The sequence below is a fragment of the Brassica napus genome, chromosome A9 (assembly GCF_020379485.1).
Source record: "Brassica napus cultivar Da-Ae chromosome A9, Da-Ae, whole genome shotgun sequence".
In the NCBI taxonomy this organism is placed as follows: domain Eukaryota; kingdom Viridiplantae; phylum Streptophyta; class Magnoliopsida; order Brassicales; family Brassicaceae; genus Brassica; species Brassica napus.
This window is the reverse complement of record NC_063442.1, coordinates 31,031,000-31,093,231: the sequence shown is the minus strand read 5'-3', so window position 1 is coordinate 31,093,231 and position 62,232 is coordinate 31,031,000. Positions and strand designations below refer to the sequence as shown.

The 62,232-nt window shown below is 32.9% G+C and overlaps 8 protein-coding genes, 1 long non-coding RNA gene and 2 pseudogenes across 18 annotated transcripts in view; 6 read left to right on the top strand and 5 right to left on the bottom strand.

The window, feature by feature from the left end:
- Positions 1 to 3,319: 3,319 nt before the first annotated feature.
- Positions 3,320 to 7,412, top strand: LOC111213565 (annotated as a pseudogene).
- Positions 7,413 to 7,712: 300 nt separating this feature from the next.
- LOC111213568 lies at positions 7,713 to 9,710 on the top strand (annotated as a pseudogene).
- LOC111213567 (lipase) lies at positions 9,559 to 11,873 on the bottom strand. The gene is made up of 6 exons (XM_022715361.2): positions 11,289 to 11,873; positions 11,018 to 11,216; positions 10,842 to 10,942; positions 10,659 to 10,762; positions 9,990 to 10,565; positions 9,559 to 9,907 (listed from the first exon to the last, which is right to left on the bottom strand). Exons 1-6 carry the CDS (start codon positions 11,526 to 11,528, stop codon positions 9,724 to 9,726), a joined length of 1,404 nt encoding a protein of 467 aa, XP_022571082.1. The 5' UTR covers positions 11,529 to 11,873; the 3' UTR covers positions 9,559 to 9,723.
- A 682-nt stretch (positions 11,874 to 12,555) lies between these two features.
- LOC111213566 lies at positions 12,556 to 15,426 on the bottom strand. Its single transcript, XM_022715360.2, has 7 exons — positions 14,879 to 15,426; positions 14,558 to 14,644; positions 14,268 to 14,477; positions 13,845 to 14,009; positions 13,673 to 13,726; positions 13,429 to 13,575; positions 12,556 to 13,113 (listed from the first exon to the last, which is right to left on the bottom strand). Exons 1-7 carry the CDS (start codon positions 15,068 to 15,070, stop codon positions 12,736 to 12,738), a joined length of 1,233 nt encoding a protein of 410 aa, XP_022571081.1. The 5' UTR covers positions 15,071 to 15,426; the 3' UTR covers positions 12,556 to 12,735.
- An 8,340-nt stretch (positions 15,427 to 23,766) lies between these two features.
- On the bottom strand, positions 23,767 to 26,835 carry LOC125578391. 9 transcript variants are annotated; one of them, XR_007316480.1, is made up of 7 exons: positions 25,444 to 26,835; positions 25,050 to 25,180; positions 24,861 to 24,920; positions 24,629 to 24,765; positions 24,435 to 24,549; positions 24,200 to 24,350; positions 23,767 to 24,124 (listed from the first exon to the last, which is right to left on the bottom strand). XR_007316480.1 is itself a non-coding variant. In XM_048740962.1 (5 exons), the coding sequence occupies exons 2-5, from the start codon at positions 24,745 to 24,747 to the stop codon at positions 24,108 to 24,110; spliced, it is 402 nt and encodes a 133-aa protein (XP_048596919.1). In that variant the 5' UTR covers positions 24,748 to 24,765; positions 25,050 to 25,513; the 3' UTR covers positions 23,767 to 24,107. The 9 variants fall into 9 exon arrangements, 1 of the variants encoding a protein (XP_048596919.1); XR_007316478.1 differs by having other exon boundaries at positions 25,050 to 26,835; XR_007316479.1 differs by having other exon boundaries at positions 24,629 to 24,920.
- Positions 26,836 to 27,614: 779 nt separating this feature from the next.
- Positions 27,615 to 30,624, top strand: LOC125578390. The gene is made up of 11 exons (XM_048740961.1): positions 27,615 to 27,881; positions 27,972 to 28,106; positions 28,496 to 28,769; positions 28,880 to 28,970; positions 29,072 to 29,196; positions 29,266 to 29,347; positions 29,421 to 29,538; positions 29,625 to 29,782; positions 29,861 to 29,975; positions 30,054 to 30,239; positions 30,324 to 30,624. Exons 2-11 carry the CDS (start codon positions 28,074 to 28,076, stop codon positions 30,459 to 30,461), a joined length of 1,320 nt encoding a protein of 439 aa, XP_048596918.1. The 5' UTR covers positions 27,615 to 27,881; positions 27,972 to 28,073; the 3' UTR covers positions 30,462 to 30,624.
- Positions 30,625 to 31,615: 991 nt separating this feature from the next.
- LOC125578170 (F-box protein At2g35280-like) lies at positions 31,616 to 32,287 on the top strand. The gene has a single exon (XM_048740505.1). It carries the CDS (start codon positions 31,616 to 31,618, stop codon positions 32,285 to 32,287), a length of 672 nt encoding a protein of 223 aa, XP_048596462.1.
- A 2,813-nt stretch (positions 32,288 to 35,100) lies between these two features.
- Positions 35,101 to 40,674, top strand: LOC125578389. The gene has a single exon (XM_048740960.1). The coding sequence runs from the start codon at positions 36,339 to 36,341 to the stop codon at positions 39,162 to 39,164; it is 2,826 nt and encodes a 941-aa protein (XP_048596917.1). The 5' UTR covers positions 35,101 to 36,338; the 3' UTR covers positions 39,165 to 40,674.
- A 411-nt stretch (positions 40,675 to 41,085) lies between these two features.
- LOC125578388 lies at positions 41,086 to 43,358 on the top strand. Its single transcript, XR_007316472.1, has 6 exons — positions 41,086 to 41,597; positions 41,798 to 42,070; positions 42,152 to 42,461; positions 42,548 to 42,628; positions 42,704 to 43,060; positions 43,156 to 43,358. It is a non-coding gene; the product is annotated as an uncharacterized LOC125578388 (long non-coding RNA).
- A 4,751-nt stretch (positions 43,359 to 48,109) lies between these two features.
- On the bottom strand, positions 48,110 to 57,683 carry LOC111213523 (homeobox protein knotted-1-like 6). 2 transcript variants are annotated; one of them, XM_048740959.1, is made up of 5 exons: positions 57,059 to 57,683; positions 56,594 to 56,719; positions 56,367 to 56,505; positions 48,572 to 48,807; positions 48,110 to 48,489 (listed from the first exon to the last, which is right to left on the bottom strand). In XM_048740959.1, the coding sequence occupies exons 1-5, from the start codon at positions 57,380 to 57,382 to the stop codon at positions 48,331 to 48,333; spliced, it is 984 nt and encodes a 327-aa protein (XP_048596916.1). In that variant the 5' UTR covers positions 57,383 to 57,683; the 3' UTR covers positions 48,110 to 48,330. The 2 variants fall into 2 exon arrangements, with proteins under 2 accessions (XP_048596916.1, XP_048596915.1); XM_048740958.1 differs by having other exon boundaries at positions 48,572 to 48,810; positions 57,059 to 57,671.
- A 3,697-nt stretch (positions 57,684 to 61,380) lies between these two features.
- The window catches only part of LOC125578387, a 2,729-nt gene continuing 1,877 nt past the window's right edge, over positions 61,381 to 62,232 (bottom strand). Inside the window, exon 2 of the mRNA XM_048740957.1 lies at positions 61,381 to 62,232. This exon is cut by the window's right edge and continues 128 nt beyond it. Within this exon, the coding sequence (XP_048596914.1) occupies positions 61,651 to 62,232 (582 nt within the window). The 3' untranslated portion in view covers positions 61,381 to 61,650.

Here is a 62,232-nt window from a genome sequence, read left to right as displayed (position 1 = left end):
AGTTAGTGGAATACAAAATATGGTGTAAGAAATGGTGTCAGAATAACTTGAAACATCATGATATAGGAAGCTCATAAAACAGATCAAAATTAGAAAAATGGGACATTTTGAATTTTTATTTGTCACAATAGAACTTCTGATACTTTGGTCAATTTTGGACGTACTTTACCCTTCTTTTAGGGGAAAAATAGTAAACTGAATTTTAAAAATATTAAAAAATATGAAAACTATGGGAAACATAAGTATGACAATATATAGGTTGAAAAGTTTTTTTTTTTAAAGTGGAATCATAATTAATTTAATCTTCTAGCTACAGTTAGAATACTCATTTTGGTTATCTACTTAGCCTAGAAATCGGATACTAAGTTTTATACATAGATATATCAAGGATATATAATGTAAACTAATCTTTCTTGTATATTCTAACAAGTCTAGAATTTGTTACGTTATAATCAAGAAAGATGTATTCAGTCCACCTACAGCTTGATAATGACATATAGCCACAACTCAACGATATACCTTGGCTAGATTACGTGACATAACATGTTCTGCCTTTTACGTTATATGACACATATAGGAAGAATATGTTTCTCACCTACTCTACTGTGTTTTGCGTAGGTAGTATACATATTCTAGGCAAATCCGTAAAATATGAAAACTTCCATATTCGGTTAAAGATGTTTCCTAAATCTAAACTAAATCTACCATAAATCTCTCAAATAATATTTTCTCCTCCTCTCACTCCCACGATCTTTTCCTCTTCATTCTTTGTGTTTTTCTCTTCTTCATCCACATAATCATCTCTTCTCTCTATCAATACAACATGGTTCTAATCTATGTTAAATCTGGTGAATGGATGTCTAGTTACAGTGAAGAGTGGAAATCTCGAACCATAACTTCTCTTCCAATCTCTTTCTTTTATGCATCATCTGAATCATGTGGTTGTATATTTGAAGCTGATATTTAATGTGATTTATATGGTTAAACATCAAGGGTCCTTAGCTCATTGGTAGAGCAAATGACTGCAGATCAATAGGTAATCTGTTCGAGACCAGGTTGGCCCTTCTTTATTTTTGCTTCTCTATATGTTTTTACTTTACTTCAGGTTTGGATTTGATATTCAGATACAAGCACTCAAACCTAATATTAGACGATCAATGGAATAGTGTTGAGTGTTTTCAAAGTGACGAATTGATACAAAAAACATATTCTAGTATGATAACAAAATCTAAAAATACATATAATAGTAGTACACATCGTGTTACTCATCTGACATCTCTAATGTGTAACTGCAACTACATGTGAAGGCTTTGCGATTTGAACTTGGTTCGGGCCTATACTTCACGTCCATCCCATCTTCAGCACATTGTGACTCCTTGTAAATGACCACCTAGTCAACGTGCGCAGACTCAAGACATCCGTATGATTCTATTAAACCAAAGTGAGCTACAAAGCATTCATTGCTAACATACGTTTGTGTTTAGAAACAAGGAAGATCCAAAGCAGTCATGTTCTGAGATAACAATTCAAATTGAAACATGGAAGATCCAAAGTCAAAGTATTTAGCAGCGACATATTTAGAACCAAAGAGTAGAGATGTGATACAAAAATTACAAAGACAGCAAGGATGCAATGCAAGAACAGAGATATGATAACAACATTCTCTCGACAACACTAAGTCACTAAGCAAGTAAGCAGTGCTCAGAGTCACGGAGAGTATACCTCAAGGCTCAAGTCAAGTATCAACACAAACTTACAAAACTTTAGATACTAAAAGATAATACCTCAAGTCAAAGTCCCTTCTCCTTTATCCTCCTCTTCTTCTTTCTCCTCTTCTTTCTTCTCAACAGACTCATCATCTAAGAAGAAAACAATTTTATTTTCAATGAAACATATCAAAAAGACAAAAAATCATTGTAAAACAGATTCGATAAACACAGAAGAAGAAACCCTAAATCCTAGATAGATAGATCAAAAACAGATGAATCAAAGAAGAAACAAACCTGGAATGATTTTCTATACAAACCCATAAGAAGAAATCACTGATTTTCAAAAAAAATTTGAACAAATCGAAGATTTTCAAAGACGCTAGAGGGATATAGATGATTTCCGATGAACAAGGATTCTCCATAACCCTAATCACCATTGATACAGGTTGAAGTTACGTTAGAGAAAGGAGTAAAGCTAAGAAAAACTAGGGTAAAACCATTTAAGTGTTTTTTTTTTTCTCTCGTGGGTTTATTTTTTTTTTCCTTCTGTTTTTTTTAATCTATATTATTATTTGAGAAGTGAATTTGGTTATGTGTCAAGTTTTCCATAATTTTAGGTATTTGACTATTATATAATTAAAACGAATTTTATATTAATAATATTATATTGTATTTCATATTACCTAATTGATTATAAATTAATATGATAAATGATCAAAAAAAAATATTTTTCTATACTATAAATCTTCTACATATTATTTTGTTGTTATCTGAAATAATATTTTTATTATAAAACATTAAGATATAAAGAAATTATAATTAAATATTAATCAATCAAAAATATTTTTATAAAATATTTCAAATATATAAGTGCTTTTAAAAGTTAATTTTATAATTAAATTGAATTGTTATTTTAATAATATTGGATTATATTTTGTATTACGAAATTGATTATAAATTAATATAATAAATTATCAAAATTAAAAAAAAAAACTTAAATAAGATAATTCTTATACATATATATTTTATTGTTATCTGGAAAATAAAATTTTATTATTATAAGAGATTAAGACATAGAACAATTTCTAATTAAATATTAATCAATCAAAAGCTGATTTTGTTTGTGTGTTGTATTCTCCATGATTTTAGGTATTTTTGCTTAATATATAATTTAAAAGAATTTTATATTAATAATAATAGATTATAAGTTATATTAGCTAATTGATTATAAACTAATATGAAAAAAATATCAAAATAAAAACATATATTTTTAAAAATAAATAAGATAATTCTTATATATATATATATATATATATATATATACTGTTGTTATCTGGAAATATTTTTTTATTACAAGACATTAAGATATAGAACCATTTATAATTAAATATTAATATATCAAAAATATTGCTAATATATAAGTGCTTAAAAAAATTATCACAATAATAAACATATATATATATTTTGATGGAAATATTCATCATATATATATATGTGATGTTTGATTTAAAATTTTTGTTAAATCATTAATAATTATTTTTTATATTATTTTTTGAATTAATAAGACATAAACCAAAAATTATTCGTAAGAAGATGGGGTGATTGGTTGGGATGTAACTGTCGAAAATTTACTTTGAATTTAATCTGTAGAATTTTTTGATTTAGCTTTAAGGGATGTAGCTTTAAAATTTTCTACAGCTAAAAAGATGGGGCTTTAGAAAATATGATTTTTACAACCATTTTTTGTATGTTTTTGCTGTAGTTTTAGTTTTTTGGTTGTAGCTTTAAATACTAAGATAAAGCATGATTGCTAGTATTTAAGGTTGCATGTGCGGACAAAACACCTAGTTTTAATATTAAATCAGTTACGAAATATTTTATTTATTGGTTTTTAACTAAAATAAATTGAATAATTTAAGGGTATAATGGTATATTAACATTAATCTAAATCCTATTTCCCTAAATAATCTTCTAAAAATCTTATTGGGACAAATCTAAGTTCAAAGTGTCCCTTTTTTCTAATTTTCACTATATAATTTGTGTAGCAATGTAGGAAACTAGAAAAGCTCACGATGAAACTTTGCATCAATGTCAATTACTGATATATATGTTATATTAAAAAAAATTGGAAAGATTCTAAAAGGACCTTTATATATTTACCTAAAAGGAGATTTCTTTGAAAAACAAATGTATGCAAATCTATGAAACTCAGTAACTATCAATAAAAATACATATAAATATTTGTTAAGTTTACTTAACTTATAGAAATCCATCAATTTTTTAAATTGTTAAATTCCACACAAATTTTTGGTCCAATAATTTTATATGAAATCCAAGCTTATTGAATTAGTCTTTTGTATAAATTCATTCAAATTTCAGGTTATTGGAAAATATAAATTTTGTCAATAATATCTAACCAATAGGATTTGGTGGGGTTTGGATGATCTATCTATATATAATAGCAAACCAAATTTTAATCTCCTATGACATCATCTTTTTTTATAGGAAAAAAAAATTAATCCAATGGTCAGAATTTGTTTTTTTCTTTGATCAAATGGACATAAAATACTTTTGATGATATCATCAAGAAAACTATATTGGCAACTCTTTCTTTAACAATTGTCTACTTAAACAACACATCTGTTAACAAACATACTTTTCATAATTTAAAAATTATATATATTGGCAATTCTTCCTTAAACAGTTATCTATTTAAACAGCACATCCTTTAAGAACATACCTTTTCATAATTTTTTTTTTTTTTTAAATTGAAGAGTTACAATCTGACAGTTATAATTGTCTGATTTTTTCATCTAATGGTCCTAAAATTTTGATTTAAATGTCTTATTTCTTGTTGTAACTCTCTCTAAAGAGCTTCTTACTCAAACAACACATAACTTCTAGTCTTCGATGTACCTCTTCATGATCTATATATTTTACTTTTTACAGCCAGAATGTTTTACAAAATCGTTTGGTAAAACTGGAAAATCCTAAATTGAATAGAAAAACAATTGATAAGAGAAAACCCTAAACACCACGAGAAATAAAAGGGGACTACATAATACACGTTTTATCCTCCCTCTACCTCTCTCTTGGTTTTGCACTTTGTCTCTATAGCTTCTTTCTAAATAAGAACTACGTTTGTGTCGGTAATAAAACCACACGTAACGTATAAGCCACCGTGATAAACGTGAATAGAAGGGTTTAGATTCCTTTGTTCATCAAAGGGAATCGTAACGTGATAAAGGATTGAATACACGTTTTGTTCTATCACTATTGCTAGTGATAGAACAAAACGTTTGTGTCTTATTTTGATTGAACAAAACGTTTGTGTCTAATGGTCCTAAAATTTTGATTTAAATGTCTTATTTCTTGTTGTAACTCTCTCTAAAGAGCTTCTTACTCAAACAACACATAACTTCTAGTCTTCGATGTACCTCTTCATGATCTATATATTTTACTTTTTACAGCCAGAATGTTTTACAAAATCGTTTGGTAAAACTGGAAAATCCTAAATTGAATAGAAAAACAATTGATAAGAGAAAACCCTAAACACCACGAGAAATAAAAGGGGACTACATAATACACGTTTTATCCTCCCTCTACCTCTCTCTTGGTTTTGCACTTTGTCTCTATAGCTTCTTTCTAAATAAGAACTACGTTTGTGTCGGTAATAAAACCACACGTAACGTATAAGCCACCGTGATAAACGTGAATAGAAGGGTTTAGATTCCTTTGTTCATCAAAGGGAATCGTAACGTGATAAAGGATTGAATACACGTTTTGTTCTATCACTTTTGCTCTTAAAGCTTTCATTTCTCTACACAACTCAACTTCAAGGTTCATAAATATGCTTTAATCTCTCTACACAGTGGGATGCTTTATTCAAGAGTCCAAGATTTTCAAAGATGCACGCTGATAAAATAAGAGCAGTAAGGGAAGGTGAGTCTATGATAGTCGCCGTGATGGATTACAATTTATATCTCACGAGGGTCGTTCTCGTGGACAATGAAGATCCAATCATAGAGTAGGAAGGTAAGCTTAACCAACAAACTAGGATATCTAAAGTTTTTCACTGTGACGGTTTATTGTTATGCGTCTTGAAAGATGATCATACCAAAGTTGTCGTTTGGAATCCTTATTGGGGACAAACAAGGTTGATAGAATCTAGATATTCATGGGGACATAAGAGGTTGTGTCTCGCTCTCGGATACGAGGACAAGGGATCGTCTCGTAGCTACAAATTCTTGAGGTTTATAGATGTGTGGTCATGTTATGAGATTTACGATTTCGACTCCAGTTCATGGAAGGATCTTGACATCACTCCCAGTGTGGCGTGACTCTCAAGGGAAACACTTACTGGCCTGCTACAAAAGGAAGAAACCCTGTCGACGAGTTTGACGATCATATAATCTGTTTCGATTTTACAAGTGAGAGCTTTGATCCCCTTCTGCGTCTCCCTTTTGACGTTGGGCGTGATGACGATGTGACTTTATCATGTGTTAGAGAAGAGAAGCTTGCGGTTTTAATTACTCACAACAAAGTAGGTCCAATGGAGTTTGAGATATGGATTACTGCTAAGATTGAGGCCGGAGAGGTGTTGTGGAGTAAGTTCTTGAGCGTGGTGGATACCGTTCCTTACCCTCTGATTACAAGTAAAAGTTTCTTTATTGACGAGGAGAAGAAAGTCGCAATGGGTTACTCCAAAACATTTAACATCGTTGGAAAGGCTGAATACTTTAAAAAGCTGGAACTTGCAGGCAGAGACAGAAACGGTAAGGTAAAAGTGTGCTCTTATGCTCCAAGCTTAGTGCATATCAAGCAACCTGGTGCAGGAGGAAGTCAACAAAGCGACTTAGAAAAACAACGATTTGATCAAATTATGTCTGAGTCTTGCCGCTATTGAAAAGCGTAAGCAGCGTCTAATATCCTGCAAAAACGAGGAGAAAAACCAAGATGAATAGTCTTTCATATATGTCTTTCAGTTACTCTTAGCTCTTCTGATGTAGCTCCAAGCTTAGTGCAAATCAAGCAAAATGAGGCAAAAGGAAACAACAAAACGTCTTGAAAACGCAAGGATGTGACTAGTCTCAGTTGACAAAGCTTAGTTTATGTATTTGCATTTAATTACTCTTCTTAATTTTTGTCTTTTCTTAAGCTGACCTTGTTTTCGTGTTGATAAACCTTCTTTTACAACTCTTAAGTCATTACAGCTACAACTCAACCAAATAAAAAGGCGAATGATTCAGGTGGACACAGGATGTATAGAAAAAAAAAACATAACTAACAATGAAAATCTATTTTAAAATGGTCCCATTCGGATGTTACAAAAAATCGGGTTGGATTAAAGTCGGATCCGGGTGGGTTTGGGTGGGTTCGGGTTTTAACCCTAATAACCAAACTACTCGATTTGATTTAGTTATTTTATATCCAAACTACTCAAACCTACCTATAATAATTTTAAAACTCAAAAATACTTAATTTATATAGTGCAAATTGGCTTTTTTTCTTCTGAAAGTAACTATGGATATAATGTTATTTGAGTATTTTTATCTAAAATATGTGTTTTTTATCTATAAATATTAAATACCAAAAATAACTAATATATTTGATTTATAATTTTAATTTTAGGTACTGATACTATTATAAATAGAATTTAAATGTTCGGATACTCATTCGGAAGAGGCAAAATATACATTTATGGAGACTATATTTGTGGCAAAACAGTTTTAGGAACCTGATGATCTAATAAATTTAAACAAATTTATTCAATTATCTATCAACAAAATTTTGATTTACTTACTATTAATTTATTTATTTTTATTTGATAATGTACACTTACAATTAATTTTAACGATATACATAATATATACAAAATATGATATAGAAGTTAGATGTAAAAAAATACTTGAACTTAAATTAAGTTTATTTTTATTAAACTGATATATATATATATATATATATATATATATACTAATGGTGATATATGAGTTATTAGTTATTAATATATTTCAAAAATAAATTGCTAAAAATAAATATTTATATAGAAAGTTATGATATAAGTTATTAGTTATTAACTTATTTAGAAATCATTGTCAAAAAATAAAAAACTTTATAAAAGAAATATACATGTCACAATGACATATCATATTTATTTAGAAATTATGCCATTTTTTCTTGTTAAGAATGAATGTGGTAATGACACATTTACAAATTATTTTGTAAATAGTGTTTATGGGAATGGGATTGACTGGATTGTGGATATGGTTTAATTTTCAGATTGTTTTTGTGATATTTTTCTCTAGTTTTCATTGTATATAAGAACTTAAAATTATTTTATATATGAAGATTTCTTTAAAAAAATATCTGAAAAAAATAAAAACTTTTAGTGGGAAAGTTGATAAATGTATAAACGTGTTTTTCTTTTGAAGCCCATATAGTTGGATAGTAATTCGGCGGCCGAACTACCCAAGCTAAACTATAAAAGTGTCTCGTTTCTTATTTAAAAAAAAAAAACTAGATTCACTCGTCTTGAAAGGCACAGTGTGCGCCATCGCCGCTCCCGTCAACAACGCCGACATGATCTTCACTTCGTCTCAGGACAAGTCAGTCCAGATTGAAACAGTGACGAAGATCTCTGACCTTCCGGAAAATTTGGTTGAGGAGATTCTGTCTAAGGTTCCGTTGAAATCAATGAGAGCAGTGCGTTTAACCTGCAAACATTGGGAAGCTTTATCCAAGAGTCGAAGCTTTTCAAAGATGCATATTGATAAAATAAGATCAGGTGAGTCTCTGATGATCGCAAAGATGGGTATGGGTTGCAATCTTTATCTCGTGAGAATCGTTCTCGGCGGCCTCAATGAAGATCCATTTATAGAGTGCCAAGATAGGCTTACTTGCAAAGACAAACAAACTAAAATATCTCAAGTTTTCCACTGCGATGGTTTATTGTTATGCGTCTTGAGAATGAGAGATGATGTTACCAAATATATTGTTTGGAATCCATATTTGGGTCAAACTAGTTCCATAGAGTCTCCATACTCTCACCGCCCAGCCGGATGGAACTGGTTCACATACGCTCTCGGATACGAGGACAAAGGCTCAACTTGTCGTGGCTACAAATTATTGAGGTTTAGAGACAAGTTTTTTGATACACCTATGCACCAGTATTCATGTTATGAGATTTACGATTTCGACTCCAGCACATGGAAGAGACTTGACATCACTCCAAACTCGTCGCGTAGACTACCTTATTGGGGTGGTGTGTCTCTCAAAGGAAACACATACTGGCTTGCTTCACAAAGAAACACAGGACAAGACTTGCTTGACGATCACATAATCTGTTTCGATTTTACAAGTGAGAGTTTTGGTCCTCTTCTGCCTCTCCCGTTCTACGCTGGAGCTAACGATGATGTGACTATAGCATGTGTTAGAGATATGGATTAGTACAAAGATTGAGGCCGAAAAGGTGTCGTGGACCAAGTTCTTGACAGTGGAAACGGAAATGGAACTTCACCCTCTGTTTAATTCTGGTAGTTTCTTTATTGACGAGGAGAAGAAAGTAGCCATGAGTTACTCCAAAACGTTTAACATTGTCGGAGAGGATGGATACTTAAAAAAGCTGAAATTCAGAGAACGTTTAGGCATAGACAGAAACTGTAGCGTAATGTTGTCGTCTTATGTTCCAAGCCTAGTGCATATCAAGCAACCTGCTGTTGGAGACAAAAGGAAACAACACAAGGATTTTGAAGCGCAAGGATATGATAAAAAAAAAGGTTAACAAAGCTTAGTCTATGTACTTGCATTGTCTTGTCTTAAGATGACCTTGTTTTGGTGTTGTTAAACCTTCTTTTACAACTCTTTTAAATCTTTTATTACGGCTAGAAACTCAACTCAACTAAATAGAAAAAAAGGCGTATAGTTCGAGTGCGGACATAGGAATGTTTAGAAACAAAACAGAACTAACAATGAAATCTACTTCTTTAGCGAAAGCTATACACATTTTTTGGCCCCTCTAATCTTCTTGGTCTCCTCCTAGCTGCTGTTGAGCTTCGTTCGGCAATGTCTGAGGGCTCTTCCGGAATACATGCTTCCTGCACCGTTCAAAGATACTGTCGTAGATCAAATCAAACTCCACACCAGCTCTCTCTCGGTTCACTATGAAAAGAATATGGTCCGCCTCCACGATCTTGTAGTACCTGTGGAGAAACATTCAAGAAACACACGGTAAGTCTCCTATCTTCATTGAATCTTCAAGAGAAGCTATCATCAAAGACTAACCAAATGCCTGGTTGGAGCGGGAGACAATCTGAGTCACTCTGAACAATGAGATTAGAATGTTCAACAGGGATCCGTGGGTGAGTCATGGATATAGTGTTCAACGCTCCATCATTGTCCTGCCAATCTTCATCTCTGTAACCCTTATAAGGCAGAGGGATGTCACGAGGGAACCGCCACTGACTCATCTGCAACACACGGATGAAAAGCAGAGGATGGATCCCCATCACACCCGAAGGAACAGTCATCATCCCAAGAGGCTTTCTAGTACGCTTAGTCGCGTAGCTGAAGTAGAACGTGTTTGGGAAAGTCTTGAGATTAGCGTTGAGCTTCATGGAGCCTTGGATTGAGAGGTCAGGCAGGATCCAATCTCCAGATGAGGCAAAAGGGCCTGCGTTTCCAAGGAGGCAGTCGACAAGACCGCGCAAACCTGTTTTCTTCCAGGACATGTTGAAATGGTCGAACCCGAAGTTGTAATAGGATTTAAGCCAAGGAATGTCGAGCCAGTCGTACATTACGACTCCAAGTTTACAAATCTGAAGGAGAGATATGAGTTTGAGAGACTTCCCGTCCTCTGGCCTGACATTGTCATATATAAATTTTGGATTATTAACTCCCAATGATTTTCAGCTAAGAGATCATAAGAAAAAAGGTAGAGCAAAAAAAACTCACGATATTCCATCAAGGTAGGTTCGTGTAGTCCCGTTTAATGCTCCTGATAAGGATGTTAAACTCAAAACCCAGTTCTCATTTGTGTTCTCGTAACCATCAAACATCTGAAACACCATAAGCAAATCAACTTCAATAACACAACAACTAAAAACCAAATCCTGCTCGTCTTTATTTTCAAATTACCTTGTCAGCGAGCATTTGCTGCAAGACACGAACAACTTGAGCACCAGCAGAGTGACCAACAAAGTGAATAGGATGGTCTTCATCCCATTCTTGATACTCCCCTGAAAGCAACAGATTCATCAGCACAAAGAGTGAATCCAAAGTTACTTTAAAAAGAAACAAAACACAGACTAAACCTTTCTCATAGAAACGACCGAACTGAGAATGCCCACAAGCTTTACTATGATCTTCACCATAATCAACTCTTCCACCTTTCAAGTAATAAAACAACTCTCTAGCCCTATCGTGTACACTCGTCAAAGACCCCAGATCAGGCACCAACACTCTCTCATCCTTCTTCTCAGCTCCAGCAAAGTACGATAACCCACCTAATCTCTGCAATCACCAAAACCCAATCAACCAAAGACAAACATCAAACAAGAGAAGAGATCTTTTTATTTTGCTTACTCCTTTCCCAAACCCGAAAATGCCGTGGACTAAAACAATCGGAGGCAGATCATTGACTTGAGTTGTACTTCGTTTGACTTCGCCGGTGGTTTCGGACTTGAAGATTGACTCGCTCAACGTCTGTGTGAGATCTCCGGCGACGGCGGAGCTGAATATGTAAAGCCCATACATCATGTGAACGACGGAGCTCACTGACAGCTCCGCTAGCTGAAGAGCAGTTACAACCAGCCGTTGAATCATCCTCTCAAAAACTCGACCTTTCGTCTCTTTTACAAATACCCAGAAGCAGAAGAGACTCAAAGACGCAGACTTTTTCAAAACCCAGTAATCAAAATCCGATCTTTGTCGACGACATTGAAGCAAAGATGAAGATTCTTGCTACTTGTCGTCGTTTGCTTCTAGAAGAAAGATTTTGCCTCTGGCTCTCACCACACACAACTTTCTCGTTCGTTTTGTAATTTGTAATTACCTGACGCATGAAAACGCTTTCTTTGCCTATAAAAGTCCAATGAAAGACTCACACTTGTTCTCTTTTCTTTTCTTTTCTTTTCTTTTTATTTAATTTAGATTGTTATTCCTCTCTGGGAAAGACGCGTCTAGAATGAAATGAAAAGCTCGAAAGAAGAAGAACTCTGTTTTTATTCCTCTCTGTGGACGCCACGTGTTCGTTTTGGAAATAAAGTGGGTCCCGCTGAGATATGGTTCAGCAAACTGAACAATACTACTGTACTTCGTTTTATAATGTTTTTTTTTTTAATTTGAAATGAAAATAAACGCTTGGTTGGTAGAGTAGGAGCAGTTGATGAACTGTCCTGAGAAAATTCTCCATGTTTCGTGAAATTTCGTGTAATTACTAATTAGGAGTGGACCATACTGAATTGTTATCACGTTGTACACGCCTCCACGACGCTTTGTGTTTTTTGGTGGGACTTGGGTAATTAGTTTACCAAAATTATATAAAAAAGTGAAGATTTCATAGAATTTTCAATGAAATAAATTTATATAATAGCTTTTCATGTTTTTTCTTTTTTCTTTTTTCTTTTAAATATCTTTCATTATTAAATCCAGTAGAGAAAAACATATAAGCCCGCTGGACTTGAGTTTTTTTTTTGGGGGGCAGGATAACCAGCAAATGTTGTTGTCTTTCATGTTGTATTTGAGTGTCCCTTTAAAATATTTTGTGTCACATGTTAATCAGAAAAATCTTAATCTTTAATTTAGAATTTTATAGCATTCTGATTCTTATAATTGATCGGCATTTAATTAATTGATTCTTTTCATTCATGTTGCACTTCGCATTTGATAACATTAATCAATCTATGTATATTTCTTTTCTTACACATACATTAAAAAAAAAAATTCTCTGGATCTTTGTCCAGAGCCCTCAATCCCAAATAAAAACTTACCTACGTCGACTGAAAACACATAATTTACTCTTTTTCTAACTCTAAGGACACTTCGAGTTTTTACCGGGTCCTCCATAATAAAAATAGTTACCCCAAACCCGGTTTACTCCTCCTCTTATGTCATAACAATTCGGATGATCCGCAAGAACTCTAAGATTAGCTGTCGGAATAAGAGTATTGTCCCAATCTACCAACTCGAGATTCCTAAAGTAAGACGCTTTTCCAAAACCTTCACCAGCAAAATGTCCACTTCCCATTTGTGTCGACGTATGTGAACCACCAGGTTTTGTGTTCACGATCTCGCCACCGAACTGGACCATGTTCCCATGCTCCATCAGGTGTGTGAACAATGATACGGGCCAGTACCCGACTAGTGTCCCCGACCCGAATTGGAGCCACCAGTGCCCGTGTTTTGGGTCCTACACATTGGTTTTTGACGAAGTTGCGTTAGTAGGATAATTTCTATATGTAAAAGTTGGAGTGAGCTGTACTGTATGTGCAAAGCACTTGATGGATAAGCCATGTGCCTGGTTATAATCAAGAATAGTAGTAGTATCACTTAAGGGAGACATTAAATCTAACGCCAAAACAAGTTGAGTTCATAATTAATTGTTAGGAAACAAGTATTAAATAATTATGCCGTGCAATTATATATGAAATAGAGTAATATCAATATTACCAACGTATATGATGGTACTAAAATAGTTTAGATATATTGAAGGGGAGAACAATACCTTCCATATCAATAAACTTATATCGAATTGTCCACCTTTATACGATGAAACCGGAGAAATGGCAGCTCCGATCGCAATTCGATTGTTTGTCTGAATAAAACCGGAACACAATAGGTTATAGCATCCTGTTGCCTGGTACGCATCGGACTGCATAGAGATAAACTTAGCAGTTAAATATATATTGTAGTACCGGTACGTAAGAGCAAAAGGAGTTTTTGAAGTTGCATGAAAGCAATTTGTATACCGTCCAATAGGTGAAGAATCTTGGGTTAGTGTCTCCGTACAGCTCTGGGCTAACCTGTCCGACATAATCAAAATGCTAAGAATTTAGATCATTTTGTGAAAGCAAATATATGATACAGTATAATAAAGAATAATTAAATTATTATTGTCAAACTGGGGAGACTAGCACGTGCCTGCCAACCAGCTTCGATGGTATTAAGATCGTCGGCGAAAGAACCGGCGATAACCCAAATCTGAGACAAACTAAACTCATATTGGCTACTGACACGTGGCGTCCACACGTTTATACTTGCTTTTGCTCCGTAATATTGACTTCCCGATACGTATCCAACCGCATGCTACAATTTTATTTGTCACATTCGCTAAAATTAAATTGTTAATAATGTAAATCAAGAAAAAAAAAGAAACAGTATAATCGTCTTTTTCGATTCGAGCAAACATAATAATCTCTGACATGTTAAATTCTGTTAGTGGCATTGCAAAGATTTGCGAGAAAGGTAGTTCTTGGTATTATTATGTATCTATCTTTTAAAAGGTTAAATTAAGAAAAAGTATGTAAGCTCTGACTTTTTGATAATAGTAATCTAATAATGTACCTCGTGGCCGTTACTGCTCGAGTCCCTTCTTACACGCCTGATTTTGCGACCAAATCTACGGACAGAACTTGCTCTTAACATGTCTTGCTCCGTCGTTCTTCTGATCGGAATCGTTCCTTCCGGACAAGACTCGTCGGTCAAACTCCAAAGCTGAAAATCTTCATGGGATTCATTTTCTTGGCTATACCCTTTGGGCATCTCTGGTGGATCCTAAACATGTTTGCATATACTTTAGACTTTGAGAATGGAATAATTATGATAAGAATAAGAGATGCGATCGAGCTTAGTACCATTGGTCTTTGTCCTTGCAACATGGGATGATCAAAAGCAGGCTGGTGATGAGATGGAACACAATCTATTATATCTCCATCTGGGCTCTGAAACCATCCCAAAAATACTAACCTAGTCAGAACTATATATTCTGATGGTGTAGATTTAGAAGCATTTGTATATGACATATTTTTAAGAAAAAAAAATGGGAACTAGTTTGTATTAGAAATTTAAAAGATGTATGTCTTGAATATTTTTATTAAAAACACGTAATGTCTCTATAAACGAACACACGGCTCCGAACTTAATTAAGAAAGATATATATAGAGTTTGGGGTTTACCTGAATGGTCTTCACGGCGGGTTTATTGATCTTTTGGAGGTGTTCTCTGATAAGTTTCAGCTTCTGGATCTCATGTTGAGGCCGGAGAGTCACATTTTCGTCTGTGGCATTATGTAGAGAAGCAGAGGAGGAGAAGCAAGACGAGAGGAGGCAGAGTGTGAAAATGAAGGTGAAAATCAAGCTAGAAGACATTGTAACGGCTGAGGAATCTCCTCTTTTTCACCGTTTTGACTTTTCTGAAGAGTCTAAAAACACTTTGATTTTGTGTGTTGTTTGATGAAGGTAAAAGTAAAACATTTATTGCAAGCTTATTGTTGTTGTTCGTCTTCTTCATGTCACTGACACATCTTCCACCAACAAACCCATTAAAGACATAATGACTTCTCTAAGGAAAATACAGAGCCCCCAAAATCCAAGAGTTAATGAATCAACTCACTCCCCAAAGTATAAATGAAGTAGAAATATAATATACGAAACGAAATTGTGTGTTGATAAAGGGTTTGGGCATGTGGGTTTGCACATATGACATACTAAGGTGGTATTAATACTGGGTAGTGATGAAATCATGGAATTATATGTATAGTATTTATTAATTAGGGCTTGGGGCGACTTGTTTATTTGTTTTAGGATTAAATGTTTTAAAAAATGGGAGAGAAAATCTTTGATGCAGCTTTATCGTTATCTGAAAGCGGTATTTTTATAGTAAAGGCAAATAAAGATGAATAAACTTAGATTTGGTTTGAAATTCTTTAAAACAAAAAAAATATCAAGATCAAAAACTCTAAACCATGATTTTCTCAAAAATATTTGCTAAATTTTAGCATCTCTATAATATTATTTTAGAAGTCAGTATACTATGTGTCGCGTTCACGTTAACTCTCACAATAGTTTATTACATTATTAACCTTAATGAATTAATATTATTTTGTAATTGTCATTATCAAAAAAATTATTTTAGTTTTTATTAACATTTTTTTTCTTAAATAAAAAAGGATATCTAAAATTTTCAAAATATCTATAAACTATTTTTATTTTCGTTTTTAATATATATGTATATATATATATATATAATCATATCAATATCATAAAGAAATTTAGTATCAAAAAGGCAATATCTTAAAATTAAAAATACCTAGCAATTTTTTTATTTAAAACATGTAATTTGACAATAAGAAGTTTCCTTTTATATAAATTATCAATTTCATAAATCATTTTACTAATTGCCACTACTAATGTTATCTATTTATATTTTAATTTTTCTTAATATTTTCTTTTATAAAATCATATATCATAAAGGAATTTAGTATCAAAAATAATATCTTAAAAACCAAAATATAGTGATTTTTTATAGAGAAAAAGACCAAAATAGCACTAAATCAAGTTTTTGTTCCCAAACTAGCACTCAAGGCCAAAAGTCACAAAAATAGCACTCAAGGGGTAGGGTTTAGGGTTTAGAATTTAGGGTTTAGGGTTTAGAGTTTATGTTTTAGGGTTTAGAGTTGAGAAGTGAGGTTTTGGGGATAAGATTTCAAATTTTGAAAAATAAAAAAATTTAAATTTTTCAAAAGATAAAATGCTATTTTGGTCATTTTAGTTTTTGAGTGCTATTTTTGTTATATAAACTTAGAAAGGTGCTATTTTGGAGATTTGCCCTTTTTTATATTAAAAACATGTGATTTTTTTAAAGAAATTTCCTTTTATATAAATCTCACTTTCATGAAAGTTTCTTGATACTTTTTGTTTAATAATATTTTTCTATGATTGTTAGTAACATTATGTTAAATATTTTTCATTTAAAATATAATAACTCTTTTCATAAGTAAAAGTCAATTTAGTTACCAAATCAGTATTTACTTTAATACACTAAAGAAATTTTTTTCTCTTAGTTATAAATTTTATAAAATATTATTTATTTTTTGGATTATTATTCAATCTCCTATTTCAAACAAATTCTCTCACAATTTCATACAATTTTTCTTTTCATAATTACAGATTCTCAAGCCTAATACTATGTGAATGCTTCAATATCTGTAAAAATAAACAAGTAATTATCTCAAATCCAATTCCATTAGCAAATTGTTTTCTTATGAATGTGGTATTTAATAAAAGTAATTAAGTTACTATTAAGTTCTAAGACTCTAATGATCGACGTGTTTTAAAAAGATTTCAAAACCATTGTGTCAAAGAAAACCAAGTTTCCTTTGATCTCCATGTCGCCAAATTAATAATGGTACGTATTTGTTGTTCGATTTCTCTTAAATATACGAAAGGGACATTGTCCTTTGTCTCAATTACATAAATAATGAATTAGGAGAAGATATATAAATTCTCATAAATCTCAAGCAATTGAGCATAATGATTTGTAAAGCATGAATTTTCATGTGATTACAAACCAACAAGGATAAGTACGTGCAGTGCTTATATAGGCTCCAACATCCCAACTCCAAAGAGCACGTTCGTTAAATAATATTTAAACACACAAATTTATTATTCATTTTTTTTAAATTATCCACATTAGTTGGCTACTGGTGAGTATAGTATACTACTTGAGAATTTGTGAATTCAAAATTCACCATACAAATTGTGAATATACTCAAAAACAAAAAGATAGATATGTTTGGTGACTCGTGAGTATAGTATACTACTTGAGATCCACAACTCTATATATCTTAGATGCGTTGGGTCCGTCTCATCTTCTACGAAAGTTAATCGCTCATTTTACATTGACATTAAACAAACAACTAAAATCAAGTGGTTTCTTTATCTTAGTGGCCACTGGACCAATTTTTATTATGTAGATATCTAATTAGTCAACTTAAAATTTACAGTGTTAAGTATTGATCTTATATAATTTGGGTATCGTCTATGGTAAAGCGTGTACTAAGTGTGGAATGGAACTCGAGGTGTATTTGTTCGAATGATTTTGTCCAGTCTTTAAAATCGAGGGAATGATTGAGAGGAGCCAAAAGCATGCAAACATTGCTTCAGGGTTGCTATTTAATTAATAATCGCAAGACTAAGAAAAACATGATTAGTGTTTTTATGCGAGTGCAATGGAAAACCTTCACAATACTCACATTCATATACAAATCTTTCCACATTATATATAAAAATCTGTTTCACAAGTATATTCATATGTTTAAAATCATAAAGTATGACATTAGTTTCTTGGAATTCTTAATGCACCACTATATGATAGAAATTGGTAAAAATATTTCTAAATGCGTCACTACAAGTCTATAATAGATTTCAAGTGGCTGCACGTAGACACTATTCTAGTATTTGATTCTTCAAAGATACTATCTCATTTTAAGCTTTGTTCAAAAAAAAAAAGATATCTCATTTTTTATTATTTTTGTTTTAGCCAAACAAAAAATAGTTAAAATGATTACAAAGCAAAGTTTACTAGGCCTCGAATAAGGTTGACTTAATAACCTTTAAAACAATCAAGTCCGAACTTCGGAGAGTGGACAATAGGAAAATTACTGTTCATAAAATGACTCCCTCCCCTATGGATATAAATATTTGATGTTTTGACTGTTTTACACATATTAAGATGTACTCACACATGTTTAGTTTTCCTAATAAAGTTTCACCATTCATATTTTTATATTTTATTTGATATTTTAGTTTTAAGAAAATGCACTAACTATACTTTAAAACATCAACTTTTCAAATACAATAACAAATTTAAAACATTAGTTATTCGTATACGGAGGGAGCACATATGAAGAAGATAAAAAAATATACGAAGAAGATAATATCATCCTCAGTTTCAAATCCTAAAAGAAGAATTATGGTAACATTTCAATAATTAATTGAAAGGGAGAGAGAAGAGAAAAGGCGAAGATAATTAAAGACGAATATTAAAGCTAACAAAAGGAGAATGGGAACAGTTTGATGTAAGAGCAATGATAGTGTCTCTAAAGCAGCCTCAGCTTTTTTCTATTTTATCTGGATCCATACCAGTTGGTACGTATTTAGATATCGTTAAGAGCATCTCCAAAAAAGAACTTTATTTTAAAGTTTCTAAAACTTTATATTAGAAGTTTAAAGGTGTTTTTCTCTAAAAGCAAAACTTCAAATTTAATTTCAAAATTATTTGTATTTTATAATATAGTTTTTATATTTGTCATAACTAATTTGAATTCACAAAAATTTTGTAAATAAGTAGCAAATATATAAACATATTACAAAAATATTAATTAATAAAATATTATATTAAAATATAAAATTTTAAACAAAATAACTTGATTAATATTAAACTTCAAGCAAAATACCATATTATTCTATAAAGTGATTTTCGTAATGCATATATGATATACTAGTGCATTTTGAAGTAAAAATGGCTCTTCTCATTTTAATTTGTAAAAAGATAAAAATTGTTGAAATCGGGTGATATTAACACTACAAAAAAATAGCCATATTGTTACGAATTTTTTTGTCACAATAAAGAATAATTCGTAACAATAAAAATATTGTGACCAGTTTGTGACGTTCTTAAAACGGTGACAATATGATCGTCAAAAATTTTGTTGGTAACAAAAGACGTCACTCCGTTTATGACGATATATATTGTAACTATTTCGTCACAGATAGCAACTATTTACTAAAGTAAGAAAAACGTTACAATTACCAACCACAATGAACATCACAAAATTGTCATATTACGTGACTGTCTACACGTCTTAATTTCGTCTCTAGTTACCACTAAAATAAAGTTTCAAACCGTCGCAAAAAAATAATTACTAATCCATCTTCATCGTGACTTTTCGTGGCCTTAAACTTTGTAATATTTTATTACTAAATAATTGTCACTAATTCATATTACTTTTTTATATTTCATGCTAATTTATCATCAAACTTCTGGCTTAACTAATTATTAATTTGTCATCTCAAAAGTTTCAACATTGATCACTATATTATTGATGATTTGTAGTTTAAATACATAGTAATGAAAACAATACCAAAATAAACTGATAACATAAATAATAAACAACAATAAAAGAATATTCTAATATGCGATCAGTTTCAGTTTAGCGATCTCCAGTTGTGACTCATGATAAAGGGCTTCTTGATTTTTAGCTTCGGTTGATTCTTGCACACGAAGCAAAAGGTACGACTGCTAACTTGTATTCTTTAAAGGTGACCACCTTGTAACTGGCTTCTTCTTCCATGATTTTATTACCAATGGCTCAGATCTGCTTCACCCCTGCTGTCTTTAAACTTAAGATCTACTCTCTATTGAACTCTCCTTAATGTCCTAGATACGCATACCACCACAGCGCCAGAAACGACTGGTGGTGACAACACCGTCAACACAAATCTCTCACGCTTTTCCATTTTTACGCTCTCGCTCTTCCTAAGGTGCCTCTGCGGCTTTTCTTTTGGAGGAAATATATACACTTTTCATTTAGGGTTTCTAGGCTAATGGGCTCTAAGCCTCTACTTATTAGTGTAAGGGTTCCGGCTTAAGATAGAGATACGGTGGATTCAGATTAAAGTATCTTTACTTTTTTTATATTACGATCCATCTTCAATAGAAATAGTTGATATTTTCTATTGTTTATCATTTTTACATATAAATATAATCTTCTATCTAATACAAACTATATATGTATTGTTTTTTTTTCTCTAAACTGATTTACATAAATAATAAACTTTTAGTTTATACATAATTTAAAACTTATCATAAAGTGATATATAAAACATCCATATTTTCAATTAGTATGAGAAAAAGTACTTTTTGAAATCCTTCACGTTTATACATAGGGGCATATAAATCGACCATATAAACATTGCTAAATCAATTTCTAAATATTTCATGGATTTCTTACATCTTTGAGTAGAAGTTTATTACAAAAAAAATTCATCTACGATATGTACCAGTTAGAAACTATTATGTTGTTATTATACCGTCACAAAGTAAAACTAACTTTTCCATCACAAGTTCGTAATTAGTGTGACGAGACATACAGTCATAATATGGTAACAGATGTTAACCAATTGTTAATTTGTCACAATTTTGTCATTGATTGCGACAAAACTTAGATACCATTTGAATCATCACAATATTGTGTCGAAAAAGCTACTCATCTGTGACACAAAAATTTGGTCACCATAACGTATCTAAAATGTCATAAATATGTGACAAATATTTTTTGTATCAAAATTTAGTCACAATATAATCATTTTCTTGTAGTGTAATACTTATAAATACATTAGATTAGAACAAGAAAGTAACAGAGAAATATAAAATATTGCTAAAAGACTAACTTTTATCGATGATATTAATACTCGTGAATATATTCAATATGAACAAGAAAGAATTGTACGAAAAGACGTCATCAACAACAACAATAACAACAACCATCTTCAGTTACACAAAAAAAAAATTATACGATATTTGGAAATTTTGAAGGTTCCAGATCAAACTTACCTGATTATTAGTGTTGTTATAATATTTAAATTTGTGTAATAGTTATGTCTTCATGTAATTTTTTAAAAGTTTTTTGTTAAGTTTCTTTCGTATACTTTTGTTATCTAAATCTAGTTTTAAATATTTTAAATCTTATTTTTAAAGTTTTATTTAATTTCATGTGTAAACTTAAATTTTGTAAACAAAACTTAAAATATTTATGAGATATAATTTTTATAAGGATTACACAATAAACAAGAAAATATTTATGAATCATAAATGTGATGTTTAATTGTAAGGAACAAAATGCAAATAAAAATATAAAACTTCAATTTGAAGTTTTGAGTAGTGAAACTTCAAATATAGAGTTTCACTCCTCAAAACTTCAAATTTGAAGTTTAAAAGTTCCTTTTTGGAAAGCAAAAAACTTCATATTTGAAGTTATAGAGTGTCTTTTGGAGATGCTCTAAGGACTATTATGCAAGACTATTCTGCAAACAATTTAAAACAAAGTACGATTTGGCGTTGGGGTTATTAACTATGATATGATGACTCATTATTTACAAAAGCGGCGTGAAAGGATAGACGTTAATGTTTGAACCATGAATGCAGTATGTTAAGGGTACATCATCATGGATTTTCATTGTGTTTTGTCAAATATGATGTAGCCATGAAATTTTTTTTGGCCTGCACAGATTCTAATACACATACTAATTAAAAAGGTACACATTGAAAACGCGGTATCTATCATTTTAAGGGATTTGTTTTGGAAGTGTTACAAGAAAGGGAAACAAATCCGAGTGCATTTGTTTGAGCCACATTGTGCTAATTGTGATTTCTGACAAATGGTATTCTGTTTTTTCGTGCAAGCATCGGAGCATTAACTAGTTCCTTGTTTGAATACCAACCACAAACAAACCACATTGAGATAGATGGCATGTTATTGTTAATCTTCTTTGAATTACCACTATATTTTGTAGCTCATATCATAAGTATTCAATTTCAAATTCATCAAGTTGATATAACTAACAGTTAACTATTGAATATATCAAAGTTTCAAAAAAAAAACTATTGAATATAACTTTTCACTGCATTTTTAATCATCAGTTACTATTGTGTACGCTGTAACATGCGAGAATATGCAGTTCTGAAAAGAAAAAAAAGAATATGCAGTTCTTTATAGGAGGTTTCGATCTCGGATCCTATCGTTGTTATAAAAATATAATAAGAAAATGGTAAGGACACCGCGTCAGATTCAGAGGAGAAACGAGCCTGAAATTCGTGCACTCTTAAAGTAACACTACTCACAAAAACAAGAGACTTTTAAAGTTCTAGTTTAATGAGAATGTCAACGTTGTGTTAAGACTATCTCCAATGGTTTACTCTATTTTCTACCCTAAAATAGAGTAATTTTATAATAGAGTTTGAGTTTACTTTTTACTCTATTATAGAGTAAAAGATAGAATACTATTAAAACAATTTTACTCTAAATTCTATTTTAGAGTAAAAAATAAAGTGGAGTTTGAGATGTTCTAAATGAATGAATAGAGAGAAGAGCACAATAAAGGTCAAGTTTCCTTATTTGGAACAAACGGTGACCAAAATACCAAGCGTGGTCAAGATGGACCATTCAACCGCTTTATCATCTACGCCTAAAAATAGAAGTTCATGTAGTATCAGGTCTCATATTGAACATAAACATAACACAAAAGACTTTTCTTTTGTGGAGATTTCAGTTGTTGGAGAAGCTTCCATCGCTAGTCAAAAGTCATCAAAAACCTTCCAAATGCGCCGGGGGTTTGGCTCGTAAACTTAATCATTTTAATTATACTAGAAGCGGTGTCCCGCGCAAGCGCGGGGATGTTAGATATACTTGTGGTGTTGTAGTGTAAAATGTTGATGGTGTTGGAGTGCAAACGAGGAAGAGTGAAGAGATTTATAAGAAGAAGAAGAGTGAAGAGGTTTGAAAATTCATATTAGTTGAGACTTGTTCTGTGTAAAATTCTTATAAATGGAAATGTAAGTGTAGAGTGGGAGAGTAAAAGTGGTGGTATACGTATATACTGGATGTTTATAAACGAAATTATTGTAGCTCTTTTGGAATTGGATCATTGAGGCATATGTCAATATACATGCCTGTTTTTTGTAATTTTATTACTATGAATTGTAGAATGAGAGCTCCTTTTTTTTGGAGAGTTCCGTATGGGTTTCTTCATGGTGGTGTTTTTTAACGAGTCCGTGTGGATGTAGCTATGTTGATTAAATTTCTGAAGACAGATGTTGATTAACTTTGGTTATTTTATCATTTTTCTCAACTAATCCATGTTCGAAACATGTGCGTTCAAATATAATTTTGAGGACGTAATATTTTAGACAATGTTTCACATGTATATTATTTCTCAACGTTTCTTTGGGAGATGAATGAATATGCAAATGTGTTGCTGTAAAATAGGTTATCAACAATACCAAATATTTTGTCAACCCATTTTGATAATAATTAAAATCGTAAGTGTCTAAACAAAACAAAAGCCTTCAAATATGAAATTAAGCACAAGGTCTAAAAAATAGGAAATGCAGGAAACGGTAGGAAAATGTCTTAAATAGGATATGCAAAGCACGGGAGGAAAATGAACGAAACAAAAACAGTGCAGGGTTGACGTTGTTGCAGCTTTTTAACTTCACTCATGTGGGCGTTTACGGCCACTCTCCTTGACTCCACAAGCGGGTGGATTTGGTTCATTGCCTTCACCTGTAGCCTTAACGCTGGCAGATGCCGATGGTTCCCCACCTTCAACTTGAAGAAATTGATCTTCATTGGTCTTGAAAGTCTGCCAAACAGTTTAATTTATGTTATTCAGACATCAATTAGTTTTTAACATATTGTTAAAAATTAAATAGAATACCTTGGGGGTGATGTTGTCGAGGATCGGAAACAGTAAAAACATGGTGGCTTGGAGTAAAATTGAACGGTGTCACACGTATCTGGAAGACAAAATCTTTACCAGCTAGGTCTTTAAGACATTGTGGGAGTTCTACGTCGCCACCACCATTCATCTGCCATTAGCCAAGTTTAAGCAAATACGAAGCGTTTGTGACATTGGATGCCATTAGCAGATAGTGCGTTTGGAAATTACAAACCTCAGCTAGGGTCAGTCCAGCTGCATCTTGCTTTGTCAGTTTAAGCATTTCCCTGCCGAACACCACAAAAGTGGCATTATCATTCCCATCATCAACCAATAATTCCACTCGATACCTGAAAATAAAGTGACATTAGAGATGATAACGATTTAAAAAGATTTTTTAATCTTACACAACCGAAGGTAAATACTTACTTGATAACGCCAATTATGTTCGGATTAATACAACGGGTGCAACGCAGAGAAGTCCCAAATTTGTCAAGCTTTGTGCTGCAGCCAGTGCAGGAGACGAAAGACCACCCATTTTGTTGCATGACTTCAACAACCCGACCCTTGCAAATAAAATCAGCTTCATGTGTCTTTACCAAGGTAGTATATTAAAGACATAGTAATGCTTATCGAAAACCCAAACATATTTTATATTTACTTGGATCAACGGCTCGTTGAAGTCATGAACTTAATCTACTATTGGAAATGACACATGAAGCTGATTTGTCATAATTTAGTGTTTGCAAATCCATGTATCACAGAATTCAGCAATTAAAGAATGAAGATTTAAATCATCGGCTTTTTACGAAAAAACTGAACTAAGAAAAAACGCTTATCGTTACAATACCTTCTCATAAAGGAGTTGGAGGGTGATTCCCACGAATTCACCTTGCTTCTTGATGTTTTTGGAGTCCCAAAAACAGAGCAGACGACCAACTACAAACTGGGCAGATCTACTGAGGCGAAGACCATCAAAGGCTGAGTGCACGAGAACAAAGCCATCTTTAAAAATATTTCTTAGCTTTATAAAATGATAAACTGCAAGTAGTTGAGAGGATCAATCATGGTTAACCCGCTGATATATATAGATTTCAAGTGAAGGAAACGGAAAAGGCTACATCGTAAGTGAGTTTTTTGTGATTAATAAATATTTCCGGATTAAAAGAACGAAATTGAAGAAAAACATTGAACAATAGGGAAGAGATAACGACAAGGAAGGTAAAGAGATTGAGATGACAAACATGAGTTTTCCAGTTTATAAAAGCAGAAAACGGCGAGGTCAAGTTTTGTGAGGACGACAACAACGAAGCCCTAAGCGGAACACATAGTTTTACTCATTTACGAAACCAAACGCGGTAGACACATATCAGACCGACCAAACTTCAATCCGATTCGGAAAAACTAAACCGGGCAAAATACACATCTACTCGACAAAACTAAACCGGACATTAAGTAGTCCCTACAGTCTTTATAAAGTGGACACGTAGACAACCTTAGGAGAGCCAAAAATGTTCCATTATATATAAGATTATTTCTCTCTATAGGCAACTAGAAAAAAAATAAATAGCAAAAAAATAAGTTATAACTTTCTTTAAAAATTTGTTAAATGACAAGTGTTTTTTCACCTGCATCTCTTCCTCCAATTTATTTTAAAAAAAACTATAAAACTGAATAAAGTATGTACTATGGCTGTTGTTAAAATGGTTTTTCCTCTCCCAATTTTTTTACAGATTTATAGACTCTAATAGAAGGAGATAAAAGAGAAGAATATCACCTAACTAATATTATACACATGTACATGTGACTGAAACAGAAGTTGATATGTTTGAATTAGAACCCAGTGTCCAAACGTTTTCCATCTACATACACACAAGATCTCCCTCTCCCTTTTTCATCTTTCCTTCTAATTTTTTTTTCTTTCAGCTAATGTGAAATTAATCAAATTGAATAAAAATACAAATAAATAAACCCGTATAATCAAATGATAAATATATCATTTATTTCCCCGAAATTCCCAGTTCTCCTTAATAAATCATAGTTTAACGAGTGTAGAAAGTGCCAAACAATTATCAGCCATTTTATACAAAACGCCTGCTGATTTATAGACGACGCTAACGCTAACCTCACCAGTTTCCTTCATTGCATCACTGCAAGTATCGTAGTCAGTCAACGCAGCGCTAAGGTTAATGTTGAGGCTAAAACCATCATTCCCCTGAATATTCTTAAGGGCCTTGTCCAAGTTGTCAAACGCGCTACCGAAGGTGGACAAACAAACCGCAACTCCTCCGTCGCCTTTCGGCTCTTTCTTGGCCATATCTTTGGCTTGCATGGTCCGCTTCATTAGCTCTTTTATGGCCATATCCGTCGCTGCGTTCACATTCGTTTGACCTTTAATGGTGCGTCTGCATAATTTTGGATAATCCGCCACAGTGCAGGGGTCACCGAGAGAAAGCTTCAACGCTTGGCTTGAGGCAACGAGAAGGAGGAAGGTCGTCCCGTGGAGGGTCATAAGGAGATTGATTGACATTGTGCGTGTGGTATAAACACGGAAACGTATATATATTGTATGAGTATATGTATATATATTTACGTTCTTGTGCTTATGCTTGAACACCGATTAGGTTTCATGAAGAGGAAGGACTTGAGTTTATATATGCGCATGCTAAAAAATGGTTATATTTAGTAAGATTTTGAGTGAATTGACACCGGTGAATTAGACAATAACAGGTCTATTTTGGTATGTTTGTTAGTTTAGGTATGGTTATGGTTATTGTTTTCTTGTTCTATTTAGGGTGAAAAATAAAGATTTGTTTTAGCATAAACGGAGCTTTTTTCTGTGAAACCGAGTTGAGTTTCATTTACATATACAGTGTTATATATCAGTTACAAATCACGTGGTAAATGATAAGATAAGAGATGGATCTTTCTGGATTATAGACGGCTAACAAACAAAGAATGTTACAAACAAGACTAATATGAAGAGTGAATTTTGTGCTAGGTTCTTGGACTTGAAGTGCCATCTCATGCTATTCGTTTATCTCACAGCGACCATGTTTTCCATGAAATACCGATAAACTCATAATGGCCAGCTTCTAAACAAGAGCCTCTAGCTTTTCTAACAATTCGATTTCGAACTTCCAATAATCCCTTCACGAATGGTAAAATAAGTTTCAGTAGAATTGAACATTTTGAAAACACAGCGTGATCTTTATATATAAAAGACACTTTTAATCCCTCCTGAGTGTGCCAACAAGGATGCCAGCGCAACAATTCATGATCTACTGTTTAGACACGTCAGCAACTCATCGTTTCATTAAAACGTGTAATGACAATACGTATCTACGTGGGCCTGACGCAACCGAACTTATATACATGCAACTGCAATTATCAGTTCGAGTTACCTGGTCTGGATTTGGATATACTGTATCAATTGTTACGGGCTTGACATTTGGGCTTCGTTATGTTTTCTTACGCGGCCCGACGACCTTAGTCTCCTGATGGAACCCTAATCAGACTCTACGCTCACCTTCGTGATCTCCGCTCCCCTACGTTCGGCGCATACGCGATTCATCATATGTAACGGTTCTTCAGTAATTAATGGTCTTAAATCGACTTTGATCGCCATCCCACTGCGAAGCTCTCTCCTGCCCCGCCCCTATGCTATATAAGGATCTTACCGGTACGTATCGCGTTACCTACGCTTTTATACTATCGCGACCCATTCATACTCGAATCTGACCCCTCATCTTTCTCAATGGCCATGGCAAAGGTTTTCTTTTCCGATCTCAAGACTGGGCGGTGCTCATCCGTCGTGGAGGCTAGGCTGCTTCGGTTCTGGGAGGCTAGGAACGTTAAGCGTGGTGGAGAGCTAATGTGGATGGATCTGCTCATGGTTGATGTCAACGTAAGTTCCCCGTCTTGATTAAATCCGATCGCGTTTGTATAATATTTTTTAGAAATATTGATTTTCGTATGTTCTTTGTTATAGAAATATACGAGACTTGCCGATCTGATCTGATATTGTATAGATGTAAAGTGATTATGTGTTTGACTACTATTTTATAGGAATGTTGATTTTCACGTATGTTCGTTGTTCAATAAATATACGGGTGTTACTGATCTGATCTAATATTATACATGAGCCGTTTTGTGTTTTTTTTTATTTATATAGATTTGGTTTGGCATTGATCCTGCTGATTGTTATCTAGATCTTGGTTTTTGATGATTATAGTACTGATTATCCGTTTGAGTTTATAGCGTTGTATCACTGATATATTCTTTACTGTGTTTCAGTCGACTGTGATGCAAGTCACGATCAGTGCTGGTCGTCTCCCACAGTTCCGGGAAATACTCCGTGCCGGAACAATGTTTTCCGTGTCCGGTTTTGATGTCTCCAGATGCGCGCAGAATTTCCGGCTCACTGATTCATCTTTGATGATCCGGTTCAACGAGTCAACTTCGTTCCAGGAGTTGACCGAACCTGACTCTCCCTTGCCAGATGAAGCATTCCGGTTCCGCAACCATTCGGAGCTGATTGGTCTTGCCAATACTAACACTCAGCTACCAGGTATGTTGATCACAACTGAAACGTCTTTAAATGTTGTTGATTCATTTAGTACATAGGGTTATGATCACTGACTTTGTAAGAAAATAATACCGGTGTCGAATTTGATGTAGACATCATAGGTGAGATATTGAGTGTGAGGAGCACGGTTTGCGATCCACCAGAGGAGAAGAATCGTGTAATGGTGACTCTGAAGCTGGATAGGTGACTGTCATTGTGACTTTGTTATTTATGTTGTCCATATATTAGTTCTGAACGTAATATGTGGATGTTTATGATGACAATTAATTTTCTGATATGTGCAGCGATGAGACTGTCACTTTAAGCTTCTTTGACGCTCAGGCTGTTGCTTTCCATAAACAGCTTGAGACTATGAGGGTCGATCCAAAGGTCATGGTCATCACTAGCATAAATCCCAAGATTGTCGGAGGTATTGATTTTTGTGGTATCATTTAATGTCATAGCACTTTAGTCTTGACAACTTTATTAATTCACGTAGGTCGTCTGTTTCTTAACGCTACGTCGGGAACACACGTGTATTTTGACAAGAAGACTAGAGCAGGGGATGCTCTATTCTACAAGTACGTTTGTCGTTTATTAGTCGTGTGTTTGTGCATTCGGTTGTTCTTAGACTTATCATTATATGCTGCATAGGTTGGTCGCCAGAGATACCGGTTTGCCGTCGGCCGCTCCACTGCTAAGGTCGTATGCGAAGGTGGAAACTATGACGATTGCTGACCTCAGCAGTTTCATCGTTTCTGCTGAATCTCAGGTATACTAGCTCTTGGGGATGATTTATATTTTTGATTTGTAATGTTAGTGTTTGCTTTGTACATGAGTCTTATACATATGATGCAGGAGATTGATTTTCTGTGCACCGGGAAGGTTGTTCGTGTTGACACGGAAAAGGGGTGGTGTTATGTTGCTTGCTCCAAATGCAGTAAGAAGCTGCAGCGGACTGAGTCTGCATTCACGTGTGGAGTATGCAATAATCCACATGCTGTTGGGGCCCTTCGGTGAGTATCGTAGTCTTTATATATGAGGATTTATACTTCTGATGGGAACCTGACATTGCCTTTATTATCTTCATAAAGCTATCGTGTGGAGATGGCGATAGCTGATGATACTGCAGAAGGAACGTTCGTATGGTTCGATGGTGTATTAACGAAGCTGCATAGTATCCGAGCAAGTGAAGCTGCACAGATGCTGGTATGAATCATAACTTTTTACATTCGTGATGTCAAACGTTGAACTCATTCTTACTTGCCATCTTATTTTCTGTCAAAGGCTGAAGATGGTGTGAACCCTGAGGACACTAGGTTACCTCCATTCATTGCAGACATGGAAGGAAGAACGTACACTTTCCAAGTGAGGGTCACTGCGTTCAACTTTACCGAGCATCACAAGACATTCACCATAACACGTATTGCTGAGGACCATGGTCGTCTGACGGAAGATGGCGTGGGGAGTGATGTAAGTTACATGTGTACCGTGATGTTGTAAACTAGCTGCATGCTGATTGCCTATACGTGTTTGTATTATAAAATCGATGTACAGGGAGATGGCGATGATGATGATGACAACCCGAACATCAAGACACCACCTGCTGCTGATGATCAAGGTGGAACCAGTAAGGCGCGTAAGAAGACTGACGCTGGGACGTCGAATGTGGTGAAGAAGGCACGTGCTGGTTAAGACTTATCACCGATCAATAATGCTTATGCATCTTTATTTGATTTCGCATATTTGAATTTTTCTATGTTGGATATTCCCCATGATATGGACGCTTTAATTTAAACTTTATTGCATTCCGGTTAATTCTTGATTATGAGGTGTTATCATTCCGGTAAGTCTATTATGTTGATGTGTTTAGGAATTAAAATAATATTTTCTGGCGTTAGTTACATATCTATATAGTAGACTTTTACATTATACGTGTTAAAAATAAAATTAGAATTTTCTGACGTTGATTACGTATCAAAATTTGAAGTTTGGTTAGTCCGGTATACAATTAATATTGTCGTGTTCAACATTCTGGTTTAGATTATGGTTTCTTCGATACTGGTTTCGGTGCAGTTGTGTGAACCCTAATCGTTATAAATGGGCTGTTCTATAACCCTGCACAAACAGATGAATTTCCTTACGTGGTCTTATATGTATGTTAAGATTAATTTGTTTGATTACGGTTTTTTTTTGTGACTATTAATAATAAAAACCTTACGGCGCATAATTATTTTCGCCATGTCAAATAAATTTTTTTTTTTGAAACCCAAAATTTTGATTATAGAAGACCCATATAATTTTGTGGGTTAGATTCTCAGCTTAACACATACATAAACATCAAATACTTTTTGATAACACGTACATAAACGTCAAATTTTGTTTTTCCCAAATCGAGTACAAAAATAAAAAGTAATTTTCATTGTAAAGGATCCATTTATTTTGCAAACTCTGGATATTTTATCTGCTCCCTTCCACACCTATACATTTAATAGTCATTCATTGGTATTTAGTGTAATTAATCCAATTTACTAAGCTATTGTAACGTAGTTATGCAGACTCTGGAATTACGTAAACAATTCGGCGAGGATATCTATATTATTTTACATTTATTATACACATACGCATAATAAGCATCCAAGCGCCTTGACGATTTACCTCACGCAGAATACGTTAGTAATAATTATTTATTACAATTTAATAATTAAAGTTATTAGAATGCGTAGTGGGTTATAAGGCGTTGAGACTAAATCTTCTATATAAGCAGAACAAGTCAGTGTACGTCTCCACCAAGAAAAACAAAAGCAAATACTTATAATCAGTATCAGTATAACTTCCTAAAGACATCAATGGAGCCATCCAAACGTTCCCTCTCACGTCTCGAGACCATGCCTGATGACATGCTGCGGCTCATAGTCTCCAAGGTCGGTGCTTCTTCCTCCATCGACTACTGTAACACAATGATGACATGCAAGAGTCTCAACTTCGGACTGAACGACCCATTGATTGCCAAGACACTCGACATCACCCCTTTGGTGGAACGACCCAATATCTCTTACGGGTATGGGAAGATGATGGAAAGTCTGTTGGCATCCAACAACCTTGATGCTCACTACGTTAAAGGTATGTGCGAGTATTTTGATTTTGATAATCCCGTTTTGGGACTCTATCACCTTCGTATCGCTTCTAAGGGGGCTCGCAAAGAGGCCAAGTACCTTTACGGTGTTCTTCTGATGGCCACGGGTATGATCAACAAGGGGAAGAAGATACTTTCGAAGTTGACTGACGCTATTGGTCTTGACTCCGTTGAGACGAGCTGGGAGAACGTCCAGGCATCATTGAGTCATCTTACCGTGGAAATGAAAGACGTGTACGTGGACTCCCTCATAAGCATGGAACCAGAACTCAATTGCCATCCACCGGGGGTCAACACAGTCTGCTTCAAATGTTACCACGCCTACCTCATGACAGAGTTTTTCGAGATGGCCTTAGGGCTCAACCCAGCGTCTGCATCTGCTTGAGGAGCTTATCAGTACACGGTGAAGGCGGTTGAACCAAAATCATGTTTTCATTTTCTTTTTAAAATTTCCATTTAAGCTATTATATGGAATCTCCTATCAGTTTTTTTTTTTTTTTTATGTTTTCCTGTTATGTTGAGTTTATGCTCAAGAAATTCAGATTTCTGTTTTATTTAATGAAAAATCAAAAAAAAAGGGTTAATTATCCAATAGAGAAAACAACTACACTCCACTTACACTGGTATATAAATTGAATATTTCCATAAAAACAAATAAATTTAGAAAAATTCTGAAAAAAAAAACTACATAATTAACATATTAATCTATAGATATCCAAATCCAGACCAGGTAACTCGAACTGATAATTGCAGTTGCATGTATATAAGTTCGGTTGCGTCAGGCCCACGTAGATACGTATTGTCATTACCTACGTGCTACAAATTCGCATGCAATGCAATTGCGGCTACGACCCTAATCAAACACAAACGCACTCATCTACATCTTTCCCGCGTCATTCCATGGACCCAATTGAATTCCGCATGAAGGTATTACCAAGCAAATCCAAAATTTTATTCCATCACCGTAATCGGTCCGGAAAACCCCAACTCCATTGTGTATAAAAAGGCCCAAACTGATCCAATAATACGGTAGGCCCATCTGGCCCATAAACAATTGATCAACATGAGTTTCCATATTGTATCGAACGTATAACATATGCATAATGTGATAAATAATGGCGCAACTAAACATCATAAATATTCTAAAATAATTTTCCACAAAAAATATACAGTATATAGTGATTCCCAGGGTGAAAATCATATATGTTATTTGTTCCGGTGTTAGATAACGTAATTTATGGTATATTTGTTTTTAATAAATTAATAGCTGCCACTGCATTTAGTCACTCAGCCAAATATGGAAACTAATTAACTACACATATTTCTGAATCAATTATTTGGTAACGGTCGATGAGATTCATATGGATGATCAATAGTGTTCAGAACCATTTTAGCCAAACCCCGATTACCCTAAGACCTGTTTGAAGCTATCCAGGTAATGATGAAGAAAACACGTAAAAGAGATTTAGATCCTGGTGCGAGTGATCCAAAGAGTAATAATGAAAGAAGCTTGGGTGCGTACGGAGGAACAGCATGCGACCGCGTGAGCATGAGAGTCTCAAGTACTGGTACACACAACGAACTTACATTGTTAACTGATGAAATTGGGTACGGTTTGTCACGATTTATAACATTGCCACTGTATACTTTTTCATCAGGTGATCAAATGGCAATCGAATCGCGATTAGCCCGACGTGCACGAATGGCTATTCGGTCATCAAAACGGACTCAATCGACTTCAATTGGTTAGTAACTATTTAGTGTGACCAGCGGTAGACCATGTTATCATCCTTCACCTGTATTAACTTAAAGATCGGACTTTCCGTAGCTAACACGCAACCCATGAAGAAACGCAGAGTTGGCAGACCAATGATCATCTCAGGTACATGTAGTGATCCAAAGTTTCATTAATATATATATATATATAATCTAATAATTATAATCAACCCGAACAGCTTCTCCAACACCGGCATCTGTTCCAAGCGACGCTCATCCCCCCGACACCCCGTATGCAGTCTCATCTCGGATCGCCAGGCAACTACGGCTATCAATACGTAGACAGAAGAAAACAGCTAGATTGACTGCGTCGGCGTCCGCAACCGGTAACTATTTGGACATGCCTAGCTAATAGCAAGTTAAACCAGATATACTTACAGACATCCTTACGCTGACATTGTCCTACAGCGTCTTCATCAAACAGCTCGATAAATAGACGCGCGGCGTCTACAACAAGCGGCTCAAGACTTAGACGTATGCTGAGTAAACTCTGTAATCGTTAGATAATATGGTCTTAACACAGAGACATAACTTGACTATTTTCATTTTGATTCAAGGTAAAAAAGGCCACAAGCCATGTGACAAATGGGATATAGTCTCATGTCCATCGTGTGGAGCCTTACTATGGAATGCAGAAGCAACTGGTGTACAGACGAGCAGAGATGCAAAACAATTTAGTCTATGTTGCCAGAGAGGTCGAGTGAGGCTTCCACCGGTCCGAGAACCACCATCTCCATTGCTCGAGCTCCTAGAGTCGCCAAAATTTAGACCCCACATCAGAGTTGCAAACAGTTTGCTTGCTTTCACATCCATGGGCGCACAAGTCGATCATAGCGTTACTGGGACGCCTGGACCTTTTACATTTCGGGTTCATGGCCAGATCATTCATAGAATTGGTTCTATGCTACCTGAAGATGGTAACGATCCCGAGTATCTGCAGCTCTATATTTTCGACACTGATAATGAGCTAGAAAACCGAAAGAGGTCTTTTACAAAAGGTTCATCTACGCTGGCAGTGGAGGATACAGTCATCGCCCAGTTGATTGAGATGCTAGATATTAATAACCACCTAGCCAAGACTTTCAGGCACGCGCGCGACCGTTTTCGATCGACCGGTAAAATTGAATTCAGTATCACATTGGTCAGCCAACCAAATAGAGGTCGTCAATACGATCTTCCTACAGCGAGTGAGATTGGTGGACTAATAATTGGTGATTTGTCTGCGACCTCAGTAGGAAGAGATATTGTGGTTGAGCTCAAATCATCTGCGCTACAAAGAATAGGTGATCTACACCCGTTATTGATGAGTCTTCAGTATCCATTATTGTTTCCGTACGGAGAAACTGGTTACCATGAGAGACTGCCTTATAAGGGGCCTGAATCATCCACCGTGAGAAGAGAATACATGACGATGCGAGAGTTCTATGCTTACCAGATACAAACTAGGCCTTCAGAAGGAATGACAATTATTAAAGGTGGAAGATTGCTGCACCAGTACATTGTTGACGCGTACGTGGCTGTAGAGACGGAGCGTCTGCGATTTCTCAGTCTAAATCAGAAAAAGCTGCGAGCAGACCTGTATAACAATGTATGTGATGCTGTTGAGACCGGCGATGCAGATGCTACACAAGTTGGTAAGAAGATCATCCTCCCTTCATCATTCACCGCCGGACCCCGGTACATGTCTGAAAAGTATCAAGACGCGATGGCAATATGCCGTTGGTATGGGAATCCTCATCTCTTTATCACCGTCACCGCGAATCCTAATTGGGTGGAACTCAGTAATCATCTTGATGCGTATGGAGGTGACTCCGCTAATAACCGACCTGACCTTGAATGTCGAATTTTCAAAATAAAGCTTGATGAGATGATGGCAGACTTCAAAAAGGGAGAATTCTTCCCCAAGCTAGACGCAGGTAAAGATCCTACTATTTTCATTATGTTACCCACCCATAAGAGAATGTTATTTAATTATTTTCAATTCACATCTGCATTATTCAAAGTAAGTTTGTAATTAATACAATTTACTATATTATAAAGTATAAGGATTTCAAAAGTTAGTTTGAGTGCTGAGACATCACTAAGCTATGTATATATATATAGATATATATAAATATAATTCAACAAACATTTTATATTTGTAAAACCACAAAGTTTAAGACCACAACATAGAGCGGGAATAATAGTCAAAATAATACAGTTTCTCAGGAAAAAGAAACAGAAAATATAAGAAAATACTAAAACTATACAGTACCAAGATGCTAAATTAAATACAAATAATTCGGTATGTAGGAGTATATATATCACACTATGGATATATTTGGTGGAAAATAATAGGAGTAAAATTTGAATGCCCGGCCACTTCATCTCTATTGCTAATCTTCCTCCCAAGCATCGATAATTAGATGCATATAGAATTCGATACATTTTCCCGCCTACGGGTTGTTAGCTTTGTTATCTCTTTTGCTACGTTTGAATACCAGCACATATTTTGATAGTAATTAATTATATCAGAATGATTTCTTATATATGTTATCATCTAATATACGTCTTCCATCATTATTGTAGCTGTCTACACCATTGAGTTTCAGAAACGAGGTTTGCCCCATGCCCATATATTACTATGGTTGAAAGGAATAAAGAAGGAAGTAACCGCTGCGATGATTGATGAATACATCTCAGCTGAGTTTCCCGATAGAGAAGTTGATAAAGAGGGGTTTGAACTGGTAGAGCGGCATATGATTCATGGCCCGTGTGGTAAGTTGCGACCCAAATCGCCATGCATGGAAAAGGGAGAGTGTACTAAGAGTTTTCCTAAACCTTCTTCGGATCAAACAAGAATTGACAAATATGGATTTGTTGTTTATAGAAGGAGAGCTGGTACTGGAGATTTTGTAATCAAGGGTGATATCGAGGTGGATAATCGTTTCGTTGTGCCTCATAATCTTAGTCTGCTGAAAAAATACCAAGCCCACATCAACGTTGAATGGTGTTGCAGAACCAGTGCAATAAAATATCTTTTCAAATACATAACGAAAGGCGTTGATAGAGCAACTGTCGTTATACACAAGAACGAGCCAGACACGACTAATGAGATCAACAATTTTCTGGAGTGTCGGTACATATCAGCCTGCGAAGGTTCATGGAGGTTGTTCGCTTTTCCCATACACTATAATCTGCCCAATGTTGTGAAGCTTCCCGTACATCTACCAGGTCAGCATGTGATGGTGTTTGACGAAACTTCTGACTTATCAAAGGTGGTATACCGAGAAAATATTGATAAGTCAATGTTAACAGCGTTTTTTGAGGCATGCGACACATACGAAGAAGCTAGGGAGCTGACATATGTTGAATTTCCTTCAAGGTTTGTTTACCATTCTAACGACAAGGTATGGACACCCAGGTTGCAAGGGGAAGCTATTGGGAGAGTCGTGTATGTCAGTCCAGCATCTGGTGATAGATACTTCTTAAGGATGCTGCTAAATGTTGTTAAAGGTCCTAGAGGTTATGACGTGTTATACACGGTAGGAGATGTGGTTTATAAGAAATTCAAAGAAGCGTGCTATGCACGAGGATTGCTTGATGATGATAAAGAGTGGCATGAAGCAATAGAGGAGCCATCTTCATGGGCCACCGGACGGCAGCTGAGAAGGTTGTTTGTGCTTATCTTGGTTTATTGTCAAGTTGTAGACCCACTCAAGCTTTGGGAGCATACTTGGATGTTTCTAGCAGAGGACATACTGTACATGAAACGAAAGGAGTTTCGATTTCCAGGACTCGACTTACAAGATGAGCAGTTAAAGCAGTATACACTGCTCGAGGTTGAAAAACATTTAAAAGAGCATAACCAGTCTCTAGCAGACTATGATGAGTTGCCTCGGCCAGACAATTCAATACTATCAGAGGTAAACAACCAAGTTTTGCGGCAGGAGCTGATGTATGATGTTGAAAAGGAGAAGGAGACGCATAGGGTATTGTTCTCAGCGATGAATATTGATCAGCAGAAAGTATATGCTGCTATACTGAAGTCAGTAGACGAACGTTTGGGCCAGTTAATTTTTGTCTCAGGTGCAGGAGGAACAGGAAAGACATACCTATACAGAACTATTATCGCAAGGCTTAGGTCAGTTGGAAAAGTAGTTATACCGGTTGCTACAGCTGGCATCGCAGCGTTGCTGCTCCCGGGAGGAAGGACAGCTCACTCTCGGTTCAAACTACCTCTGAATCTAGATGATCGTTCAATGTGTGAAATACACAAAGGGTCGAGTTTAGCTGCATTGATATCCAAGGCAGATCTAATAATATGGGACGAAGCTCCGATGGCACACCGGCACGCTTTTGAAACCTTGGATCGTTCCTTCAGAGATTTGTTAACGCATGAGAATCCAGAAGCTAGCACACAGCCCTTTGGTGGCAAAACGGTGCTTCTCGGCGGGGATTTCCGACAGATTTTGCCAGTTATTCCACACGGAAAAAGGCCAGACACTGTACTCGCATCCATCAGCAAATCATATCTATGGAAAATGGCCCGAGTATTCACCTTATCCATCAACATGCGGCTGCGGCAAGAAGATAAGGACTTCGCAAAATGGATTCTACAAGTCGGAGATGGGGAAGCTGACGCCTTGCCGTCGAATAAACCAAAACATGAGGAAGGGAATCAGATTATTGTGGACAAAAGGTTCTTGATATCTCGCTCAGAGACACCACACGAAGCTTTGGCGCATGCTGCATATCCTAACTTCCTCCAAAACTACCGGGATAAGGACTACCTAAAAGAGAGGGCCGTGCTGACACCTACCAATAATACCGTACATGAGGTGAACGCTTATCTCCTCTCTAAGATCCCATCACAGGCTAGAGAGTATTTGAGTTCCGATTCAGTGGAGTTAGAAGCTACGCCAGACGATGATTGGACCACCCACTACCCGTCAGAGTACCTCAACTCACTTGAGTTTCCGGGCCTCCCTAACCACAGATTGTGCCTCAAAGTTGGAGCTCCGGTGATGATGCTGCGCAATCTTAATCAGGATCAAGGTCTGTGCAATGGTACAAGAATGGTGGTTACTCGCCTAGGTAACAGGGTTGTTAAAGCGAGAATTATGACTGGGACAGATGTTGGAGAAGAAGTTTTGATCCCTAGGATACAACTTAGTCCCACTGATACCATGCATCCCTTCACCTTTAATCGAAGGCAATTCCCGATCAGACTGTGCTACGCCATGACGATCAACAAGAGCCAGGGCCAAAGCCTAAACCAAGTTGCTTTATATCTTCCTCGCCCTGTTTTTACTCATGGTCAGTTATACGTTGCCATGTCTCGAGTAACAACTCCGAATGGGCTTAAGATTTTAGACGAGACTTCCGACATGGGCGGTGAAGACGGAGTTACTAATATTGTATACAAAGAAATCTTTAAAGACGTCCGGATGACCGAGGTTAGAGCTACACATTTACTTTATACATTTTTATATACCCAAGTTTGATTGCAGTGAATAATTGTCGTAATTTCATTGCATATCGGACGACTCATTTATCTCAGTGAACGGGGAGACACAGCGTAAGCATCGAAGTGGACAAGTTATTCTGCTATCTCAATCTTATTTTTAAAATTTTAATAACAGTTTAATCTCATGGCATACAGTCATTTAGTATGTGACCTTCTTACACTTACTCAAAACATCGTCAGCACCTAATGTTTATCCTATATCCTCTGATTTGGGTTTATATGCTTGCAGTTAATTTTTTCTCTTCATATAAATATAGTAAAATTAATAGTTCAAGCTATACTAATAGAAAAATCTATTCCAAACCACAACATTTTAGTTTACCATGAAAAAAGATTAGTTCAAACAATAAAATAATAATAGAGTAGAAAAACAATTAGATTATTTCAAACAATAAAACAATAATAGAGTAGAAAAAAACAATCTTAATCAAATAAATACACATCAAAAATAAAACTAAATAAAATATAGAAGAACAGTATCACATCATGTAGTTACTCTGAAAACTTTAAATCAACAACATAAAAATATTTAATAACAGCCGTGAAAGACAACATTGGTAGGGACCCAAGATATAAAAAAATCTTACCTTAAAAATTTGTGATCAGTGATTTAACTTTATTTTGTTATAACAAGAAATAAATGATTATAAAATCATATGGAAATAAAATCTCATTTAATAGACCATATAATTAAATAATAGACCATATAAAAATACTTAAATATCTTAATTTAGAAATTGCATAACAAGTATTGAAACCTACAGTTAATTCCGAATTTGTATTAATTTTTAAAAAGAAAAATGTCAAAGTACATATCATATGATATGAATTATCATATGACATCCAAAGACAACTATAATATAGAATTTTAACCACACTACGTAATTTGTTAATAACTATTTTGTTCAAGAAAATAACAATATTATGCAAATACGATTATGACCATTTTTCAAAATTGATTATTTATATATATATATATATATATATATATATTTGAAAATATAGGTGGTACAAGTAAATCAAAATATATGTAGGACAGGTTGAAGAAAAAAATTCAAAAAAATAAATGTTCTAAAACCCTTAAAATTATGAAATTATTGTTTCCAAAGCCAAAGTAAAACTTTATTTGTGTATTTTTAACAATTATTGTACATTAAACATAAATAAGAAAGGTCAGAAAATATTCAGACCATATCTAAAGATTAAATTTATTATCTATTCGTTTTTCTCATTATGTTATACTTAGCTTTTAATAATAAAATAGCAAGTTTTGTCTTTTTTGAAACACTCAGAAAAGTTTTATTATTAAAAAATTTCGATAAAAATGATAAATATAATTTTAATAATACCCTACGGCATATATTTTTATAACACACATATATAAAACTATAAATACCATACATATAACAAAAATTATAAGAAATTCCTGGGATTTGTTAATATAAAAAACATAGTATATGTTCATTTGTTATTCCTTTGCCCATACTCTAATAATCTAAGTTTCATGTATCTACCTAATACTTAACAACATATAACAAAACTCGGACAAACCATCAAACTCCCGAGCACCCCCCCCCCCCCCCCCCCCCCCTCCGATAACCATAATAACATGAAACCTATGAACAACCAAAGTTTATTATACTTATAATTTTAGTTTCAAGATTATTTTATAATTCACAACCCGCCCGTAGGGCGGGCCGATCCTAGTATCTTATACAATAAAGTTGACTTGCCTCTCTCCTCCTGCGTCCACGTCATCAAGGAAAGAGAGGCAAATTGTGACACGTCAGATTTCAATTTCCTTTAGTTTATGCTGCTTCACCGACCAGATTCTTTTCTCTACGGGATAATTATATATCCAGCCCATTTTCTGTTGGATGTGTAAATGTAGCTTTAGCCCACCCTCCTCTTTTGTTCTTATCGTGGGCTTTAACAAAAAATAATGACTTCCACACTTCAAGTTTGAGCCCATACTAAATAAACCTCATTGTTCAGTCATCATCTCCACATCCCTAATTTTTTTCCAGTGCAGAACGGCGAGGATTGTAACGGCTGTAAATCACTTCAAGAGGTCACTATTAACCTTGCCATTCATTCACAGTTAAAGCAAGAACACACTTCGTCTCATTTATTTCCCATCACCATCCTCTTCAGCTTCCTCGCAAACTCTCTAATATCTCAAACCTGTAAAAAGGGGTCTCGGCACCATGATTTTCACAGTTTCATCTCAATATAACACTCAACATACAGACACAGAACTTGAAGAACAATGGCGACTTCCCAGATATCGCTTTCCGAGCTGAAGGCCGGACGTGCAACTAAACCGCTTTCACACGCCTTCTCTGTTTTTAGGAAGCTCGGAATGTGAAGAAAAGTGGTCAAAGTCGACATGCGACTCTTGGATGATAAGGTATAATTTTCACTGATTATGTTTTGTTGTTAGTCATTTTTCCTTTCACAGATTCTTTTTTGTTTTGTTTTGTTTTGTTTTCTGTTCACCATTTTTAATTTCACAGCTTCTGTTCCGTGATTGTTAAGTCTCTCTCCGGTTTATTTTTCTGCTCCCATTGACAGTTATCATTTATACATTCATGTCTCCTCTTCCTACAGTAATCTCTCATCCAAGCATCTGTATCGGTCTATCTCCCGAACACATTCAGACAACTTCTTAGGGAGGGAGCTATGTATGAAGTGAGTGAGTTTGAAATGACCAGATGTAACAATCATTTCAAGTTTTGTGACTCCAACTTGGCCATCCAATTCAACAATTTCACTAAGTTCATCGAGGTGCATGCTGTCCCTAATCCTATCCCAACCGAGAAGATCAGGCTCCATAAATTTGAAGAACTTATGAATTTGGCAAATACAAATGTCCAATTGCCAGTACTTCTCTAATTTTTTTACAGAACCCATACTTGAGTTATATATTCGGACACCTGATACCAGCTTCCTTCGCTCTTTCAGAAATCATTGGTGAAGTAAGCAACATCAGGACAATATACAATGACAAGAGCCAGACTACACAACGTGTTATGGTCCACATCAAAATTGATAAGTAACTTCTCTCCACATAGAAATTTTTTTAAAATTCCCAAGTATCTTAATCTCAACTCTTACTAAAATTTAATTAAAATATATACTTTTGGTGCGCTACACAACTGTCTTTCTAAGCTTTTTGACAGCCTTGCTGAACTCCTCCACAACAGACTTGAAACTGGTGTCCGCCGGCCAACAGTGATGCTAGCTATCAGCATCAACCCAAAGTTAGTTGGAGGTAGGTGCTTTTTAAGATACAGTCAAACATATCAAATATTTAGGTTTCCCTAAAATGCCTCTAACTTTTTGAAACACTTAATGCAGGCCGTCTCTTCCTAAATTCAATTTTTGAATCACACTTCAACTTTGAAATGAGGTGGTAGCAAGTCAAACTTTATTCGTTGAGTAAGGCCCTCCATTGTAGTGCATAGGACAAACAATGTTCTTATATATGTCTCTAATGCTCTCCTGACATCCCAGTTACCAGGTTGTGTGCCACAACCGAAAATGACTCCACCAGTGTAACCAAATACGGTGGAGTCAAGAAGCTGGAGACTATTTCATTACCGGATTGGAACACCTACGTTTTAACCCTCCCCCCCCCCCCCCCCCCCCCCAGGTTTGTTTTCTGATTTTACACCTACTCAAGCTTCCTAATACTCAGGACATTAAACCCCATATAACTCACTTTAACACAGAATATTGAGTTCATATGCACTGCCAAACTGTGAACGGATGGTGCTACATCTCATCTGCTAAGTGTTCTAAAAAACTCCAGCGTGGTGTCTCCTTCACATGCACTACATGTTTTAACGCAAGTGCTGTTGGAGTTTTGAGGTTGTCTCCTAAATCTTATTTCTTTAGCATCCAAATTTTACATAAATTATTTGGTTATATTACTCGTCAATTTGTTAACATTCAAAGTTCGACAGAGATTACCACCAGGAAACCCATCAAAGAAAGCCCGCAAAGCTTAGTTTCCAGCACGGAGCACTCGATGCACTCGCAATATACTTTTCCAAATAAGGGTTAAGAGTCTATCATAGTTTAACATTTCTCTTCGTTTTGGATATGTTTCTTAGTAACATTTTTTTTTTATGATATATACGAAATGAAAATTTCCAGAAACTTTAAATAATGTCCACTCTAAAACTGTTATTAAGAAATTAAAGTCATTATAATATTTTCTTCATGGTTGGTTAAACAGATGATATCTAGCACATAATAACAACCGTGAAATAGCAAGGAACCATCTTTGATTATTAATAATGCACTGATACCAACACTAGAATGGGTAACTGAGAAATAAGTTAAGCCGCAATAGATAACGACTTCCAGAAACCAACACTCTCTGTATCCATTGCAGTGCCCCGCAATGTAAACACTTTTAATACCTGCTGCCTTGAACATGTTCTGCCACATTGGTGAAGACGAAAAGCAACCACCATGACATTCCGATGTTGCGGCAACGACTGTCAAAATAACGTTTTGTCATCAAATATATAATTCTCCTATTCCGTGCACCGTTTCCACGATCTTATGATTAGATGTCTTGCTTCCGGCAACGCCGAAACACACTACGTTAGAAGGATACAAGATTACTTCCATACCAATAACACAACCAACATACACAGACACAACTCACAAAAAGACATTATCCATACTAAATAAGCAACTTCAAAACAAAGTAATATACTACGGTCAGGCCGTCTCAAATTATATTACGGCCCTGTTCAATAAAATATTAACTATATATTTAATGATGTAATTAAATAATTTCAAAAGTTAATAGCTTTATCTATATATATTTAATGTTACTTTTCAAATTATAAACTATAAATTTAAGAGTATATTTAAAATTTTGAAATATTAAACCAAAGTTGTGTATTTATTTTTGAAAACTTCTTGATACTTTTTATTTTTATATTGGGATTCTGTTCGACCGTTCCACTACCACTACCACTACCACATGCTATTAGACAATCCTACTATGGTCGCTAACCACTATTAAATGGATCGAAAAAATATCATTCTCTTACAATATATTACCATCTTCATATTTTTGAACAAATTTTCTTTACTAAAACCACAAAATAAATTGTACATTTATTTAAAAATAAAATATACGAACCCGGCGCGTAGCGCCGGAAAACTACTAGTATAAAATAAAGTGGCATATGGTATTTGAGTAGTGTCGGCCGCTGATTAACGGATCATGTTTGTTTTTGTTTCAAATTACACGGATTGGGTCAAATATAGTTACAGTTTAGTTACTGGGCTGAGATTGTCCGAATAATAATTATGAGAACCAACTTGAAATTTAATCGGCCTAATAATAATAATTTGAGAGCCCAACTAATTTTAAACAAAAAATATGGCGAGTGAATCATGCCAGCAAAAGTTTCCAAATCCTTAGAGCTTAGAAGAGACCAGAGTAGTTAGTTTATTATTGTTATTTTTACTAGATTTTTTAACCGTGCTATGCGCGAATAAGATATTATATGTATTTTTCAATTCTAAAAAATAATCTCTTATATATATTAAAAGAAAAATATTATAACATTTTTTGTAACCACGTGACATCACCACAATCATTTTTAGAATCTTTAGAAAAATATGTTGGTCCATCAAAATAAATAATAAGCTTTTTATTAAACAAATCATAAATTGATTATTAATGTTCTTCATTGTTTCCTTAAATCAAAATAACAGAATTACCAAATGTGGCTAAAGTATATACGCCAATTAATGATTTTGAATAATAAATATTTGATAAAAATTAGTCTATTCTCTATCATTTTTAAATTTTAACATATTAAAATATATTAAACAACCACAGTAACTATATAGTAAAAATTTAGATTTTTCTGTATATATAATATTTTGAATTTTTAAAAACAAATATAAATGATTAAAGTTGTCAAAAATCTCACAATTGAATTTTTCACGGTTTAATTTTTTTTGTTATAACAAGATATAAATGATTACAAAATTATATAATAAGAAGTCTCATTTAATAAATATTAATATTGTTGAAAATAAATTATGTACCATATAAAAATACATATGAATTATAATTTCAAAATTTGCTTTGATTTTTTTGATAAAAATTTTGAACAAATATTGACAACTTAATATTTAGTTTTAAAATTTTTCATAATGTTTTTAAAATTATAAATGACTAAAACTATTAAACATCCCACAAAAAAAAATGTAATCTGTGATTCAAATTTTGTTACAAAAAATATAAATGATTATAAAATATTATTTAACAGATATCAATATTAAAACTTTACTATATATCTATGTTAATATAATTGAAACTTAATTTTATATCATATAAAATAGAAAAAGTGTTTGTTTGAATTAATAAAATTTATTTATGTGTTTGCACCATTTTAATCATATACGTAATATTTACTCAGTTTTTAGTTATCAATATATATGTATTATTCAATAATATGTAAAAAAACATATAATACATAAAATTAGTTTATATAATATTTATTCCGCGCAAGGCACATATCTTAATCTAGTGTATAATATTGTATTACATTACTTAAGGAATATAAAATAAGACTACATAACATAAATATATTTTAAATTTTTTTTGTGGAAATCATTATGTTGTTTGATTGTTGTACTTGATTCACATATTTGCATAGTTATTTGTGATGGATGAATAACTATATTTTCATTATCAGTAAATAATATATATTTATTATATAATATAAGAAAAATAAAATTATTTACTTTTAAAACAAACTTGTCTCATGTTAGGGACTCGGTTATAGACATATCATATTCGAATAAGACATTTTCGCAGTTCTCAATCTTCTTAACAGTCAAAAAACAAATCTGAATATCAAAACAATATCTCATACGATCTTTTTGTGAAATAACTTCTCTGAAGAAATTGAATTTAGGCATCAAAAAGGACTGGAAATGGATGTGCAGATGTGTTATCTAAGTCAGCTTTTCAAAATATTATTCTTAGTTCAAATATCATTTATGTCCATCTTATTTTTTTGTCCATCCTTTCTTAAACATCTTAAATAAATGATGCTAATTAATAATAAACTTTTAGCTGGCAAAAAAAAATCAAATTTGTTCAACTGATATATATATGTATTTCTCAATTCTAAAAAAATAATGTACAATATTTTATTACATTATTTAAAGAATATAAAATAAGACTACCTAACATAAATATATTTTTTAAATTTTCTTTGTGGAAATCATTATGTTGTTTGATTGTTGTACTTGATTCATATATTTGCATAGATATTTGTGATAAATGAATAACTATATTTTTATTATCAGTAAATAATATATATTTATTATATAATATAAGAAAAATGAAATTATTTACTTTTTAAACAAATTTGTCTCATGTTGGGGATTCAGTTATAGACATATAAAATTCGAAGGATACACTTTATTGTTATTAATCTTCTTAACAGTTAAGAAACAAATCTAAATATCAAAACAATATCTCATACGATCTCTCTTTGGAATAACTGCTTTGAAGAAATTGAATTTAAGCATCAAAAAGGACTAGAAATGATGTGCACATGTGTTATCTAAGTGAGCTTTACAAAGTACTACTATTCATAATTCATATATCATTTAAGTCAATCATTTCTTAAACATTTTGAAATAACTGATGCTAATTAATAATAAACTTTTGCCTGGCAAAAAAAAATCAAATTTGTCTAATTATCGCTAATAATTTATTAATATTGTCTAAGAAACTTTCAATTGATATCATAGTTTAATTTTTATTAGTTTTTTTTGTTAATTTTAGAGCTTTTTGTATATAAGATTTTTTTCCATATTAAGCTTATATTTCTTCACATAATATATATATATATCATAAAAATTACCATCAAATCAGTTTTACTTATTTATTATTTTTTTTAATGAAAATACACTTTTTAAATAATTTAATTTAAAATAAAATTATATATTAATTTGTTGTATTCTAACAATTTGATTGATTTAATTAATTTTCTTTGGTGGATAACTTAAAAAGTTTTCATATGAATCGAAGAAAGCAAGCTTATATTGTTATATTATATTTATTTGTGTATATAGAATCTATATGTAATGTTAGTGTAATAAAGAAAGAACATTATTTTTTGTAACTTCAAAAAGATACATTATTACAATTTAATTATTTAAAATTGAATAAAATGGTAATTAAATAAATCTAATTTCTTTTTTATCTTGTTTAGTTGGATTCTCATGATAAGAAATCGATAGGTTAAACAAATGTTTCAAAATTTGTTGTGTTATTGTTTTGTCTATAAATTACAAAATTTATTGAATTGATATATTTAATTATTGCATCCTTAAATAATATTTTATTAAGACATTAGAGAATTATGTTTTGAGTTGTTTTGTCAAAATTATACAAAAATCTATGTTTTTTCATATTTGTCACGAAAATTTATATGTTAAACTTACTTTTACAAAATTCTTAACTTTGTCACGAAAAAAAAATTTATGCTTTTTCATATTTGTCAATGTTTTCACATTTTCAAAAAATATATTAGCTTAGTCACTTACTTATTTTTTCTTACAAAACAAAGTATTGAAGTCTTGAAAATTGAATCCATATTATTGTAAATGTACATAAAAGTTTGTGATTACATATTTAGTGATTCTTGTATGTGTCCAAGAAAGTTTTAATGGCTTAGTGGTATATGTCATATATTTATGTCAGACTAATTCGGGTTCGATCTTTTCTTTTGCATTGTTTTTTCTTTTTTTACGAAAAAATAAATGAGATGACTTAACAACTTCGGACTCTTTGATTGGACGATTTTTTGTGTCTACGTCAACACTTTAAAATGAAATTATATTCTCTTTTTTAGTATAGTATAGATTATAAATATAACCCTTTTATTCACCGATAATAATAGTTACAAAGCATTGATGGGCTTGTCCCTTTGTCCTTTCCTACATGTGACCGAGTAAATAAACCATTCATGTACCCATTTTTTTTCTTTTGTCGGCATAGCAAAGCAGAATTTTTACGAAGGAAACATGTCAATAACACCTCCATTTCTTTCTTTTTAATCCAACGTTAAATACCATAACTTTCATTCCTCGGTAAAGAATGATCCACTAGAGTCGTCCATCATCGCAAAAGGCATATTCTCTGACGGTTTCCAATGACGTTTTCTTTGGTTTATAAACCAATTGTTGATCTGTTTCTGGTCTAAACCCGTTGCATCAGCTAAAGCTATCTTATCCCCTTCCTGTACACATTCACATGATATTCTATCACCACCACTAATTAAATATATAATTGTAATTATGGTTAGTGTGTTTTTGGCTTACAGTAGGGTATGGCCACTTATAATGAACATTCCACCAATCAAGAAGAGCTTGTCTTGCTTCTTTTGGTAGCTTTCCTTTCTTTTTCTTCTTTGAAAACTCCAGCTTTAAAGAACTTATACGGCTCCCGAATTTACGCAGCAGTCTGTCCTTGAGATCACGATCTTCGCATATTTGTTTCCCGTCCTGTAATATCTCATCGCCTCCATTCAGTTCCTCGTCGGATGAAACTGCACCATCTTCTGCACATGCAAAATTGACAGTCAAATCAGTAGCTTTTATGCCGTTAGAATGAAGTGAAACATATATAATATCACATGCACGTCGATATTAATGGTTAGAGAAAGTTAGTAGAAAACAGAAGGAAAACCATGAACATGGAATCAAATAAATAATAACTCTATAGTTAGAGAGCTGGCTTGTCGGCTAAAACGGCTAAATGGCTCAATAAGAAGAGAGGGCAAAACTGGAAAAGAAGAGAGAATTTCGAGGGTGCACACGATTGTTGAGTGCAGCATTCAAAACAAAACCGCCGCAGTGAATAGTTAACTCCATTGTCATTGTGTCAGTAGAGAGGACTAATAGTCTTGTCTCCATGAGGACACATCCCCCACACTTGCCCTACTTTATCATCCAATTCAAAGATGACACGTGTAAATACTTAATACATGTTCTGTGAACCCCCTGAATTTACGCTTCACCTCACATTTATGTTCTTCTCTTCACACAACACCCCAACACCCAAACTTCATTTTCACTTTTTTTCTCACTCTCTCCCTTTTTAATAAGTTAGTAGAACATTTTATATTTACATGCCCCAACGACTACTGACCCACTTACCCAGGGAGCTTCCTGACATCAAACTCCACCCCAAAAGATGATTCAAGAAACATTACCTGATTTCATAATAGTTTTGACTGTGTGACAGAACAGTTGCGTCCGAGAAAGCAACCGTAGTTACTACTGAATTAAAAGAGTTCACTTTCAGTCAGTCATGCACTAACAAAATAGTGGACTAACCTAATACTATTACATACACACAATATTAGAGAAATTATATATTAAAACAAGTAATCCTCAAAAGATGAGCATTCTGCTTGTAACCCTCAACTAAGATTAATATCCAAGTTTGCGCATAGAAAATAAGTAAAAGATTTAATAATTGAACTGAAACATTACAGTCCAAAAATATTTTCCAAAGAAGGGTAAGGCATGCACTAGGTTATACCACATAACTAGTTGAAAGTAAACTGTAACATACCCTACGAAGTCATCTAATGAAATTACTATAGAGATATAACCCAAAAAGTCAAGAATTACACAGAGGACCGGTCATGTCATATTATATACACAATACTATCAGAGAGAAACCATTGAAAGCGAAGCCTTAAGGCTCATATTACATACACGTAACACATACATGTGGATGAGGTTAATAGTTAAATGACAGAAAGCTAGTTTGGAATTACATTATTACATTTTCAGCTATGCATTAACTGCTTGAAAAAATAGGGTTTGACCAAAGAAGGGGTAACATGCAAATAAGTAGACACGTGCAAGTAGCGTGCCTCAGAGAGACATAATACGACCCACCAAGGGAACAACGCAACCACAGGAAATGACGACCACTACTTACTATATGCAAAAGAGTTGAGAAAGATAGAGAAGCATAGTCACATTCTTATAGATGATTTGATTGGGGGTGTAGAGAACCCTATGTCTCCTTTTTCTACTTTAGTAAATTTTTAACCAAATCAAAAACAAAATCTTATGAAAGAAAGGTAAGGTGGGGTCAATGGTGGGAGATCACTAGCGGAATACACGGGAGTCCATGTGACTCTGAACCTTTAACTTTAAAGCTTATCATGCAGTATGCTCCTCTTTTCTGATCATTGCAATATTCTACTCTTCTATATCATATATGCAAAACATCTACGATGTTGCATGCAACATTAGTAATGATACCTATCCAAATATAAGAGAAATATCGACTCCAATAAAGTCAATAGGACACCATCCTCTCCCATCAAGCTAAACCATCACTATATTAGCTATAAAAAAAGAATGTGAAGCTTTGTTTCCGCTAGTCCAGAGACAACATGAAGACAACATGAACATATAGCCTAAAAGTTTGTACTAGTTGTGTAACCACACCAGCTCAAAATCGCTTAGTCCAAAAGCGGAGAAATAATAATCTAATTTAAATTAACTTCCGGGAACTGAGTGGTTGTATTACTAAACTAGATTAACATGAGAGAAACCAAACCAAATCTTTTTTATTAGTTTGTGAACCATTCAGGTGCCACAAAACGGGGTTTTTCAAGAAGAAAGAAAAAAGAAGGTTAAAGCTCACAACTAATTAAAAAAAAAAGAGAGATCAGATCGTCGAAAAGGCACGATGTACTTTGAACCATTTTAAAAATAATTAATCACCAACATTCGCCCACCATTGAAAACCTGCAGTGATCTATTTATCAACCTTTTCCAGATGATTCTCTACGCAATCTCTGATTAATTAATAAAAATACGTTGAAATGTTAAGTATCAGCAGCTTTTTCCACAATAAACAATAAAACCCAAGTACAAGTTAAGTTGCATTAGAGATCTACCACATAAGGAAAACCCTGCAAAGCTGGAAAAGTCCACCGCTTGATTTCTTTACAGCTAGTTCGTTCAGGTGGAGTTTCAAACTAAGGGTTCGAATGGTGACGGCGGTTTTGATAATATAAGCGGTGCGGAATTGAAGTGCGGTACGGTCCAACTGCGGTTCATGCGGTTTGCGGGACAAGTGCGGATTTGATAAAAAAAATAGTGCGGATTTGATAAAAAAAGTAATGCGGTTTTGATATAAAAAAAGTATTGCGATTTTGATAGAAAAATAATACATTAGTTTTAAACATTGTCACTAGTTTTATTGAGTTTGACCAGATTTTAACAATTTTTAGGGTTTATCCAAAAATGGTTTTTAACATAAAATTGAATTTTAAAATTGTTTATAAATAATTATTTATAATTTTTATAGTTATTTTTAATTACCTTTATTTTATTAGTTTAAATAAATTATTTTTGCAAAACTATACACAAAAAACTTAAATTTGTATGTTAAATATGTTTATTTTATAGATTGAAATTAAAACACTTATTGACATGATTTCTTAACAAAAAAAGAGTTAGTGAATAAAATAAAAGGGTAAATTAGTTGTTAGAAGAGCTTTTATTAATATGCACAACACATCACGTAACATGACATATTTATCTCATACTCATGTTTAATTTTAAAAATATTTTTTGTTCAAAAAATCACTGTGTAGTGCGTTTTTTAGTTGTCCCGCTACTATTTTGGTGCTGGCACCATTGAACTGCGTTTTTTTACATTTATGCATGTTTTGGTGTCTTGAAAATCGTGTGCGTATTTCAATTGCGTTTTTTTCAAAAACGCATTTTTCTAGTTTATCACTCTGATTGGTGACATTTGTGGAAACTAGTCAAATCAATACAAAAACGTCCCGCACTTAGTGTCTCCATTCTCAACCTAAGTTTTCTGATTAAAAAAAAAGATATCTAATACACTATCAGTAATTCCACTAATGGATCAGTTAATTTGTTAATGGCCACAAAAACGTATTCTGCCATAACTAAGAACCGCAAAAACACATCAAGCAAACGCACAACAAAAATGCACTTCTCTAAAGCGTTTCATTCGTATATTAACATAAACCTAAAACCCATTGAACTGAGCAACTTAGTCACATGTTAGTAGTATAAGTCCAACAAGACGCCAAACCCACGACATGCAGATAAGACCAGACACTTGGCAATGTCACCACTTCCGATGATAAACAAAAATCTACATGGCGTTTTTGGAATTTGAACTAGACAGAGTCAATGGTATATCAAGGAGTTTCTTGAGAAAAAACAACAAAAGAAAAATAACAAATAACAAATAAGAGAGAGAAGGAGAGCGATAGGAGAAACTCTTTTAGCAAGTGTCAAACATTTAAGAAGATTGGTAAATATCTCTATACTAGGGGTTAAGAGTGTGCGGAATAAATATTATATATATATATATATATATATATTATTTTTAAGTATTATATATTTTTTGCATATTATGAAATAATAAATATATATTGAATAATTAAAAATTTAGTAACTATTACCTATATAATTAAATTAGTATAAATACTTAAATAAATTTTATTTATCCAGAGAAACACTTTTTTCTATTTTATATGTTATAAAATTAAGTTTAAATGATATTAACATAGATATATTGCACATTTTTAATATTGACATCTGTTAAAAAATATTTTATACACATATTATTTTTTATCATTTGTATTTCTTTATAAAAAAAATTTAAGTCAATGATAACAATAAAAATTTATGGGATGTTTAATAGTTTTAGTAATTTATAATTTTAAAAACATTCAATGCAAAGTTTAAAAGCTAAATTTAAGTTGTCAATAATTGTTTAAAATGTTTATCAATAAATTTCAAATCAAATTCGAAATTAAAATACTTATGTATTTTATATGGTATATATTATTTATTTTTAAAAAATCTTAATATGCATATATATAATATTTATTAAATGAGACTTCCTACTTATGTAATTTCGTAATTATTTGTATCTTGTTATAACATAAATTTTAAACCATGGATCAAAAAAATTTTAGTGTGAGATTTTTAACAACTTTAGTCATTTATATTCGTTTTATTAAAATTCAAAATATAACATATACGAAAAAATCTAATTTTTTATTGTATAGTTAATGTGGATGTTTAATTTATTTTAAAATGAATAAAAAATGATAGAGAATAGACTGATTTTTATCAAATCTTTATTATTAAAAATCATTAATTGTCATATACACTTTAGTCACATTAGGTAATTATGTGATTTATATTTAAGGAAACAATGAAGAACATTTATGATTAATTTTAGTTAGTTTAATAAAAAACTTATTATATATTTATATGGACCAACATATTTTTCTAAGGATTCTAAAAATAATTATGGTGATGACATGTGGCTACAAAAATATATTGTAATATTTCTCTTTTAATATATAGGAGATTATTATTTGAGAAGTAATTTTGTTTATTCGATAAATCATTAGTCCAATTAATAATGTTACAAAAAGTTATTTAAATATATATGGTACGAGTTTAGAATAAATCATTAGTCCAATCAATATTATTATTAAAAAATAAATATAAATATATATATATATATATATTTTTTTTTGCCATAAAATTTAACATATTTATCTATCTATATTATTATTTGATAAGTGATTTTTTTACAAATGGTTAAAATCGTTGTTACCATTAATAAATAATTATATTTTAATTAATTAATCAGTATATATAATATTTATCATATCAATCGGTTATAAAAATACTATTTTGTTTTAAAATCTTAATAATGGTTATTTTAACAATGAAATTCATTACGATGATAACTTCGAGTACTCAATTTATAAGAATTTAAAATCAGGATTATTTCCACAAGTTTTCCGTTTATAACCCTGATCACGTTACTCGGATTGAAACGAGACTACTGTAAATGATTATTATAAATTTAATCATATACTACCTTAATAAATAATTGAGTGCATTAAATATATAACTAACCATAAATCCATTATAACAATATAATTATTATTACCTAAATTCATAAATAAAAAAATTACGAAATAGTAAAACAAATCTGTAAAATAAATTTATGAAATAGTAAAATAAATGTGCTGGTTTTAAAGAGAATATTTGCCTTCTAAATGTGCTGGTTTTATCTGCATGTTTTAAAGAGAATATTTATGATAAAATAAATGTGCTGGTTTTAAAGAGAATATTACCTATTAGTTTTGTGTTTTCAAATTATTTTTTTGTTGTTTTATTCATGTTGCTGGTTTTAAAGAGAATATTTGCCTTCTTACTTTACTTCATTGAGTGAGATTATTAACATGTAGTTACATTCTTATGGTTTTTTAGATTCCAATGATGTTTAAATGATACAAAAAGAAGAACAAAAAATTAGAGAAAATGATTCAAACATAAATTAATAATGTATAAACTAATAAATATACAAAAGATATATAAAAAAATTTAGTGAAAATATATCAAATTAGTTTTTAATCCAACAAAAAATAAAAATATTCATACAATACATTTAAACCAAAATAGTAAATAATATATAAACGACAAAATAAAAATTAACTAAAATTATTAAAGCATGAAAAACTAGGATAAACTATTAAATAACATAAAAATACATTGAAAAATAATAAATATAATATAAGTAAAGGCTAAGAAAATACAAAGGTAATGTTATTCAATTTATTGTTTTTGTTTTTTTATCTCATGATTTTAAAAATCTAAATTGTTGATAATATATATGTTTATTTACTTTTGTTATTTATTGATATTTTATGAATTGTGACTGTTTATAATGATTTTAATACCACTCGAATTCAGTTCAATCGCAAGTATAATAAGTATTTTATTACAAATCGAAGGTTTTTAATTTTTTATTACTATAAAAATATTTTAATTTAAATCTACATCGCAAAAAATATGAAATAAAAATATAATCTAAAACATTGATGACCAATATGAATATTAAAGTTATATAATTCAGAATATTAATTTAAAATATATCAAATTTAATAATTTGAAATTTATATATAAATAAATATCAAAAGTAAAATTTATTAAGTGTATATTAGTCCGCACAAAGAGCTAATCATCATCTAGTATATATATACTCGTGTTGAGAAACCTAAGGAGTCTCTCAACCAATGCGAATGGCCTAAAGTTCTCCAGTCCAGTGTATTCATTAAAAACAGTAGGAGTTTGTGTGGTGTGTTTAAAAAAAAAAAAAGTAGGAGTTGTGTGGTAAATGTTTTTCCTTCTGAAGACAAATAAATATGGTGAAAACATTGTTATCCTTATACTCAGGGCCTACTTCTACTAATTCAAAAGTTATTTGTGACTGTGAGTGATCATAAAAAGTGTTTTTATTGCTAATAAAATAGTTGGTTATCCAGTAAGAGAAAAATACAGTAAACAAAGTTTTAATCATAATCTAAACGAGAGGTTAAGCAAAATAAGATCGTGAAAATCAACAAAAAAATATTGGTAACTAAAAGGTCATGACTAGGTTTTCTGTCGATGGGTTTTCACGGGAAAAGCAACTAGTTGGAAAAAAATATACCAAAATTTCAGTACGCAACAAGACTCTGAAACGTCAAAATCAGAATCTCTACCGCAAAAGTTTAAGATCATTTTTCTTTCTGACATGGAAAGAAAAGAAAAAAGGGTATGAAGTTTTAAAAATGTATGATTTCAACAAAGATGAACAAGAAATAAAAGAGTTAGAAAGCCCACCTCATGGCTACACATTAAATTAAAACTGAGATAATTGCCTCCAATGCAATTAGACACTAAACCACGAACTAAGAAGCAGTCCAAAGACACAAACACACAAAACATAAAGGAAAGTGGCGGTGGAGATAAAAGATGTGACTCAGCTACTCAAAAATCTCCTACAAAACTTAGGGTTTTATTTTATTTTCTATTTTGTACTCTCACTGGAAGACCTAGGGTTCTTGAAATCATTAAGCTCCCAATCATATGAATCAAAATTATGGAAACCAATTATATATCCTTCTTGGTTAGTGAGGTAAATTAGTGTAACGAGTATATCCCGGAAAGCAGTATAAATCTCACACAAAACAGAAACAGCACTGAGAGATAATTAACCAAATAAAAAAACTGAACCAGAGAGACATACCCGAAAGTCCTCTGTCAGACTCAACACCAGTGCATAGGTTCCGAAGCTGCATCTCGATTTTGTTCAAGAAGGTCGTAGCCTCATCAAACGGCCTTGCGAGATCCGACTTGTATTTCACCAATATATCGCAATACGTTTCCTGGAATCACACCAACCCATAGATTTATCTAAGTAAAAAAACAAATCCAAAAAAAAATATCGAGAGGGAGTGTGAGAGAGATAGAGACCATGAATTCATCAAGCTCAGGATCAGCTCCGAAGGAAGAAGACAACGGGACAACGTTTTGCTTATGCACATGGCTCTCCCGTTGAATCTCCTCCAGTAGACACGCTATCTCCGGCGGCGCTCCGACCTGCTTACAGTTGTAAAAAAATAAAGAATATTATTACCAAACATATAGTTTTTGTTTCTCCTTTGTCTTAACCATAAAATTATAAGAAAACAATTGATAACGATAAAAACAGTTTTGAATCCTCTCAATCTTAAACGTGATTTTTTTTCTCGATGAAAGAAAGAAGCAGCCTAGAATTCTGAAGTGATGCATTCAAGAACGATGAAGATGCTCAAAGTTCTTGAAGAGGTAATAAAACTACAAAAGTCATCCTTATGAGCACAAAAAAAAAAATCAAAAGACAAAACATACAGAACGCAAAATCGAGTGAACAGTGACCTAGCGAGCAATAAAAATCACCTTCTGGCAATCGATGTAAGCCTGGAGTAACCGAGGATACAAAGGATGACAAGCGATCTTCCCCTTGATGACACCGAGAGAGACTTTGTCATCGTTTCTTGGAATCTCAGGAGCGATCGACGCAGCCTCAGACGACAAAGCGGAGGCGGCTGCTGAGAGTAGCTCGTCGGATCCGAATACATCAGAGACACGATTGTCTCCAGCGGAGGAGCAAAGCAAGGTTTGGTAATCAGAAGGAAACATGAGATTATCAGGAGACATCATAAGCACCGCCTTATCTGAGTAATCACCGTCGGTTGGATGAAAACCGTACATTCCATCCATCGCCGGTACGAACTAACGTCTTCTTTCGAGGTTCTTTTCTCTGTAGAACAACGAAATAATCGATGAAGAACTGTATGAAACCTTTGGTTTAGCAAAACTTTGCGATTTTAGTACAATAATATATCGATGGTAGTGTTGTTTCTGTGTAGGGAAGAGAGAGAGAAAGAGGGTGAAGGATTGGAGGCAGGGATCATAGTTTCTTTTGGCAAAAACAAATAAACAAATAAATAAAAGGTAATGAAAAAATAATGAAACTGTAAATTACGAGAAAGGACAATAAGCAGCTAGCTATAGGGCTCAAGCTTGAGGCTTCTTCATCTATAGCTTGAGAACTGAGATAAGAGCATCTGCATTAGTGAACTCCATGGGGAGTTCACACAGTTTTCGAAAAAAAAAAATATTAAAATAAACAAAAGCAATGAACCACTCTCTTAGAAGTTCACTGCACTGAATCCGGATCATCACTGTAGCGCGGGCCCCACGACACATGGCGGCCCGCGATTGGTCCGGTTATAATTTTTTTTTTTTTTTTTTTTTTAAAAACAAAAATCAAACAGAAAAAAAATAATAATAAAAAAATGCTTTATGAACCCCTTCCAAGGGGTTCACTAATGCTGATGCTCTAAGGCCTTCCCAACTTATCTGTTAATTTTTGTACATAAGGTTACGAATTGTGCCATGCCATCATTTGCACCATGAGGAAATTTGAACATGTTTTGGTTTTCAATTGAAAGTGAGAATGTTGGTACTCCCTTCGTTCCTAAATGTAAAACGTTGTAACTTTTAAGTAAAACACGGTTATTATAAAATATATTATTAAAATTATAAAATTAAAAACAACTAAACCAATTACAAAATATAACTATTAAATTTGATTGGTTATACAATTTTTGATAAAATTAAAATTATCTCGAAATATGAAAACATCTTACATATTAGAACATCAAAATTCTTCTAAACATATTATATTTAAACACGAAGGAAGTATTTTTAGCTATTTGTCAACGGTTAGAAAAAAGTCAACATAAACAGTATAAGCCAAATCAATTGATATGTTGTAATGATTTAGTATGTGGTTAAGTCTTGGTTTAATTGTAAAATCTGGATTTATGAGCCATATGGCCATATATGTAAAGATGATTTTAAAAATTTGTTTTTCTGAATTATATATGCATTTTTATTTGTCCATCACTTTTTATCAAGAAATATTAGAAGGAGATGAAAAAATTTTACATATAATTATCAACAGTAATTTTAGAACGGGAGAAAGTAAATGTGAGGACATTTATCTAGACCAGAAAAATTGATCCGAATCAAAACGAAAACAATATTTGACTTGTGTTTGGATCCTATCAATTATCCGAGCATACCATATATTCTTAGAATCAAAATATTAAAATGAACCGAACAAAACCAAAAATCAAATGAATATCTAAATTATATAATATACATATTTATAATATTAATTATATTTACTTTTAAAATAATAAAATAATTTTAAAATGTTTATTATAAACCGAAATACAAAAATAAATTACCAAGATAATTTTTATCCGAAATATTTAAACTATATGAATTATTCGACTTTTTTCCAAACCACCCCCCCCCCCAAAAAAAAAAATCTGATATTAATTAAAAACCTTAATTTTAACAGAACCTGAATGCATATTAGCCGGTTTCCAATTTTTCCACTCGAACCGAACCGAAAACTGAAATAATTCAACCAAACCGAATTTTCTAAACACATGAATGGATCTTCAACCTCTAAAATTGAAAACCCAAATTAACTCAACTGAAACCAAACCAAAAACTGAATATTCAGGACTAGTAGAGAAAATATGATGCACATTGAATATATTGTTATAATTTAAGAATTAGTAAAAGATCTTTTATTTTTTTCATATTTTCAAAAATGTACCGTCTGTTGAACATTATAGAACACACATGGCAAAAGAATAGACGTAGTAATCCATTCAGAGTGGCAATCGAAACGTTTTTTTAACATCAACATAAATAGACTCAATCAAATTATGTTAACCAAAAAAGGCATTGTGTGTCCATATTGATAAAATAGGACGATTGACTTCGTCAACCATATAGAAAAGTATCAATCCTTGTTACAAACTATTGTTGTAAAAAAAAAAGTTACCAACTATGCATCATTTGGATATGAATGTTGATATGCTTTAGCTAGAGAGGATAGAGATAAATGTAGATTGCACCACCTCCAATGTAGGATGTTTTCTTTGTACGGAAAATCGGGTCTCGAGAAGCGTATGTTCATTCCTAGACAAGAGTAAGACCCTATGGATAATTGTTCGGTTGTTCCTCTTTTGTTGTAATTAGATTTAAATTAGCATCTACGTCGTACACATTTAGAATAGTTAATTCTGAGTAAAGCAAGCTTGTGGATAAAACCAAGATAAAATAAACGAGGGTCTAGCCGTCTAGGCATAGGAGCTGCAAAATCAGTGGTCTTAGCAGATTTGAAATCTTTTGGGCTCATATTCTGATGTATATTGCTAGACACGTTATGGTTAGACACTGGATGTGATTTATGATCCATGCCAAGTGATGATGTTACATACATAATTTTTTTGAATCTACATAACGTCAATTTCAATAAAACACCAAAATTTCAGATGTAATTTTATCTCTAATGAGACAGGAAAAATGACACAATCCTACGTGTTATGTAAATAGTGCTACACAAAATTTCATATAATACTATTTACCATATTAAATATTAATAAATAATACATTTATTACTTATTATTTAATTATAGAGAGAATTGTACTATTAGTTAGTTTTAAGTTCAAGTAGATATTAAATTTCTATTTTATTTATATTTTAATAAATAATATAAATAAATGAATATTATCAATTGTATAAAATTTTAATTTCAACTAACATTTTATATAAAATTAATTAATTAATATACAAATTAAATAAAGAAAAATATCATTTAAAATGAACACTGAAAACATAAAATCACTAAAATTTAAAAAATAAACATAAAACCTAAATATAAAAATATAATTAGTCAATAACAAATAGTTAAAGTACTAAAATTATTAACACTTAAAAATAATATATAATATTATTGTTATTTAAAATTGGGTGTTATGATTATAGATAAAACATAGTTAAACATCAAAACAAATTTGGTGTCATTTCAACACCAAATTTTGTGGTATAGTTGGAATGTTCCTTAATGACTTAGTTAATGACAATGAACAAATTTATTAACTAGACATAATCAATTCAGTATGTTTCCTGGTTTTGTTATTGTATACCCTCTGTTCCTTAATATTACATATTCTAGAAAAAATATTTGTTTTAAAAAGATCTATTTTTTTACATTTTTAAGATATATTTTATTAATTAATTGTAAATTTCAAAAAACTTAGTTGCACTTATTGAATTTTTATTGGCTTAAAATTACGGAACAAAGATAAACATAAAAAAATATGCAAATTTAATGTGTTTTATTAATATGTGTGAAAAAACTAGAATATGTAACATTAAAAAACAAATGGAGTATTAAGTTCAAATTGGTCATAATTTGAAGAGATAATATCTAGAAGAAGAAAAACTGCACTTTAACAAAAGGAGAATAAAAACGAGGAGCAGTTAAAATATTTCGAATGGACCATTCTTTTAGTTTTGTCGACAGCTTTAGAAGTCTATCTTATAGTTTCTCTTTAGGAAGGTGGCATCTTCTGTTATACTACTTTTGATATAAAACTTGTTTATGTTTTTTTTTTTTCTCTCTCTCTTTTAAAGACAAGAGAAAGTCATTTTCACTTTAAGGTAATTATAAATTATTGCAATTAGTAACCAGCTTAACCAACCTTTGTTTTTTCATATTAAAACTAGCTTGATGAAATAACGATGTTTCTTAGGCTGTCTTAGTTATCATGTAATTTTTATCAAATCTTAAATGTGGATTACTATGTTTTTAAATAGTTGTTAGGTCGAGTTTGTAGAAATAAACTATTAAACTTATGAAATTAGTATGCGTTGGAAACGTAATATACCTTACAAGGAAGGAAGGAATGAACGTAATTGCGATTTTAGTAATGTCCGAATATCTATATGATGGACCACTTGGATGCTACATGTTGAGTTTTGTGCTATCGGAAGTAAATGCAATGTTTTCTTAGAACTCTTATGATTGGTTGTTCGCGTAGCTAGGTTTCTCCTATTTTTTTTTTTTAACACGAAATACTTATATTAAAATTAAAGACCCAATGGGCTAAGTCGGTTACAACTGGAGAGATTCTCGACGATAAAGCTGATAGACGAAAATAACTAAAACATGTCGAAAGATAGATGTGGCTAAGGAGAGAAGAGACCCATAGAGACACTTCACTTGTAGTCCTAAAGCTCGCGTTCGAAGAAACGCACATAGGTCGAAATCGACGTTGAATAGCCCAACTAATGGATTTTGAAAGCAAGAGTTCCGGGAAACTCCATAGAAGATAACAGCTCCGGTGGGAAAGTCGCAGAGATGACTCTGTGAAGAACCGTCGATGCTTGAGACGGCATAATGTGATGGAGACGCAACAATGACATAGAAACGAGCAAATCTGGCGTGTCCACACTCTTGCACAATAGTTTCTGCGACAAGGATAGGGATGGGGGCACCATAGGGCTGACTCTGTGAAGAACCGTCGATGCTTGAGACGGCGTAGTGTGATGGAGGCACAGCGATAACGTAACAACATGAAGAACTGGCGAGTCCACACTCTTGCACAGGACCGTAGAGCTGACTATGTGAAGAACCGTCGATGCTTGAGACGGCATAATGTAATGGAGACGCAGCAGTAACATAGTATCGAGAAAA

What these genes read in the sequence shown, in the direction of transcription:
- LOC111213567 (XM_022715361.2), bottom strand. Translation starts at nt 11,528, where the DNA reads ATGATTCAACGGCTGGTTGTAACTGCTCTTCAGCTAGCGGAGCTGTCA. An exon ending in CGGTCGTTTCTATGAGAAAG is followed by an intron (nt 10,943 to 11,017) that starts GTTTAGTCTGTG and finishes TGTTGCTTTCAG; the next exon opens with GGGAGTATCAAGAATGGGAT. An exon ending in AGCAAATGCTCGCTGACAAG is followed by an intron (nt 10,763 to 10,841) that starts GTAATTTGAAAA and finishes ATGGTGTTTCAG; the next exon opens with ATGTTTGATGGTTACGAGAA.
- LOC111213566 (XM_022715360.2), bottom strand. Translation starts at nt 15,070, where the DNA reads ATGTCTTCTAGCTTGATTTTCACCTTCATTTTCACACTCTGCCTCCTC. An exon ending in CCGCCGTGAAGACCATTCAG is followed by an intron (nt 14,645 to 14,878) that starts GTAAACCCCAAA and finishes GGATGGTTTCAG; the next exon opens with AGCCCAGATGGAGATATAAT. An exon ending in TGCAAGGACAAAGACCAATG is followed by an intron (nt 14,478 to 14,557) that starts GTACTAAGCTCG and finishes AAACATGTTTAG; the next exon opens with GATCCACCAGAGATGCCCAA.
- LOC125578391 (XM_048740962.1), bottom strand. Translation starts at nt 24,747, where the DNA reads ATGCAACAAAATGGGTGGTCTTTCGTCTCCTGCACTGGCTGCAGCACA. An exon ending in AACATAATTGGCGTTATCAA is followed by an intron (nt 24,550 to 24,628) that starts GTAAGTATTTAC and finishes CTTTATTTTCAG; the next exon opens with GTATCGAGTGGAATTATTGG. An exon ending in CTGGACTGACCCTAGCTGAG is followed by an intron (nt 24,351 to 24,434) that starts GTTTGTAATTTC and finishes GGCTAATGGCAG; the next exon opens with ATGAATGGTGGTGGCGACGT.
- LOC125578390 (XM_048740961.1), top strand. Translation starts at nt 28,074, where the DNA reads ATGTGGATGGATCTGCTCATGGTTGATGTCAAC. An exon ending in TGCTCATGGTTGATGTCAAC is followed by an intron (nt 28,107 to 28,495) that starts GTAAGTTCCCCG and finishes ACTGTGTTTCAG; the next exon opens with TCGACTGTGATGCAAGTCAC. An exon ending in TCGTTTCTGCTGAATCTCAG is followed by an intron (nt 29,539 to 29,624) that starts GTATACTAGCTC and finishes CATATGATGCAG; the next exon opens with GAGATTGATTTTCTGTGCAC.
- LOC125578170 (XM_048740505.1), top strand. Translation starts at nt 31,616, where the DNA reads ATGGAGCCATCCAAACGTTCCCTCTCACGTCTCGAGACCATGCCTGAT.
- LOC125578389 (XM_048740960.1), top strand. Translation starts at nt 36,339, where the DNA reads ATGATTGATGAATACATCTCAGCTGAGTTTCCCGATAGAGAAGTTGAT.
- LOC111213523 (XM_048740958.1), bottom strand. Translation starts at nt 57,382, where the DNA reads ATGGATGGAATGTACGGTTTTCATCCAACCGACGGTGATTACTCAGAT. An exon ending in CTTACATCGATTGCCAGAAG is followed by an intron (nt 56,720 to 57,058) that starts GTGATTTTTATT and finishes AACTGTAAGCAG; the next exon opens with GTCGGAGCGCCGCCGGAGAT. An exon ending in GTCTGACAGAGGACTTTCGG is followed by an intron (nt 48,811 to 56,366) that starts GTATGTCTCTCT and finishes TTGCATGTGCAG; the next exon opens with AAGATGGTGCAGTTTCATCC.